This window comes from Pseudochaenichthys georgianus, chromosome 20 (genome assembly GCF_902827115.2).
Source record: "Pseudochaenichthys georgianus chromosome 20, fPseGeo1.2, whole genome shotgun sequence".
Lineage (NCBI taxonomy): Eukaryota > Metazoa > Chordata > Actinopteri > Perciformes > Channichthyidae > Pseudochaenichthys > Pseudochaenichthys georgianus.
In genome coordinates, this window is record NC_047522.1 from 20,319,279 (window position 1) to 20,391,367 (window position 72,089).

General features: G+C 40.0%; 1 protein-coding gene across 1 annotated transcript; it reads right to left on the reverse strand.

The window, feature by feature from the left end:
* Positions 1 to 14,301: 14,301 nt before the first annotated feature.
* On the reverse strand, positions 14,302 to 15,407 carry mc4r (melanocortin 4 receptor). The gene has a single exon (XM_034108908.1). The coding sequence runs from the start codon at positions 15,283 to 15,285 to the stop codon at positions 14,302 to 14,304; it is 984 nt and encodes a 327-aa protein (XP_033964799.1). The 5' UTR covers positions 15,286 to 15,407.
* Positions 15,408 to 72,089: the final 56,682 nt, after the last annotated feature.

Below are 72,089 nucleotides of genomic sequence, written 5' to 3' on the forward strand. Positions count from 1 at the left end.
AAGTTGCCATTATTAAACACATTGGTGTTATCAAATGTAAAACATATAATTAATAAATGGTTGAAAATCACTTGTGTCCATAATGCGCAGCATTAATATATACCCACATGACAGCTCATTGCTACTTTGTAATTCTACTCCACTACAATTCAGAGGTGAACCTGGTATTTTTACTCCACTGCATTTATTTGAGTTACTTTGCAGATCCTGATTAATTATGTGAAATATAAAACAACCCTTAAATCAGACTTTAGTTACACCTGAGTAAAATTCAGGTAAGGTGATTGTCAAGTGCCAACAATCAGGAGAGATATTTGATAGTTGGTGCTTGAGAAGACTAAACATGTATCTGCAATTGACATGAATGGAAACAAGTAATAAAGTATATTCATTACTCGTTATTCTCTACCAATAGTTAATTAAAGACTGTATATTATGGCTATTTTGCACATCCCTTTCAAGATTTTCAAAGGTGTATTGACATATCATACACAACTACGGTGTAGTTATGCAATGAATGAAAAACTTGGGTCACAGGTTCCTCAACAGTGCATTACAAGACACCTATCAATATGTGTGTACCTCCACCATTAAACTGTCATATTCTGCACATTTATTATTCTATCTACATACATAAGAGTATAATTAATGTGTATAATATCAGTTAAAATAAGTGCTTCAACATAGTTAACATTGCAGGAAAGCAATATATTAGACGTTAATTACTTTGTCAGGCTTAATATTTAATATGTAATGTTTAAATAAAGGTTAATCCGTTTTTCTGTTTTGCACCTCCTCCTATTAATATCTGTGTACATCCTGCACTAAACTGTTTTATTGTAGAGATCACTTATAGTATCTTCTTGATTTTTATATTCTATATTTCTATATTTATACTTTCCCCCTATGAAAGTATGTACTCTTAATATTTGTTTAATCAAATATAACACATAAAAACAATAATTCAATAACGTGCTTTAACCACTAGGAGGTGTACACAAGGTACACACAGCCATAATAACTTTGTATTATTAGTGTGTATGTACAACATCTGAAGATGTATAGTTTTATGCATGCTTTCACATCATTTTACAGCATATTGCTATACTATTTCAGACTCAGTATTTACATTCTTACATTCAAAGAAAATCAGTAATATCTTTAAAAACTACAGTCCTTTTATATCAGCTGTGCACCGTTATGGTGTAAATATAACCTATCTGTGAATTAGATCAAATGTAAAAGGCAGCCGAATTAGTGTTGATACTGCAAGGAGACGTATTGTGTGAAAAGAAATTGAAGATGTTGTTTAATTGTTGATATATTTATGATCCACGTCAAGTATTCAGTTTCGGCGGCATTTCTTCCAGTTTTTCCAAAGGTCTTCTCATCAGGGCTCTCTAAATAAAGAACTACGGCAGATCTGTAATATGTAATGCAGCCGAACCGTGTATTACAATGTCGTTATGTGATGACTTTTAAAGAGAAAAGCAAGAGCACTCGGAATTAAGTATTATTTTATTCTTTTAAAATGTTTTCCGGATTTCATATAATATAAACACCAAATCCCAGCATGCATTGCGGCTAACACATCCAATCAGCGAGCTTAAAACCATAGCTGAGGATCTTGGATAATCTCTCGAAATGCCTACGTCTGTTTCCGGTTATATTTATTTTGAAATTCAGTTCCTGACGGACGCCAAAAAAGCCCGAGATTATGGAATTAAACCAATAAATAAAAGCAAGGATAATTGTGTGTTATTGGTGAGTAAATAACAGTGTGTTATTTTGAAAAGAATAACAAATTAGAAGGAAAAAAATATTTAAAAAATACAGATTTCAGTATCCTGAGGCTCTGAGCCCCATTTATTTTCCTCACAGACGGCAACAAAAGTCCGAATTTATACGATTTAAAATAAAAGCAATAACTGTGGCTTGATATTGAGTAAGAACATGTTTTTATGAACCACACAGCTTCCGGTCTTACTCGACCCGACCGGAGAAAAAGACGTGCTGCAGGCAGTAGAAATACATTGCTTTTAAAATCGTGCTGTGCAACACGAAAAAAAGGGGCAAATCATGTTGGTGAACACGAATCAATAGATTAAAAATCGTGCAGCCCTAACCAATGAACACAGTTAGTAGTCGCAGCTACTTACATAAACCACATATGGTACACAGTAATACATGCAGTCATACACTATACATGTTGTAAGGGAAGTTTCTGTGTAGCAATGCAGTGGGAGTCACCGACTCAGGAAGGAGACAGGGTAGAGCAGGAGCTTCGATGTCAAACACTGGAGGTTTATTTGGAGTTACGGCCGGAGAATTCACATCACAAGTCACAGCAGTCACGGTCTGACTGCACGGCCACGTCAATTCTGGAGCGCCTCTCTCTTGCTAGCCCATTTAACTGGTTTCACAGAGAGTAATCAACATATTTTGATAAGATAGCTTTAGACAGTTTGGGTACACTGAGTTACCTGCGTCCTTCACTTATGGCCTCGAATATGTCATACCCTGGAGTCCACAAACAACAAAGAAGGAAGTGTCCCAGTGCACCCACAACAAAGACCATCTGTGACCTAGTATTGACCGGTCACAGATGGGAACAATAACATTATTGGCTGAAGCAGCCTGTGTCCTTAAAGGACAGGAACAATAACATTATTGGCTGAAGCAGCCTGTGTCTTTAAAGGACATACATAGACATCAAGGTTGATCCTGTATGTCACATCTAGGAGTCTAGGATAATTATTTCCCTAACACATGTCTGTATGTTATATCTCAATAGTACACATCAATCGTTATGTACTTATATTACGCTGTAACAGGATCTAGTGATATCCAACAGAGCTTCATTTAGCATGAAATAATGATTGCACTGTATATATAATAATATATACTTATAATAATAAGTAATATTAACTTTATTTAATACAACATTTACGGTACAAGATGTAATCATACAGCCCATGTAGTATGATAATACAATATATCCATTATTACAGCTCTGTGGGATGGCAGTAAGACGATATGGGTCCGTTCTAATTGTGCATCCATGGGTAAAGATAAACGCAACTCACATTGGTTTCTCAAACAGCATCTCTGTAAACTACGTGTATTGTATTCACTGAATTTCACTCTCTGCCGTTAACGGCTCGTTGTAGCTCCAATAGCTCCAGCCCCACCCTCCCTGTGAGCAGTGTGCTCTGATTGGTCGGGACACATAACATGAACGTGCCGGGCGGCGCGGTCCCGTGGGTTAGATGCTCGTTCATAATGCAGAGGGAAATAACTCTCAGAATAACGTTATGAGCACATTATTACAACTTGAGGAACGAATGTTTTTAATAAGGGCTATACAAGTGTTCATACTGGGTTGTTTATTTAGTTTTTAAAAAATTATCCAATGATTTACAGACCACTCTTTCCCCATGTAAGTCAATGGGAAAACGTGTTTCCGGGCCTGGCAACCAGGGGCGCCGCCAGGGATTTTGGGCCCCATGGAAAGATATCACATTGGGCCCCACCACCAGGCACAGGCCACGTCAACCAAGCACAATGCTGTAACCACACCTCCAGAACCCAACCCACTCATTTATGCTTTAAATAACTCTACCTGTTCAGGCTTGCATCTATCTTGTAGTCCAATACTAACTGCACAATATTTACTGACACTGAGCGGTGAACATATAACATATAACATTCTGCTGCAGTGGAATTCTCTATTTGATATAACTCTAACATTCCTGACAATAGACCTCAATAGTCATCTTTTATGGTGTACATGCCTTTTTGATAACATTTTTAAATGGAACATTCATAAATCTAAATAAATATAACTTAAATATACATGACCTCTTAAATTAAAATAAAGTGAACATTAACATCAATATTATCATTTATAAAATTCTATAACAAAAAAAATAACATAAGCAGCAGATTTAATTAAATATACCAACTACAAAATAAGCGGGTATTAAAGTGTAAACGGACAACAAAACGGAAATGGAAATGAAAAGTATTTTTCTCATCATGCATCTTCTGTGTAGTGATCCAATATCGTTACCATAGCCTTGCCCTTTAACAGTTATCACGAGCCCTGGCTCAGCTTACTCACCAAGAGCCCAGTGCCTAGCCTTCTTACAGGCTAAGTCACTGATCAAGTCCTTGAAGTCCAGCTTTCTAGCCAACTGGCTTTCAATGGACAGCATGGCAAGACTGCAAAGCCTTATGGGGGGACAGGGCTGCGGAGCCTAAAGATGGATCTGTTGGTCCTGGCACCAGCGGGAGGGACAACTGGTTTAGTATGAATAGCTGCTAAAAATGTAACTGCATTTATTAAATGTCAGCTAAAAGAGGAGTGAAATGAAAAACCTCTGAATTTTCTGTGAAGATATTAACAGTACTTAATATCAGCAAAACATTACAATTATTATTTACAATGGACTAAGCTTAGCTAACAGACCATACCCACCTTTTCTTTTGAAAGACTGGGTGACATACTGTCGCTCTTTAGTCCCTCTCTCTTGTCTTTCTCTCCTTTCTTTTCTTTCTTGAAAGCCTGACTTTGTTAGTCGTTGAAACATCGTACACACGTAAGTACTAGCATCCCTGCTCACATGCTCTCACTCTGCTAGAAAGGGCCCCGCACAGCGTTTGGAGGCAGGACCAAACCATTACATGTAAATAGAGTGGGGTGTTCGATGCTTTGGATAATTAACTTTTGGAAGAAAATAAGTTAAATGAATCGTAAGTTTAGTGAGTACATCATCAATATGACGTTATTTTAATGTTAAGTATTGATGATTGATGAAAGGTTACTTACATTATTTTTCTTAATGTTCTAAAAATATTTGGGGCCCCTGTCAGTCACGGGCCCTTAGAATCGTCCTAACTTTTCACCCCCTTACGGCGCCCCTGCTGGCAACCAAACGGATGTGCAGTACCGCCGTTTGGCCAGCACGAATATTTTCATCTGAGTCCGGCGCACTTCCTGGGGGCTTGGCCGCGGCCCGTGGGTGCCAGATAAGCGACCATCCCCCCTTTCATCACAATTACAGCGCCCATCGTACAGGGCAAATGCAAAATGTTGCCCCCGGCCCGGGGCGCAAAGGGTGTTTACTTTATTCAATTATTAATGTAAACGTATTACATCAAGGGGATAAAATCAAGCCCCCAGGAAGTGCGCCAGACTCGGATGAACATATTCCTGCTGGCCAAACGGCGGTACTACACTTCCGTTTGGTTGCCAGGCCCGGAAACACTTTTTTCCATTGACTTACATGGGGAAAGAGTGGTCTGTAAATCGTTGGATAATTTTTTTTAAATTAATAACGTTATTCTGAGAGTTATTTCCCTCTGCATTATGAACGCGCATCTAACCCTGCTGTAATTCATTATCATACTACATGGGCTGTATGATTAAATCTTGTACCGTAAATGTTGTATTAAATAAAGTTAATATTACTTATTATTAAGTATATATATATATACAGTGCAATCATTCTTTCATGCTAAATGAAGCTCTGTCGCTTGGATATCACTAGATCCTGTTGTTACAGCATAATATAAGTACATAACGATTGATGTTTACATTAGCATAATTACTAGCTAGCCGCTAGCTGCCGCCTCGTTAATATCAAATCCATCATAATAACAATTCATTACCATGCTGTCATGAACGTGCGGTGCTGTTACGTGTACACAAATTGACGTGCTTGATGTGAACGAGCATTTTGGTTAAAGTTGCGGATGCGCTATTAGCGCACATACGGGTACTTCTCAGGCATGCCGGGTAATCTGTGACGTTTCACTCTCTCAAAAGTTTGGCCATTTTATCATCATGTGCTAATGAGCAACTCTCATAGGAATGAATGAGGCCCCGCCTCCCACGCTGTATCCAGTTATTATTATACATCCATGCATACAATAGGCTACATGCACAGTCACTTCCGCATTGTGCGTAGTACTGCCCAACTGTTTCCAGTACAACAACAACAACAACAACAACAACAACAACGGCGACGACGTTCAGGCAGAATAATAAAAAATATAATAATATAATCTTTTTTTTTTCTCCCAGATCTGGCGCCCTAGGCGACCGCCTAGTTCGCCAGTGGGAAGGGCCGGCCCTGCTATGAAGAGTATATATTTGAATACAAAACGATATTTTCACCTATTCATAAGCTCCTGTAAACCTGTAGCCCACAGTGTCCTACCTTGAACTCAATGATAATATCTGAGGCTCAGCATGATGGAGGGAAATACACAAGCCTTGGGGATTGGACTGCATTATGAATAAAGGCACATCTTCAGATGGAAGACTTGAGAACACACTTATCTATTTTCTCTTGTCTAGCGGAAATTGAAAGTTATTTTTCACAACAAAGGAACAAGTTGTTCTATAAGGAAGAAATTGTGTTGTTGCTAATAAGCGAAACAGGGACCGGCAGGAGAACTAAAGTGAATAAAACACGTCAAACAGGACCATACTTTGATTCAAAATGTCCTAAAACTATATTAAAGGTTATTATTGAGTGAATCTAACTCTGGCCAAAATGAGCAAGGAATTCTTTTTTTTTTAAGTCATGTGTAAAGGGTCCCTATTATGTTTTTTGGGTTTTTACGTGAGTTATATAGGATTTTGTGAATGTAAATGGTCTGCAAAGGCTAACATCCCAAAGTTCCCTCCACATTGAGTTTGTTTAAATGATTAGTACAGGGAAATGAATCATTTGGCCAGCATTATTGTGGCCCGTAATGATGACCGATTGCCACACATATGTATTCTGTTGGTTTGCAGCGCCGCCAGCTATTGTATTTTCATCTAACAGTTGTTGTTGTTGTTGTGTGTAACTGGGGGTGATGATATTGCCTTTCTGTTTCACCACCAATGCAACATGTTATTTCCTCTAGCTCATTAAAGCACATGGTCACAGGTGGTGTACTCCCTTAACCTGATACAAAAAGGAATTAAGCTCTTTGATGCTTGCCAGAAATTATGTAATTATTTCGTCCTTGAGGTGATGTCCTCAAGAATGATTGGCATTGTCAGTTGTCATGGTAACTTTATTGTACAGGCCTCCGATAAAGACCAACTCAATTCAGTTACTTCTAACCAAATGTTTGCCCTAAGATGAGCTATCCTTCTTCTTGCTGCTATTATTTATCTATACTCTGACACACTTCATACTCCAGTGCAACACTTGGTATGCCCATTAATGCATTCATATGTTTTACATCCTACATTGACTATACATATCATACAAATGAGGGCAGCTCATTATATTCAGAGGACACATAATTGCTGCAAAAGATGCGAGACACAGTGCCAGTGACGTTAATTTGATTGTGTACAAAATGTATTTACTTGTAAATGTAGAATAAAAGATACTCTTTCAGAGATTTCACAACATTAACGTCTTCGAGGCAATTGCGACAAGGTTTGATCAATGGGTTTGATCCACTAAATGTTTATTTCTGATTAGAATGTTAATGTCCGTGAAGTAAAAGTGCAACAAGACGGTCATTTATGAAAGAAGAACACCAACAGGGTGAGCAGGAAAACAAATGTTTGTTGTCCAGAGCTGACATTACACTTATCGGACTTCTTTCTGCGGATTGATATGACTTCACATAGTCCCTCGATCCTACGTAGCAACGGTTGGTTCTCCTTAAGATAATTAACAACCTCTGAAATGTCCAAAATGACCATTTAGAATCGATTTTAGGACTGAGCCGTGTAATAATAGGCTTTGTGAGTCGTGGATTATAGGTAAGTACATTAATACAAGAACAGTACTTACTGTAAGTATAAGTTTAAGGTACTTGAGCATTTCCAATGTTTGCAGCTTATATTTAAACTTACTCCATTACAGTTTTTGGACATTTTCTTTACTTTTCAGATTCAATTTTTTGTTTTCTTATTATGAACTGAAGAAAACAAGTATTCATTTAACTGTTGAGACTATTTTACTTTAGTTATTTTTGAATTCTCTTAATCAAAATAAGTTTATTTAAAAGCCTCTTGGATCATCTTGAAAATCCATCATGACAAAGCTGAGAACACAATATAAAAAATTGATTTTGAAGACATTAATAAAACACCCATCAATATAAAAACAAGTTAAAAGAGCCTAATCTTAGACACTAGTACTTTTGACTCATACATTCTACATATAACACCCATAAGTAAGGGTTTGATTACAGGACTTCTTTAAAGATTATTCACAGTGTGTTATTATTTCTGTTGCTAATGGGTAATTAACAGATTGGGAAGTGGAGCATGCTTAAAGAATAACTAACAGAAAACCCAACACAACACTCAGAGATCAGTATGCCAACAGCAGGCACCGGGCAGCAGAGGATGGGGGAGATGGTGGGGTGGGCCTCTGTCAAGAAACACAGAAAAATATAGAGTCTGGTGACCTCTGTGACCCTCTCCCACGAACCGCTCGGCATCCTGAACAGCCTTGCGGACATTTCACTGGAGCTCAACCAAGGGCTCCTTTGAGAACATTTCCAGTACCATTTTGGAGTTGTAGAGTAAATCAGAAGACTTACAAAATGAGCAGCGCATAGTTAGATCATTTCCATCGTTGTTCCTTTCTAAAGGCACGGCTGATCTCCACGTTGCTACGCTGTTTTCTGATTCTACGATATAATTTAATGCTGCATGCTTTTTTTAAGAATTGAAATAAAGATTATGTTAAAAGTTCAAGTGCTATTTGAACCATGAAAACTCACTGCATTTCCCCATGGATTCAGGGAGCTTTACAGCCGCATTGATTTGAACACATTTAATTAACCCCTTGAACTCTTGCTCAAATACATGTTCGCTGCAGAAAAAGGAGCGTGGTTTTGCCTGGAAACCCGCTGTGCTTTTACATTCACGAGTATAACAAACTATATGGTTACTTTCTTATATTTTTTAAGCAATATAATTCATGGCAACCGGTAGGAAATGATCTAAACGGTCTAAGTCATTGTTATTTCCCGTTTAAAGTGTTTGTCAAAGGAGGAGCACATTAGGTGACATTGATGAAAGGCAATCGGTTTCAAAGCAGGAGGCAGTTTAATTGTGTTTTCTCTTTATTTATTCGACTCAGAAATTGGACAAGAATGGCAGGGTGTCATTAAAACACCGATACTTGCTCAGTATTAAAACTGGTGGTGTGGATATCCACAAGTTGCAATGGAGTTATCGTGACATGAAGGGAGAGTGAACAATTATTGTTTTGTTCCTCCGTAATATAGGGTATTTTCATCCTCTGTATGAAACCAGAGCCCAGTGTGACTTGTTAGTTAGTTAGGTTGTTTTGTTTTCTGTAGGAGTAATGATTAAGAAATTAAGAAAAAAGAACTCTTGAAGCCAGTCAGGTTTTCCAATAGCAACACATGCATTGTTATGGTAATTACAGTATGGGGCCAATAACCTCAACACAAATTCACTTAAAAAACTACTGGTCAGGGAATGGGCTGGAAGATTGCAAAACTCAAGCATTCACTTGGTTACAATAAGTAAAATAACAAATGTTTATCAACTATACAATTTGTTGTATTCTGAGCTGATTGGTTGCCTTGTAAGCTCATTAAATAACTCAGAATGACTGACCGTAATAACAAATTAAATCATTTCCATATACCATCCCTCATATAGGAATAGAGCAAGTACTCACAACGTAGTACATTTATGTTGGAGATTTACTGGTTTGGAACATTGCATTTTTCACAATTAATTGAACCAAATAGTGAGGAGCTGACTTGGAATTTAATTGAAGCATTACTCGCCTTGGCTGGGGAAAGCAAGAGCAGAGTCATCATTAATTGGATGCAAGCTGCTCTGTGCACAAATCCCCAAGCGGTCAGCATGATGAGGACAGATAGAGCCTGCAAAGAAAAGTTGTGGTGAGAAAAAGAAGATGCAGTACCTTCCCTTATTGTAAATAAAGTGTAAAGGATGGTTCTCTACTAAGAGGAATGATTTCATTGATCATCTCAGGCCTGCTGATTCAGTGGCTGTGTGGAGTAATGAGAGTGGAGGTGATGCATGGGAGGCGTTCAGGGGAGGCTCTGGGGAGTGGGTGATATCGCAGTTTTCCCTAAACCTTATTAGGATTCAGCTGAAACCTGCACTCTGGCATAAAAATGATACCACGGTCTGAGGGACAGCGAGAAAAACATCATGTCCATATCACACAGCCAAAAGAGGATTCAGGTGAATTTTGGAAACCAAAAAGAGATTACTCAACAGATAGGAAGACTACGTGACTGCATGAACATATCATTATATGGAATATAGGCACCAAAACTGATCCCAGTTAAAACCATGGGTTCATTTTGGGGTTTATCTGAAACTTGAAAATAGCATGCTGCAATTTAGTGTTAAAAATAAGCTACATGCGGGAAAAAAGGGTTTACATTTGGATATAAAAGACCCATCAAAACAGATCCCGATCGCGGTGTCTGAATATCAGAGCTATCTACATCTTAATGATGAGACACTCAGTTTGAAATGCCAGAGCTATTTTCCACACTTAAACCTCCATTAGTACAAAGAAGTTTATTCTGCTTTGCATTTAATAAGCCTGAAGACAACTTAAGTTACCTGGTATCATTCCAGTTCTTTGAATATGTGTGTTATTGTACTGCTTAGTTATTTGAAACCACAGCCAATCAGTTGATGGTATGCAGGCCTTAAAAAAGAGTGGACGACACAATCTGAGGAACTAAAGCCACTTATACAACATCGAGTCAACTACTATGTCCATATAAGGCAGGCCTCATTATTTCGTAACAGGCAATTCGTTCTCGTTCTGCTTAATCTCGTTACACTTTCAGGATTTTGTGTTACATTTACAGAAATTCACCCCCAAAGTGCGACATGAAGAACACCCACGGTGCTGAAGGGAAAAACGGTAAAAAGGAATACTGAGAAAGTTGAGGGTATTCTCAACAGGGATAGCGAATCAATCTGAGATAGCGAACGTTGAATCACTGAATCCTTGTTATTGTTAAAGAGTTTTCATTATACTTAGTTCACATTCTCCACTCACCATTAGAAAAACATCTTCCTTACTGCCTGGTTAAATGAAAAGAATGCTTTGCACTCCTTGAATGGGTTTCTCTTTTGTAACATAATGAGTATAAGAAATATCTCCAAAATCATTGTTCCATTCATCAGCTGCTACGTTCCTTCAATTGAGTACTTCAGATGATTTGTATATTCTGATGCCCATGAATCAATGACAAACAAAAGTCTAGCATGATGATAGGGCTGCTCAATTAATCGTATTTCAATCGCGATTACGATTATTGCTTGCAAGTTGCAACGATTACGAAAACAACATAATCGAAATAAAACGATTATTTTTTTATTAGCCTATTATTATTACTTTTTTTTTTAAATATTTTTTTTTTGGGGGTTTTCAGTTGAATTAGTCTTCAAGTTCAGGGTAATCAACTGTTAAAAACAAACTGTTCTATTTTTTTTCTCCAATAAATGGATGTTTTCAAAGTCATTTAATAATCGCAATTACAATTATTGACCCAAATAATCGAGATTATGATTTTTGCCATAATCGAGCAGCCCTACATGATGATATCGAATTCTGAATGAATGTCTGTCAGTTTGTCACACCGATGCTCCTGTATGCATATTGAATGTTTCCGGAGTCATGTTTTGTTTACTTCCGTTTAAATTAATCACCATGACGGGAAACCCTGATGCCAGTTTCCTAGCACAAACTTCAGTTCTTCACCTGAGGGAACAAAACAGGGCAGCATTTCACTTCTCATTTATAAGTAAAGCGTATGTGAAAAACGTAATGTATGAATGTATTTTGTTGTGATATTTTAGAACACATTCATTTATTTGTATCATCAGACGTAAGTACATTCGTTTTTCAGTGTAAGGATGTTTTCACATTTGAGAAACGGTGTGCTTTTTCTGTGTAAAGTCAACATGTGTTTGTGTAAAGGTTAAAGTCTGCGCTCGGAAGGAAAGCTATCAAACAGAGCTGTTGTTGAGGTGGCAGTATGATTTATTGAGTTTCTTTGCAGCGGGGTTCTGTGAAAACAGAGGATGCATTGGTCAAGCAAACGGCTTCATTTCAGCACACATGAATCAAATTCCAGGCGAAGCTTTTAGCAGATAATGGGACACCTATTGGCTCGATATGCACTTTGAGTAAAAAAAAAAGACATCAATAAATAAGGCAATATTGAAAATAGCAACAAATAAAGACTGATTACATTTTGTTTGATCTTTACATCACAGTGCAATATATTTAAGGCAAGGAGACAAGCAAGAAGTTACACAACACATACAATCAGTAAAATCACTCCTTTTTCATAACATGAGGAAAAATAGATAGGAGTTAACTGGTACATGCTGAGAGTGAGAACAACCCAATTGTGCACATTTACACCTACACACAGCACAGATCCACAAGAGCTTTGATTGGAAATCAACAGATGTCATGAGTAAGAGGGGACTGATGATAGTGTTTTTAGTTCTGTTCAGATAAAAATCAGGATTTGCTGAATATTGATTACATTTTTTATTCATCCCCGCGATAAAAATCTCCACTCTGCTGCCCTGCGTCACAGGGGAAATCAGAGGTGAGGGTCTACAAAACCTGCATCCCTGATCAGGTCGAGTGTGAAGCCGCCATTATGGAGCCACAAACTGGGAATACACATTAAAGGTTCCACGTCACCCTGGATTTGTCCACATTTTCTTCTGCGACATATACATAAACCAGAAATGCTCATTAAGTGCCATACGTTGTGCTTGAGAAATACAAGTTTTCTGATTCCTGAGTCTAGAATCTATGCGTTGCTGTTCTCTATATTTACATTCTTACCTGAGGGCAAAACAGAAAGTACCCTCATTAAACTAATGATGTACCACACAGTCAATACATGTCATGCATGAGCTCCAACAAATGGACATTGGTATGCGGGGCTGGTTATATCTGCGGCACAACATGTGGTCATTTTTATATGTGCTCTTCTGCTGTGATTTCAGCAGAATCTTGTTTGATCGAAGTGTTTTGAGCAGCTTGGAAAATCACAAGGGTAATGATGTGCTTTCTCCTGCGTTATCCTTCTAACTTAGAAAAATGCCACTTCTGTAAAAAAGGATTAATGCCCATTTGTGATGTTCCCTGTATAGGCTTTCATCTCCTCTTTTATGATTGGCACACATAAAGTGAGGGAAATCAATGAGGTTAAAGTAAATGTTACAGATAGTTGTTCACTGAGATGCAGTATTTACCAAGGATATCCCATAGTAAGGTTTCTCACAGTCTCTGTTAAGAGGTGGATTACACTCTCAAACATGGAGGTAGTCTGTCATATACTATCTCTTTGCTAGATATACACAGTACACACACTGTGTCATGTAGGTTCTATGTTACAAAAGCTGTGACATTCAAGTGCCAAGATCCATGTAGATATATAAAGAATATAATATAATATGCATAAGCATGGTATTTTTCATTTTCTTTTGACACTGAACAACAAGAAAAGTGTGATAAAAGAGAAATGATGTGTAAATGAACCACAGTGGAAGCATGTGTTTTTCACATTGTCCATAGTGGTGATATTCACTTCAAATTGCACTTTAGCACGGCGTTTACCACGACACAAAATATCACTTCAGAGTATAGGATGCTCCGATCGATATCGGCCGATACTCACTCTCTACCGATCGATCGGTGCTCTCTAAACATGCCGATCGCATGACGTAAAATACATGACACTTTTCTCTGTGTGCGGCAAAACAAGCTCGCTAAAATGTCTTCACCGGTCTGGCATTATTTTAAGGTGTCCGAAAAAGACAGTAAAATAGCGGTATGCAACGTGTGTGTGAAGCAGAAACCCTGCAGCTCCGTGAATGTAAACTTGAATAATGTACATAATTTCAATGTAATAATTAAGTTGATTGTTGTTTGTGGAAGCTCCAGTGAATGAGCCCCATTGACTGAGTTTAAACATCATTTAGGAATCAGTATCGGTATCGGACGATACTGATTCCGGCGATCGGCCCCGAAATTGGCGATCGGAGCATCCCTACTTCAGTGATAATCTATATTACAAGGTGTGTGTAGCCTACCTCTTAAGCAACCTGACTCACGTAACCAAAGTCAAAGTTATCAATCATTTACAGCCGAGGCACAACAGAGCCAGTCCACAGTGATTACAGCTCAGAATCTCAAAGTCCTTGTCGGATCAGTTTTCATTAAAATGGCTGATTGTATCAGTCAGGGTCGCAGATCACCAACAGGCTGCTCACACACACAGGAGGGCGTGTGAGCAGCAGAAAATCTCTTTGAAGGTTTTCCTCATCTCTTGGCTGCGAAAGGCGTAGATGATGGGGTCGATGACGGAGTTGCACATGATGAGGATGAGGTACATGTTGAAGTGGGACATGAAGCAGGTGCAGTAGGGGTTCCTGGGGCAGGTGATCATGAGGATGAGGTGGAGGAAAAAGGGCGCCCAGCACACCACGAACACCCCAAGGAGGATGGTGAGGGTGATGGCGCCCTTCATGTTGGCTCGCTGGTGGATGGGCGCGTTGCCCGGCAGCGCTGCGATGCGTTTCATGTGCAGGCGCGCCAGCAGGAACATGTGGACGTACAGCGAGGCCATGAGCACCAGCATGGTGAAGAACATGGTGATGAGGCAGATGAGGACCGTGGTGCTCTCTGAGTAGATGATGAAGAGGATGCCGGACACCGTGCAGCACGTCCAGATGCTGCTGATCACCAGCATGGCTCTCCGCAGGGTCACGATGTTATGGTAGCGGAGAGCGTAGAAGATGGTGATGTAGCGGTCAACGGCGATGGCGAGCAAGCTGCAGATAGACGCCAACAGAGAGCTGCAGATCAAAGAGTCAAACACATTGTCCATGTTTTTGATCAACGTAACGGGGATGGTGAGGCGGCCTCCGTTGATGAGTGCTATGACGATCGTCTCCGAGGCGTTGGAGACACTGACCAGCATGTCGGCCACTGCCAGGCTGCAAATAAAGAAGTACATAGGCGAGTGAAGGTTCTTGTTTTTGATTATGGCGGTTACAACCAGGATGTTCTCCAGCAGGCTGACGATGCCCAGAGTCAGGAACACCTCTGTGGAAATCATCAGCTGTTCGTAGCATCCTGCAGATGAGTCCTTGTCCTTGGCTGAGGAGTTTTTGTTCAGCGGCAAAATGCCTGAGGTTTGGCTCCTGTTATGGTAGCCGTGGATCAACCCATGGTGCTCCGTGCTGTTCATAATGTCTCCTTTTAAATTCCCCGTCTTCTTTTCCCACGTTGTTATTTCTCCATCTGCGTTAGAATCTCAACAGGACAACATAGGCACGCTTAAAGGAGAATGAAACAATTCCTCACCCTTCAAGAAAGGAAATGATCTTCAAACATCTGCTGCTGCTGTTACTCTCAGACACAAACAACCCTCTCATCTCTCCAGTAAGAAGTTAAAATGACTGTTCCTTAGATGTGAGAGAGATTGAAGGGAGCCGAAGCAGAGAGGTGCGTGCTGGAAGGAGAATGATTAACAGAGCGCGGGAACAGCGAGCAGACAGCAGCAGCTCCATGTGGGAGAGCAGGCAGATCATCACTTAGAAAGCCACTGGCCTCCCCCTCTGTCTATCTCTCTACTATTATGCCAGGCACACACACACACACACACACACACACACACACACACACACACACACACACACACACACACACACACACACACACACACACACACACACACACACACACACACACACACACACACACACACACACACACACACACACACACACACACACACACACACCCCCACCCCCCCCCCCCCCCCCCCCCCCCCCCCCATGGATTTGTGTCCTATCCGCTCGCTGATAAGGTGGGAGGAGGAGCAAAGTTTGCCTTGACGCACGAATGAGCAAATAAAAGCTTTTTCCAAAATGTGAAATTAATATTTGAAAAGAACAGGTCAGCCCATTCATGTCTAAAAATCAAAGTCAAGTTCTTACAAGGTTTTCTTTTGTATTACTGATGATCTATTAGCTCTGCACACGAATAAAACGATTGTGACTGGCAGTTATTTCACAGTACATATTTGTTATCTAAAAGAGTTTAATGTAGAGTTGGATGGCTACAGAAAAAACAATACACAGTTTTCATGACAGCACTGGCAATTTTGCTGATGTATTTGGCAGGAAATCAGTGAAAGAGAATGGCTTAAAAACATATTTCTCTATGCTGTTGCACAAAATGTACGGTATCCATCCAACACGTTTTTGTTTTAGTTAACTATTTCAAATCAGTTCTCAGACACGATACACACTAACAGTCGATAGCAATAATACGCACACATAACCTTTGTTGTATAATAAACCATTGCATATAGACCAAACATTATTTAATATTTAAAAAGCAGAGTGCCACTCAGTGTGGGTTTTCGTTAATTACTATAATTATAATCTGCTTCATATGCACTTGTGTAATTTTGTAGTACACAAAAGCTACAAACGTGTGATGAAAACAATGTTTTGTAGCACTACTTATAATCTACTAATCGAGCGAAACACTAATGCACCGCCGGTTTCCTGCTGCCAACTTGTAATTAAGGTAGTTACAGCAAACTAATGGACATCCTACAATTCAAAATAGGACCACGAAGAGTACAAATAAGGACGTTCTCTGGTTAAAAATGACATTTCAGGCCGTGAAAATATCAGAAGTTGACTCATCATCCTCAATAACCCCCAATACCACTCGGAAATTGGCAACATTGGCCAAGCCATTTTTTACCTAATGTCCCCATGGCTATAATGGTAATTCATGCTAATTAACGCACTTAAGCTAAATGTGCAAATTACCCAACTAATTCAAGTTAGCATCCGGCATTTCTAACATACATCTTTGTTGTACTCAACATTTCTGTGTTCACAACAGGACTTTATGAGCTGGCAACTATAGACTAATTTGTAAAGATGTAAAGACAAGGCTATGTATTCACTGTAAATGATGTTGCACAGGAAATACTGGGTGAATAGTTTGTGATCACAAGTTTGGAGGACCTGCTTTTCTGGGAAGCTAAGCAATGAAGAAAAACCCAATTAAATCTGAATGAAGTATGACCTTGGGTTCAATACAGAACAAGTAGATGGAATAACCCGAACTACAAAGCACAGAAACACAGAGAAAGGTTAAGTTGTGCCATGAGTCATTCAAATAAACAGTGCCAATTATTTCTTTGAAAATAAATGTCGCAAATTACTATCGTTGTGAATTTGTAACACTTTAGTAGCACTCAAAGCAACTGCACAAATTACCGAGGAATCCAATCAGCGTAATTCCTGAAGAAGTCGACACAAAAGGAGCCCAGTGCAAGGCTGTTTGTGACGAAACACCTTGTGAAAAGTGTAACCATGGTAAACGTGTAGAGCAAGTCAGTGGATAAAACACACATATATTTATATCCAACAAGCAACCAGTCCTTTCAAAGCTAAGGTAGATTCATGTTCACTTTGATAAAGCATCATTTGGAGGTTAAAGTATGTTTCATTGGTCCAGCATTGCAGGGCATTAAAAGCTGCAGTGAGTTGCGACACACTTCAGAATTCTAGCATTCGGAGACAAAGCTTTATTAAACGTACTATCTTCAAAGAAACAAATGCAGTTCATCTAGAATAAATATATGGCAACGACTGCGTCCTGAGTGGCTGTTTAGGCAGCATTACGTTGCACAAAGGGAAAGTCCCCAGATGGAAAATGTAGAGCACAACAATGTACTCTAAGTGGCATAATAATGGCACTCTATTGTTGCTTTAATATTCGAAGGAATTATGGAAATAATTTCACTGTACTAGGTTGAGCGTCATCACAGTATTTCATAAGTGAAGAGACCTTGAACGTGTGAGGATTCAAGCAGTGAGGTTTTGCATTTTAAAAACACACTAAGAACTTTGTCCATAAAGTTGCTGAACAATCTTTAATCAAGAAAAAAAATTACATTTAAGAGTCCATATTATGCTTTTATGTAGTGTGTTATATATATCTTTAAATGTTATCATTACAAAACAAAACATTAGTATCATGATTAAAAAATACATTCACGATGGGTTTTAATTACAAATCCAGGTTAAGGCCACAATCAGTTAGAATCCATCAGTCCTTTTTGACAACTGAAGGACAGTCAAACAACGTTTTGCTTAAGTTCACATTGAACTACTGCACGATAACTTGTGTCCATAACTAAATGTACTAGCACAGAAGCAAGGGCTAATTGTTGGTAAAAGAAGCTTAGTTTGCTGAAGTAAAATAACATGCGTCGGGTTGGAGGAGAATACAGTCCTAAAACAACTTCGGTTCAGAAAATGAAGACAAAACATGACCTTTATTTACTGTAAGAGCCATTCACATACCTGTATGCACAAATTAAAAAAGTTATTTGTCATTAGTTGTTTGTTAAATCAGTGCCAAGGACATGCTGAGGTTCTTCTCAGCTCCACAGAATAAATGTAAGAAAATAAATGTTGAAATGCTGCTGTATAACCTTGTAGTGAGGGTGCGGGTGAGTCATCACGGAGGTAGGAGTAAATTGTGCTTCTAGTCGTAATAAGTAGGTACAAATATATATTATATAGAAATAGTATTAAAATTAATCTGCCAGCATATTTTATTTTATATTTTACTGTCAGGTCTCTGTCAAATATCCTTTTTAATTATGTTGTCATATTTAGTCAACCTTGTACTGCTTCTTCTTAATAATATCTTAATAAAAGTCTGGGTAATTTAGCCTTTTCTACATATTTTCAATTAAAACCACCAATCTTTTTATTATTTTAGACATTTTTCATCATCCGATATTATTGAACATTACAGTAAATAATCTAGCTGACAAGGTCTTCAAACTACATTTTAGGGTTAAAACATTTTTAACAGGTTTTTTAATGAGAAATAGACGCAATCTTTAATGAAATCGATGCCATTCCATAATCGTCTGATCTCAATCATTGAAAAGAAAGCTGGCTGACGACCATACTGTGTTGACTCATAGCTTCTGTTAATAAAATGAACACTAAACATAACGTGTGTATGTAATGCTTACTTAGGCTTCATGTGCTTAAAACAACCACTCACACTCATTACGTGTTGTTAAGAGTCTTTCCCAAGGACATTTCAACATACAGCCGACTGTAGGGGACAGGGATCGATACGTAGACTTCCTATGTGCTTCCTCAGCTGCCCCATTGATTTAGCCTCTCAGCACCATGGAGTAGGCATTACATGATGGAGTCTGACTGTTTCAGCACCATTAAGAAACAACAAGTGTTTAATCGTCGCTGCCAAAACTGTGGATCTGTCCAGGGAAAAGTGGTAGAATAATATAAGATGCAACAGGTGTTTCTTGGCCAGCACAAACATTTAGAAAACATTAGGGATTGTTATAATGAGCACACTTCAAGTCGACGAGATCTCATCCAGCTCAGGGCTGAGATACAAACCCTGTGCTCAAGAGGGGCAATTAAAAAGCATGTTTTACTGGCCTATGGGCTGGTATCATGAGCGCTTTCCTAGGTGTGCTGTTGGGTAAACAATAAGAAACGTTTGTTCGTAAAAGGCTCCTTGTTCAATTTCGTGCTCTGAAAACAGATAAGTATGTCTGAAAACAGATGTTCTACCTGACCTCTCTGGGGAGGCTTCAATCTGTGTCTGCTAGGGGAGATAATACGAGAGACTTTGAACAGTTCCAAGAAAGCGAGAGGAGTGCTAGTTTGGAGTTTTTATAGTTTCTTTCAAACAACCAATTTGCTTTTGTATGCGACAACACACTCTCACTCCCTAAGCGCCCAGGAGCGACGTTTGGTCAGTGTCCGTGGTGTCCAGTTGTGACGCTCCTAGGCTCCTTCAGTGTCATAAAGGGAAGCAAATAGCTTTCAACCGATTGCAATGTATTCCCATCTGCGTCGGGAGTTGACGCTCATGGAAGCACGGCATTCGTTTGTGTCGGCTGCCCTTAAAGGCAATGTGAGCGTCCATTCCCATTGGATAACGGAGAATTGTACACCCGGAAGTAAGTATTCCTCTTACTGTCGATTGATTTTACAGTGATATCTGCACTACTCATCGACTAAAAAACACCAGATTATCCTTACAACATTGATTGGTTTAAATTGTGTGCAATGCTTTTGTATTTTTCCCCTTCGATTCGGAGAAACAAATATTTTTTCTGAGTAAAGGATGGCAGAAGACACTACACTACCCAGAATCCCCAGCTATCGTTTGGACTACACCATGTGCTCTGTTTGACAAACCCCGTGATAGTCCTCAAGCTCTGTGATTGGAGAGTGTGCTCTGAGGGTTACCCGATTCTCGAACAGCACTTGAAATGGGATGGAACCACGGCAGACTGTCCAAACTGGATTTGAATGGGTCCACCGCGTCCCCCCCCTCCCCCACCCCGTCCCCAGAACTACACATGCTGGCTATTCTGTTTCGCAACATGTTCTCTATCTATGGCACCTCTCTAATGGGAGTTGTAGTTTTAAAAGACGTTTTCGTATTTCCCATAATAAGAAGTTGCCAGTATTAAACTGTGTACATCCCTGGAGGTTTAGGGGACAGGAAACACTCACATTTAAAATATATAATTAATAAATGGGTGAAAATTGCTTGTACATTATGTATAATATCAGTTAAAATAAGTGCTTCAACATAGTTAACATTGCTGGAGGTATGCACACATATTGATAGAGGTCTTGTAATGCACTATTGAGGATCCTGCGACCCAAGTTTTTCATTCAGTGCAGAACTACACCACAGTTGTGTAGGCCTATATGATATGTCAATAAACCTTAGAAAATCTTGAAAGGGATGTGCAAAATAGTCATTATATACAGTCTTTAATTAACTATTAGTAGAGAATAACGAGTAATGAATATACTTTATAGGGATCGTATTAATATCTAATAATAAAAATAATTAAATTCAATAACATGCTTTAACCACCAGGTGTCCCTTTATATCAGCTGTGCACCTTTATGGTGTAAATACAGCCTATCTACCAATTGGATCAAATATAAAAGTGAGCCGAATTAGTGTTGATACTGCAAGGAGACGTATTGTGTGAAAAGAAATGTAAGATGTTGTTTAATGGCTGATATATTTATGATCCACGTCACGTTTTCAGTTCCTCATGTTTGTCTTCTCATCAGGGCTCTATAAATACAGAACTACGGCAGATATGTATGTAATGCAGCCGAACCGTGTATTACAATGCCGTTATGTGATGACCTTCAAAGAGAAAAGCAAGCACACTCGGAATAAAGTATTTTTTTTTAATGTTTTCGGTCTGTTTCCGGTATTTGTTAATGACGATGTGCTGTGAGATGTGAGACTGGAATTGCACAGGGGGGAAATAACGTAGGCTATCTTTAGATGCGGATTTTGTTAAACTAATATGTTTAGGCTGTGGACCAACACCATACATTGACGGGGAAGGGGGTAGCAATAAAGATAACACCATTAAACAGTTACACAACATAACAGAAATAATATCGATAGCAGCGTCCCTAGCAACCACCTTGGTAACAATGAAAAAAAAGTAATCTTCATAATAACTAGAAAACTAAAGATCATGTACATCCACTGCACACATAATCTGAAATAACAACTCATATTTCTCGCATCAAATGACATCAAAACGCATTTTAATGGCCAGAAATAGGCATTTTCCACCGAGAATAAAACGAAGTTCGGCCATGTTTTCTTTTTCTGCAGGGAGAAATTTGAAGATCAAGTGACATAGACAGCCATTGGCATGAATGGTGAAAAAAAACGTGGTTTGTCAAACAGAGCACATGGTGTAGTCCAAACGATAGCTGGGGATTCTGGGTAGTGTAGTGTCTTCTGCCATCCTTTACTCAGAAAAAATATTTGTTTCTCCGAATCGAAGGGGAAAAATACAAAAGCATTGCACACAATTTAAACCAATCAATGTTGTGTAATTAACAAGGATAATCTGGTGTTTTTTTAGTCGATGAGTAGTGCAGATATCACTGTAAAATCAATCGACAGTAAGAGGAATACTTACTTCTGGGTGTACAATTCCCCGTTATCCAATGAGAATGGACGCTCACATTCCCTTTAAGGGCAGCCAGCACAAACGAATGTCGTGCTTCCATGAGCGTCAAATCCCGACGCAGATGGGAATAAATTGCAATCAGTTGAAAGCTATTTGCGTCCCTTTATGACACTGAAGGAGCGTCACAACTGGACGCCACGGACACTGACCAAATGTCGCTCCTGGACGCTTAGGGAGTGAGAGTGTGTTGTATGCGAAGACTGAAAAAATACACCTTTTAGTATAAGTGGAAATGTCCATTTCAATTGGCGGCACTTAGCATAAGTTATTCTCTATTTTAAAAGATTGCGAGGGAAGAACATTGACATATTTACTTTGCAAGGCCATTGTGGGACATTATGTTGTTTTCTATCTCTCTAACATTATAGCTCTAAATCGTCCTCTCAATTTGCTGCAGAGTGAGGATATTAGCCGTATTTTTCACTTTGTTTTGTTTGGCTACATACAGCTCCGACTCACCGGAAGGAAATCAGGCTGAGTTAAAGAGAGACACACACAGGTGAACACAAACTCAGACAGACATTTGCACACTTGGACAAGGAGAACTCGGTCAGAGTGACCTTTAGGGCTCAACATAAATGCACACCGGGGTCTAACGACAAACAGAGACTAAGCACACACACCAACACGCTGCACTTTAATGCAGGGAAGGGTCACATTGATTTCCTCGCACATTATATCAGCTTGTACCACAATGCACAGAGGACTGCTCTGCACAACAATTATTTACACTATACAAGCATCATATTTTGCACTGGAGGGAATTTGGGATCAACAGTTCGCTTCACGCTTGTCGATATTTTTTTTTAAATAAATGATTTCTTCCATGTAATGGCAAAATCAAAGATACCCTGACACTGAAGACTCTTTTTACTCAATGTGACCGACAACAGACATCCATAATTAAATATGAAATGAATTAATTTGGACTCTTTATCAGCTTAATTGCTGCTAACAGACAGTGCCACTTCATGGACAGGGGGAGCCCATTACTCGTGTGAACTAATGGCTGAGCGACTCGGCAGCAGAATTATGAAGCTGCTTATCTCATTTTGCTCCCCTGAGTGCAGATGAGAAGCTGTCCAAATGTGGGAATGTAGGAGTTCACAGGAAAAATTAAGCTTTGGGATTTGATGTTCGCCTCCCTGACTGCTGCGGCTCGGGTTTTTATCAATTATGCATTCCGAAGGTGAAGTTCTTCATTTTAACATAAATGATTGCAATCCATCTCCTGAGCGCTATGGATTCTTTTCAACAAGCTGTATCTGGAAATACTGACGCACGTATGCTTGACTTTGACATTTAATTCTGTAATCCTTAATTTAATTATAGGAAGCAATATCGTACCACTTTTGTGTGTTTTTATGGGCTCATAATTAATGTTTTGAATTCATATTTACACATACAGTACGTGTCAAAAAGATCAGTTTTAATTAAAGAGGACATATTATGATTATTTTTAGGTTCATGTTTGTATGGGTGTATGGGAGAGAAACTTTGGATTTTAGCCTTCAGCTGACCATTTACATGCACACAAACCTATATAACACACTAAGGAATACCCCACAAAGCATAATAGGGCCTCTTTGATACAGACGTTTTAGTTTAGACCTGCAATGTCTTATATGTCACGGTTGTCACCCTTTGAAATGATTGGATGAAGAAGGCAACATTGAATAAAAAAGGTAACATTATTATGCTGAAACATACAATGATCTGCATCAGAAACCTACTGAATGTAAACTTAAACTAGATAAAAGTTTGAAAGAGACTATCTGCCTTCAAGTCATGAACACACCGACATCTGAAGAACAGAGACCTATTGTCTCAGAGACTGTGGAGAAGATGAGTGTTAACACCAGGTCAGCAGAGTGGTGCTGAGCTGCTGCAGCTGAGACCGGAAACAGTATCATGGAGGGCAGAGCACGGTGTCAGTACCAGATGTGTTCGGGGTACCAGATGTGTTCGGGGTACCAGATATGTTCGGGTGTATTTCCGTCGCATCCGTCATCCGTCATATTCGTCTACTCACCTCCCTCTGCTCCCAGCGCTCTGCTGCCACACACCGGCCGTCTGCGGAACTGCAGCCGGAGGAACTCGGTACAGCTTGTTATGTGTGTGTACTTGTGCACATAAATAATGTTTCTAATTATTTACAATTAAAAAATATATATATTCTGCGTTACTTTAACCAACACTTTTATAAGGCCACGAGATTAGATAATTACGAAATGTGTAGATAGAATACATATCTTTCAGGTTGTTATTTTGTCGTTATGTTTCATGTTTTATTTACCTTTTAGTATTTTTATATAGTATCTGAACTTTGGAGAGGAGTTGGGAGACACACGACACATCAAATCACATCTACAGGTCAAGACGAAGTGAATGGACGTACTCCTAGCGTGAACATGTTTGTGAAAACGTGTGCAAAGTCTCCGAAAATCCTAATCATAAGCTCATATTTGAATTCCCCATGAAAAAACACATCATTCAGTAAAAACAAGGCCCCACTGATCATCTGCTCCCTGATCTCTCGAATTGAAAGTACTTATTGCCGGAGATCGCATGCTGTGGTTTTATTAAATGTGCCAAGTGCTAGGACTGTATGATGGAAGAGAACTTTTAGATGTGCAGCTCCACTAACATGGAACAGTCTGCAAAAAGAATGGAAAATTACCAAGCTAGTACCACTACATGTTTTTAAAGCTTGGTTGGATGCTACACAATCAGATGCGGTTGGCACCTGTACATGTGGATAGATATGTTGTTCTGTTGTTTATGTTTTGCCTTTGATGTTATTCCATCCCATTTATCTCAACTCAAGTTAGATCGCGGATACAAGCGGCCGAGATGGGTTTCCTCCGCCGGGTGGCTGGTGTCTCCCTTAGAGATAAGGTGAGAAGTTCGGTCATCAGGGAGGGACTCGGAGTTGAGCTGCTCCTCCTTCGCGTCGAAAGAAGCCAGTTGAGGTGGTTCGGGCACCTAGTTAGGATGCCACCTGGGCGCCTCCCTAGGGAGGTGTTCCAGGCACGTCCAGCTGGGAAGAGACCAAGGGGTAGACCTAGGACCAGGTGGAGGGATTATATCTCTTCGCTGGCCTGGGAGCGCCTTGGGATCCCCCAGTCAGAGCTGGTTGATGTCGCCAGGGAAAAGAAAGTTTGGGGCTCTCTGCTGGAACTGCTACCCCCGCGACCCGACCACGGATAAGCGGGAGAAGATGGATGGATGGAAGTTAGTATTAAATGCAGACAACTCCAAACCTCAACAAACACCTGCAAAGAACACATGCTAAGGTGAAGCTAACGCACATAGCTGTTGTTTATTTATATAACACACGTAGTCTGTTCTTCTTCTCTGTTTTCCGGTTGTTGCCTGTTTTGAATGACGAATACACACTACCGCCGCCTGCTGGTAAGGAGAGTTATTGCCACTTACGCATGCGCAGTTCGTACGTGCTCGGCTGAAGTCTTTGCGGTGTGCTCCAGTCTGGCTCCAGTGCAACACGCAGGAGAACACGCTGACGCAACAGCGTGAGCAGAGATAGACTGCGCAAAATATACAGATAGCAGGAGACAGAGGACAGCCATGGTCAGATATGAAAACATTCAGGATCTGGATCAGTCTTATGCGACAATGGAAACTGAACTAAAGAGAACATTTGAAACTTTAGCAGTCTGCGTGATCTGCCTGCAGGGAGGGGCGGGGAGGGGCGGGGCGGGCCGGCCCTGCGAGTAAAGTAACGAGTAAAGTAATGAATGACTTTATGTAGAGAGTAACGAAGTAGTGTAATATATTACTTTTTTAAAAGTAATATGTAATATGCAATATATTACTTTTTTTTAGTAACGACCCCATCTCTGCTAATGAACCCCTGAGGGAAATATATTTCTGTTTATCTGCTAAATGTTCACCAGCAGCTCCTCACCTGTCTGTTTGATTGATCTGTAGTTCAAGTCTAAGCATTTTGAATCAACTAAACAACCTTATTCAAGTAGAGTTTTCAATTCAAGCATCAATTTATATAGTTTAAAGCTCCTCACAAGTTGTGTTCTCTGTATTTCATGCCGAAAAAAGGAACAACTTTAGATAACGTTTAGAAAATGACATTTTCTTATTTTTACTTATTATGGAGTTCTTTCCACCTTAATGACATGACACTCTCTCAGCAGGGCTGACATATCAAGTCTCTGCATGATGGCCCCATACGGCGCCTGCCCTGCCAAATCTCCTCACCTTCAAACACTGCTCTGTATGAATCAATGTGACAGCAATGTACCTTCCTGCCATTTCAAACACAATCTCTGAAACGGATGCATATCAAAAACTGACCTTTTGTGCAAGAATTCTACTTCCGTTTCTGTGGCACAGAGACACAATGTGCCAACATATTGTACAAAAGCTCAAAAACATAATTAGTTAAGTGGAAGGGCAGAAGGCATAGCTTTAAAAATATATTGATCTCTTGGGAGGTATTCAATTACATCGTTTTTTTGGTTAAAAAAATATTCTGGTGAAATAAATACACAATTTATGATGAATACATTTAATATTTATAAAATGTGAAGATAAAAAACATAATAACAAATTACCAACCTGATCTCACCAGAATGCGTGACTCCACCACGACTTCTTAACACCACAATGCGTGGTGGAGTCACAAACTTTGTTACATTTACGTGTCGGCACCACGCAAACAACCCCAATGTAAAGTGAATGAGGCTCCTTTGTCGTGGTGCACACACGCATTTCTACAACGTCCCGCAGTGAGCTTTTATTCTATAAAACGTTTTTTTAAATCTACTTTATAGCTTGAAGTAACTCACGGGGGGCTTCTTTTATTTTATTTGTATTCATAATAATTAAAAAAAATCGTCAGAATGTAAAAATTACATTAGTTACGAATTTGTGTTCTCAAAAAACAGTGCATTGTGTGTAATGCAACTGTGATTTTTATTAAATTAGTTAGTTTTTAAGGAAGGCCAGAGCTTCAGCTGTGTCAAATAGATTGTTCCCTTTAGTTAACGTTATTTAAAAGATAATGATCATGTCCCCTGTATTGTATTACGAGCGTCCATTCCCATTGGATAACGGAGAATTGTACACCCGGAAGTAAGAATTCTCCTTACTGTCGATTGATTATACAGTGATATCTGCACTACTCATCGACTAAAAAACACCAGATTATCCTTGTTAATTACTCAACATTGATTGGTTTGAATTGTGTGCAATACTTTTGTATTTTTCCCCTTCGATTCGGAGAAACAAATGTTTTTTCGGAATTTTAGGATGGCCGAAAACACTACACTACCCAGAATCCTCAGCTATCGTTTGGGACTACACCATGTGCTTAGCTTGACAAACGTGATCAGTCCTCAACCTCTGTGATTGGATGCGCGAAGTTTACACAGAGTGTCAAAAAGGACTTTGAAATGGAATGAAACCCATCGACGGCACACTATTCAAAACAGGAATCGAACGTGTCCTACCCCCCCCCCCCCCCCCCCCCCCCCCCCTTAGGTCACAGGCTCCTCCAACAGTGCTACGCAATAAAACAGATAGGCCTACACAGAAAAAATAGTGAAATAGTGCAATAAGAGTCTACAAGTGATTGGAATATGATATATTAGATAAATAATTTCTAAGTAGCAGCCAGATGAATGTTATGGATGTTGTTGTTATGGATCGTATAGCCTGTGGCAGGGCCGGACTGGGACAATAAGTCGGGCCGGGAATTATACACCCAGCCAGGCCACTACTAGTTTTTTGTGCCATTTTGCTGGATTTATTTGTCAATTTTTACAGCATTGCTGCCCATAGTGATAGCCGTCTAAATCTACTACCCAAAAATAAACATATGGACATGGGTTACTATTTAAAAAAATGTGCAAATCTATTTAGGAACCTATGTGAACATATTTTAAGTGGAGGTGGACCTCAAATCCTATAGGGGGGTCCGGGTGCATGCTCCCCCGGTAAGATTTGTTTTAAATGTTGGACTTAAATGCATCAATCTGGTGCATTTTGAGGGGGAAATAAAGAGACTACACCCATATGAAACAGAACTGTATACATTTAAATAATCATAAAATCATGGCCATAATCAATAACATACCATATCCAATATGAAAAAACATTGAAACTTGTTTATTTATTTGTTTTTGGTTCATTTATAGTTGCGAGTGTGTCTGTGCTCCTGAACCAGCCTCACCTGTCTCCCTCCTCTCCCTCCTGCTCCTCTTTGAGGCAGCAGCAAAGACTAGTTTTAGCTCTCAACAAGTTTATCTTACCTTTTTTCACCTAGTTAACATTTTATTTTTTATTATTCATGCATATTTTACTAATCACTCCCCCCTCAAATGGAAATGTGTTTACATAAATGGTGACCAAACCCTTTGAGACCCACAGAGATAACTTAGACTAAGTTAACTATCTAAACACTCAGAGAGTCCCTTACCTCACCTGAGCTGTAGTTATCAGTCTCTCAGTATGACAGGAGAGGACTCTCCTCCACCTTGTTGTTGAAAAAGCTGCTTATATCCGTTAGCGCAGCTAGCTAGCACCAGATGCCAACAACAACAATACACGTAACGGGTGCGCTCGCTTTATCTCACTCGCTCGCTTGAATGACACACAGAGACCAATCGAGGGCATTAGTGTATGTATGATCTGTATGAAAGTGGCCATGTTGGCAGGCCACATCATGTAGACAGCCAGTCACCCTCTGTGAGGCAGAGTCAGACCCACATTTGCGCAGCGTTGCGTTCACAATACATACATAAAAAAAGAGAAATTCCTCAGGCCAGCAGGCCACTTAACAGGCCAGGCCATCGGGAAACCTCCCGGTCCTCCCGATGGCCAGTCCGGGCCTGGCCTGTGGGATGAAGCTGTCTCTGTGTCTGGTGGTTTTAGTCCGGATGCTGCGGTACCGCCTGCCAGACGGCAGCAGACAGAACAGTTTGTGGCTGGGGTGATGGGGTCTTTTATAATCCTGAGGGCTTTCTTTAAGGTTAACCTGGTATTTTTACTCCACTACATTTATTTTAGTTACTTTACAGATTTGGATTAATGATGTGAAATATAAACAGCCCTTAAATCAGACTTTAGTTACACCTGAGTGAAATTCAGTGAAGGTGATTGTCAAGTGCCAACAATCAGGCAAGATATTTGATAGTTGGTGCTTGAGAAGACTACATATTTATCTGCAGATCCGTTTAAAGCATATTCATTACTCGTTATTCTCTAATAGTTCATTAAAGACTGTATATAATTGCTATTTTGCACATCCCTTTCAAAATTTCAAGATTTTCTAAGGTTTATTGACATATCATATACACAACAGTGTAGTTATGTAATGAATGAAAAACTTGAGTCACAGGTTCCTCAACAGTGCATTACAAGACATCTATCAATATGTGTGTATACTTCCACCATTACACTGTCGTATTCTGCACATTTCTTATACTATCTACATACATAAGATTATAATTAATGTGTATAATATCAGTTAAAATAAGTGCTTCAACATAGTTAACATTGCAGGAAAGTTGATTGTCAAGTTCCAAAACAAACCATGCAATTTAGACTTTATCAGGCTTAATATTTAGATACCCCCAAAGCTTTTTTCCTATTTAAATGAAGACCTTAACCTAAAGTATTCTTTAATGTTTAAATAAAGCCTTATTAGTTAGCACATCCTCCTATCAGGCACTACACTGTTTTATTCTAGATATCATTTGAGTATCTTCTTGATATTTTCTATTCTATATTTATATCATTGACCTTCTACTTTCCCACTATTTTGTATGTACTCTTAATATTTAAATGTTTTCATAAAATATAACACATTCAAAAGTGCGTTACAAAAATGAAAGACATTAAGAAAAAGGCATTTTAAACAGTCATTAAAAAGCAACACAATCTTCCTGCATTGCAATTACTCTAAACGTGTAATAACGTGCTTTAACCAGTAGGTGGTTTGGGTTAAAAAGCCGTCAAGTGTACAGTGTTAACAAAATAAGATATACTGCTGTTTCTGGTTTAGTTTACGACAAATATTATTTTGTTATTGTTTTGATATTTGTAACACAAAAGCGATGGGAAAACCCCACAGCAACACAGAAAAGATGGCCTTAACATGACCCAGCGGTCTAGTAGTTAATAAAAAACAATAATATCAAAACTAAATATGACTACTAATTTATTGTGAAATTAAAACAGAACAGTAAAAGAATAGTTTCCGGTCTATTCTGATGCCCGATCTCTGGAGATAAATAAATAACTAGGACAGATGTGTAATATTTAATGCAGCCAAACCATTTATTACAATGCATTCATGTGATGACTATCAAAGAGTAAAGCAAGCACTGCTGAATAAAGTATGATTTTCTCTTTTACGAAACCTTTTTATATGGAATGCAGTTGGAGGTCAACCAATCAAAGAGCTTGAGGACTGATCACGGGGTTTGTCAAGCTAAGCACATGGTGTAGTCCCAAACGATAGCTGAGGATTCTGGGTAGTGTAGTGTCTTCTGCCATCCTAAAACTCAGAAAAAATCTTTGTTTCTCCGAATTGAAGGGGGAAAATACAAAAGCATTGCACACAATTCAAACCAATCAATGTTGTGTAATTAACAAGGACAATTTTGTGTTTTTTAGTCGATGAGTAGTGCAGATATCACTGTAAAATCAATCGACAGTAAGGAGAATTCTTACTTCCGGGTGTACAATTCTCCGTTATCCAATGGGAATGGACGCTCGTAATACAATACAGGGGACATGATCATTATCTTTTAAATAACGTTAACTAAAGGGAACAATCTATTTGACACAGCTGAAGCTCTGGCCTTCCTTAAAAACTAACTAATTTAATAAAAATCACAGTTGCATTACACACAATGCACTGTTTTTTGAGAACACAAATTCGTAACTAATGTAATTTTTACATTCTGACGATTTTTTTTAATTATTATGAATACAAATAAAATAAAAGAAGCCCCCCGTGAGTTACTACAAGCTATAAAGTAGATTTAAAAAAACGTTTTATAGAATAAAAGCTCACTGCGGGACGTTGTAGAAATGCGTGTGTGCACCACGACAAAGGAGCCTCATTCACTTTACATTGGGGTTGTTTGCGTGGTGCCGACACGTAAATGTAACAAAGTTCGTGACTCCACCACGCATTGTGGTGTTAAGAAGTCGTGGTGGAGTCACGCATTCTGGTGAGATCAGGTTGAAAATTACAATTAAATTCAAGAATAAAAAAATAAAGATAAAACAATTATAATATTTGTAGTTTCTAGTTAATAATTTTACCGGGTCATGAACATAGGCTCAAATAATAATGCAGAACCAGAAAATGAAAAAAAAAAAATCACATTGTCGGTGAGAAATAATACGTGAAAGGTTTCTTTTTATATTCCAAAAATGTGATGAGACATAGCCGGCATTAAAGTCCCTCCAATCACATGAATTATGTTAACAATTTAAGCAATTACAGCGAACTACTGAAGCTAAGGGAGAAAATGGCACAAATGGATCATACATTTCCTCACTGAATTATGGCAGTGTATGATCATTTGCTCTATTTCAGTCCACCTTTCAACAGAGTTAAACTCCCTGACCACTTATACAACAGCATCACAGCCTCTTCTGCTTCTAGGACAAACAGGTTTGGTGAACAAAACACAAGACAGGGATTAAGGAGCAATTCCACCAATCAGAACAATAACCGAACCGGTAATACAGTTCATGACAGCAAATCAAATCTGATATTTCTGCAGGCGGAGATCAACACGGCAGCCAAGATTGCACAAAGTTAATAAATCAAAATGTCTGTGTGTCTTATTACAGCTACTGGGGCTCATTATTTGTCGCATTTGTTCCCTCGCACATGTTTTGCTTGTCCTTGTAGTCGCAAAAAAAGTGAATGGCATCAGATAGGACGGTTTCATAAAAGGTGCAATTGTCCCAGAAAGCCTGCTCCAGCTGCTGCTCACTATAATTAGTTCTAATGGAAGCCCTCAGCAACCATCATTTTTTCCTTTTTCCAAGGTCCACACTGGGCCATCGTTCCCCTGCTCGCCCCCACATCACACAATGTATTGGGAAGAAAGCATCACATAAACAACAGGGTGTTTCCGCAACACAACAACAACCACCACTGTGATTTCAGCAAGTGTCGATTTGACTCAAGTTCATTGTCCTCTAACATCTAACAAAATGTTTCAGCACCTGCGTTTTAGTAACACTTTGCAGTAAGTAGTCAAGAACGGTGGGCTTTTTACCACCATTTGTTTGTACTGTTCGCCAGGCATCTGATCCTCCACCTCTACAGGGATGGTCTTGTTTTATTTAAGCAGCTTTAAGTACTTGGTTATGGCTTGTTAGACATTTTGTTCTTGGTTAAAAGAAGCCAGTTTTGACGGTTGGAGGGATAAAGTATGCAAATTGCACTCCCAAAGTGTAAAGGAACATGTTTTTCTGCTTCTAATCACCCACCACAACTTCCTTTTCTCAAACAGGCACATGTAAATATACATTAACAGGTGACATAAACGTAAAGCTAATGAAGTAGATACAAAATGGTGTCCTTCTATATGTTTATCATTGTCAACAAATCTCAAAGACCATGTGTTTGTGTCGCTATTATTTAGTTACTAAACCACGCTGGTCCCTAAAAGTAAGACATCAAAAGTTGCGTAAATGTTTTCCTTTGTAGAAATAAGATATATCAAGCTTTTATATATAAGTCCTCAATATATGAAATCTCAAGAACATCAGCTTTATACTCAAACTGAAGTGGCTAAGACTACAGAAAGTTCAATAGTTCTAATTAATTTGAAGTGTGCAATACCCTTGGCACATAATACATAAGAGATCCCAGTTTTGTTGTGCACTATAATAATGGTTTCAAAATGCAAACAAGTCTCATCTAGAGGACAGTCCTTTGAGGACACTTGGTCATGTGATCACACGAGCTAGGTTATGACTAGATTTAGTTCCAAGCATTAAAACTAATTGGGGATCGATATATATTTTTTCTCCATTTGAAATGGTGCGTAGTTAGTAAGAACACCCGTTGTTCATTTCTCATAACAAGAAACATATTCAATTATTAGGAATCTCGTGGTGATCAATCTTCATCTATCATGTTTCCGAAACTCTGTGGGACTGAAGGACTAAATCTTAGCAACAGAGATACATTCTTAGTGGGCAGCGAAACACAGGAGAATAAGCCAATTAGAGGGGCAGACAAGTAATAAAGTTTATTGAGGTGTCATGTCGGTCTGCTTTGTGGTAATGAAATAAGGATATGGAACAGAGCTTCTAGAATATCTCCCACTTAGTCGTGTTTGTAGCCTGCCTGGCATATGTGAATGCATCAGACTGACTCACCTCATTTAGACTCATTTTGGTTTTGCAATTTTGGTTTGCTAAATGAGTTCTAGTGTAATTTATTAATATTTAGTAATCACACCAACCCCAGACACCAGAATTGGCATATTTCCATGCAGGGCACGCATCACTCATTCACCAAATTGCTGTGATATTTAAGAGCTGGATCTGACAACAGGGCGCACATACAGTATGCAGAAGAAAGATCCAGCTCACAGCAGATAGTCATTTCTAATGTCTTACTGCCTCAGTTATTAAAATATAGCAAATGCGTTGGTTTGTGTCTTCTTCAAATAAAGTGTTGGCTTTGAAATGTAAATTCCGATTGAGTCTTTTTCTTTTTCATCTGGCGGCTGATGGCAGATAATCTTCCTCTTTTACAAAAGCAGCTCAAAGGTCATCCGGTGTATACACGTGAGCAGGAATTTAAATTCATAGCGGTGTTCTCAAAGAAAACACAGATCACTCCAATCACAACACAAGAGTTGACAAAAAATGAATTTAGTAGATATTAAAGTGGGTTTTGGTCCCTGATTGACATTGTATGCTGTGGACGAGTAACAAATAAACAACAACACAAGATTTAAGATTGTAGGCAATTTTTTTTGAAGTCAGTTGTTTAATTTTAATCATTATTTCCAAGTTAGATTTCTAGAATTACCGTACTTTTCGGACTATAAGCCGCAACTTTTTCCCCCATCTTTTTTGTACAGCTAACGGCCACTAGGGAACCTCCTAAATCTATGGATTTTACAGGTACAATTAACCACCTTTAACGCTATGGGCTCTATGACCGGACCGCGCCCGCCACCTTTAAGCGGCGGGCTCCAGCAGGAAAAGCTGGAGGCCGGAAAAGAGTGAGACAGGTAGCGCGCCAAAGTAAAAGTGGAACCGAGAGACAGAACGAGAGCAAGACGGACGGACAATTTAGCTGCTGCGGCTTATATGCAGGTGCGCTTTATAGTCCGAAAAGTACGGTATATGTAATATAATAAAAACATTCCTTAGTGTTAAATGTTCCCCAGTTCTATAGAAAACCTTTGTAAAGTGTAGCTACAGCGTATTCAGCAAAGAACAAGCAGAAAACAGTCCCGTTTGAGGGTCAAATTTGTAACAAAAATGACCAAGTACAGTGTTTGCCTTCAAATGAAGTTGTTATCTATTCATAACCCCAAACATCTTATTCTGTGGTACAATTTTCAATCATTTTCCTCATACAGTATAACATGCTTTTGAAAATCTCCAAATCAACAAAAATAGAGAACTAACATTCATTTGTAGTATGGCACACAGCAATTAACATTTCTTCGCAACCTTTAAACTCAAATAATGTTAACCAATGGTCTTGATGATGTATGTGTATATGGCTGTTTTTAAAGGATAATATATATGAGATCAAATGAGTGAAATTCTCCTCCAACACAAAAGGTGTGTGAGCAGATTATTAAACAGGGGAACAAAGGACCCTGGGAACTTTGATACTCTCCTGTTTCATTCACACTTTGACCCCATTTCCACCAGGTATGAAGATGAGGTTGGAATCTCAATAATGACGGCGGGGCTTTCTCATTTACATGTGGTGTAAAAAGCAGATGCATTATTATGATTCTGCCTGCAGGTTGATCATAACATTCACATTTTGAAATAATTAAACCAGAGATGCCTGCAGCAAATTGATATATCAGTTACTTACTGGCATTGTCTTGCATGTTGAAGCAGTTTCTTTTCTTTCCAGGTGTTGATGAAACTGTGAGGGATTAATTTTGTCTTTACTTAAGATATTTGACCTTTCGGCCTGTTGACGTTTACGACGAAGCCGAAGTCTGTTATCTGTCTTAAGGAATGGGAAGTTTCACCTATTGCTGACATTATGAGTTTTGCGACCGGTCAACTCTCGGTCACAAGAGCCATAAAGTCAAATAAGTGATGCAGTGCCTCCAGGTGGTCACGCACACCTTCCCAATATGTGGGTTGACTCTGAGTGAAGCTAATTAAAAGGTCTGCCAAGATGAGAAGGGATTCAGAATTGCCATGACAACCCACCCGTGCAGTCAGAACTTTCTGCTGCTGTGACTTGTGATATGAATTCTCCGGCCGATGCTTGTAATAAACTGCCAGTGTTTGACATCAGAACTCCTGCTCGTCCCGTGTCTCTCTGAGTCCTGACTCTCCATTGCTACAGAAGTTTCCCTTACAGAAACCATTGTGACTGCCATGAGTGTATTATAGGACATGATGCATTTGACCAGTAGCCAGGGGTGGCGGGTGCTGTAGGCTAGGGAAGGCTAAGCCTTCCCAAATATGTGTGTCACTGCATCCTGGTAAAATACAAATATAATGTATAATGTCTGTGTCTTTGACATTAGCGCTGCCAGCCACCTGTGCCCCTGTACTACGAAGCCAGTTCAACATACCCTGGATATGTTTGAGTAACAAACAAACAAACTAACAACAACAAACTAACAAACGAGATCTCGCTAAGCGGTCCTACGACGCTGGTTATCAACTCGGTAAATCAAGCCAGGGCTTCTCTCACCAGCTGAGAGCGCGTTCACGTGAAAGGGGCGGGGTTAGTTACATTTGACCAATCACAAACAGGGACAAGTGTACTGACAGCGCAGCGTCATACTTCATTAATGAAAAGTAAACTAATATTAGACAAATATGAGCTTTAAACATCCATGACTTAAACATATACTCCAGGATACAAGCCACAGAGTTGCACCTGCGGTGAATACAGAACAACTGGTTAAGAAATAACTAGGCCTACCGAGTGTTTGAAAACGTATAGTTTTATGATATCACTGCCCCATCTAAGACACGAGTGGATCTGACTTTAATTACATTTGACTCGAGTGTTTCGTCAACATAATGTGTTGCTTAAAATAATACTTCTGCATACAGTATGTGACACTGTAAGTGTTGCACGGCCAGATACGGCTGGAGAAGCTGACTCAGATAAGGAACTATATGAGGCCTATATTATCATATTATATGATCGATGATCTGATTGATGATGCAATATGAATGATAAGTGCGACACGTCGGCGTCTTCTCTGCATACGGCAGTTTAAACTGTATGTCCTTTATCCTGTAATATGACTTGAGAGATTTAAACTCCGCAAATTGAGTTGATCTCTTTTCTATAGACGCCGGAGGCGGGCAGCGTCAGGTAAAACAAGTTATTTAGCCTTCCCAAACCTGAGCCTCACGCGCCGCCTATGCCAGTAGCTGTTTTAGTGCTTGGTAATGGTTTAGCTCAGTTTAATTCTCATGCCTAGTCCGATCCATCATACATCTTTAAATTCAATCTGAACATCTTTCAATGTTGATAAGTATTGACATCATCTCCTGCTGCCCATTCTCCATAACCCCGGTCAACAGCTGTGTTGTCATGGAAACCTAAGAAGTCCAGCTATCAGGATGAGAGTGAATGATCGTCTCTGCCACCACATATACATCATCAGCACGGATAGGGAGAATGTGATGAGTTTCTATAAAGACTATGAGGAGGAGGAAAGCCCCTGCTGGGAGCTCATTGCTAGAGTAAAGTGGGGGAAATTGAAATATGTATATCATAGCAAGAGGAAATTGTGTCTGCTGATATATCTGAGATTTTTTAAAAGTATGATGAAAGGGTTGAACTTCCGTTAAACAAGACAAACTACACAATGGGTTTGAAAACAGTTCTTTGTATCAGTTGTTGTGAAACTTTTGTCTGGTAATGTCGTAATGCGAGCTCATCATAGTAGATAGTTAGAATCATTTCCAGTCAATGGAAGAGGTAAAGTATCCAGTATTTCACAAAGACAAAGGAACATTTGCTTAAAGAAAATCTGAAAAGGTCGAAGTATTTTTTGTAGCATATGTGCCAGTTTGCTTGAGCTTGCTTCATTTCCTAAATATTTATAAGTTTAGGATGGATAGTACTGCAAAAATGGAGAGTAAACATAGCAGCTGTGAGCGACATGAAGCTTACAACTTGTCCGAGATCACCATCTGGTGGGTAATCTAAGAACTGTTCTTACTGTATAGTTACAGTATGTTGGAGGGTAAAACATGTAATGCATACACAATAGCCTAAGGTGTATTTAATATTTAGTCATTCTTATACATTATGGAATCTTTCTACAATCTTTCTTTTATTCATTTTTTAAATCCATATATTTGTATTGGCAATAAACAGCATTTCAATCTCCCTGTCCACGCACACAGAATATTGAAAATAAAGTACACTTTGAATCTTTGTTTTTGTCAAGTTAACCATGAAAGTCCATGAAAAAGTCCTTGAACAACATGAACCTGACAGTATGTACGATTTATATGAGTTGCTCTGTAAGAACATACTTGTATTAAATTCCAATATATATATTTAAGATATTTATAATTATTCCTATGTGTGTGTATACGTAAACAATTCCTAATTCTAATTTATAATGTAATTTCGATGTTTTGTTTGTGAATCTTATAATCGTTGTTTGAACAGTATCTGTCCTATACTGTATGTCACTCTTATTGTTGCTAGGACACCTGCATGTCCCTATGGGGACAAATAAAGGTTTATCTTATCTTATATTTCTCAAATCCCTAATCTTTCTGATAGAAATTATAAAACCTTTTTCTGTGGGTAACATCATGCTTTATGACCTGAGCCTAAGTCTTTGTTTGACTGGTCTGTTTTGATCTCTCGCTGTGTTTCCACACTGATGAGCGGTGTTGTGTAATCAGGCAGTCAATCAGAACCGCTCTCACTCCACACTGTGGATACTCCCAGATTAGAGCCCAACATGGTGGACAAAGATGGAGCAAAGTGGACATTTTCTTCCCTAGGCAGTCAATGTTAAGTATGTAAGAGTAAAAGAAGAATTAGGAGAAACCATATGCAAATTGTTTGGACATTTATGGGTTTTTAAAGAGTTTAACTTGCTTGTCAAACTTTATTCTGAGTGTTAATAGAAATGTATCTCTGTTTAGGATCAACATTAAAAGTGGTGATGAGGGACAATGTGGAGTTGATAAAACTGTCTGCATGTACTGCCACGGAGGATAGGTGTTAGTTCATCCTATTATTGGAATGAAGGTGAAAGTCAACCGAGTGTAACGGTGTGAACTCTGTGTGTATATGGATAACAGTGCAGTGCTGGTGTTGGAGAGGAGGTGTTAATAAGAGCTTACTGGGCTATTTTGAGGCCAAATTGTGCTAATTCTAATTAACAGCTAATGTGGAACAGGAAAAAAAAGGTGTCTCTAAATTGTAAAAATATTCCAAATCCCAGCATGAATATTTCCAAAGTGTTCCTCAAGTCTTAGAGCCTTAATGTGGTGTTTTGCAGGGATTTTTGAATGGTAACAAATGTGGTTAATTTAGCACCAAATCTGTGAAACAAAGATAATCAATCCAAAAGGTGGTGCTACAATGTGTGGGACTAAATAGAGAGTAGGAATACACTTGCTGATTTAACATCTTTTTTTGGTTTGTCATACAAGGACTTTTTTTATGGACTACATTTTTCCTCTGCAATGGATTAGAGTTCAAATGTGCAATACGTTTGATGAGAAGTACAAGTATACAAAAAAAACTTCTTGGTTACAATAAGCATCATTTCTTACCCCTCCATTGGTTGAATTACTTTACACTACAATAACATTTGATTAACAAGATAACTCGGAGCTTGGGTTGCTGCTATTGGATCTGCTTTGTACTAACGATCGTACAAAGATAAAATTAAACTTTGTTCAATAATTAATGTGCGTAAATGTGCGTAATGTGTGTAAAGGGGGCTGAATTTGATACTGAACTTCATTATGTTTGGAAAAAAAGTATGTAAAAAAAACAGCAAGGACTTCAGAGACTAAGCAAAAGTCAACCCCAAAGCAGTGCATGATGGGAAGTCTTAAATATATTTCATTAGATACTTAATGTGATGAGTAATGTGAGCGCTCACTCATTGAACTCATTTTGTTAATAACATAATGTAATAATATCAAGTTGAACAAAATGTATTAGGTTCAACTTAATATTATTCCTAATACAGTTATGTGAAATCTGTTGACATAATACCTTTAATTAAAGTCAATGTTTCAGTTTTTCAGTGTAGATCATTTGACGTGTGGATAAGTTATATAATCTTAGATGGTGTTTGGAGTCTCTACAATGCTTCTGTCAGCCAGTGGGACCGTTTGAGACGTATTTCATGATGCAGACTAACCCCTGGAAAGATCAAAAGCAGCATCTGTGAGCTTATATCTACATCAGAAGCTCACAGGCGCAAAGAACTCCACCAGCTCTCTTTGAATCCGACATCACATCCTGCTGGATCTGCCTTTATTCATTTTTTAGACTTGACACGGTTAAAGCACTTTTGAAGTCTGTACGTCACATTTTCACCACAGTTCGACCTTGTTGCTAAAAGTCCTCTCTGCACTCGGCACTCTTTCTGCGAGATAAGCACTCAAGTAGGAATAATGGCCTCATGTAGACATGAGAAATGAATTGTCTTCTCGTGTTCCTGTCTACACCACAACATCCATTTTTTATGTTGATGTCCTGACAATATGCACAAACATCACTCAAGGAGCATCTTCTGGCAGAGCAATTATGGATAAGACATGTCTGTACACAACATTAGATCACTTACCAAACGGGAGGAAGATCTTACTACAATTTGACACCAGAGGGCAGAGTTGTATATTGTTTTACTTCCACCTCACTGCTTGGGCTGCAGTGGGAGATATGCCAGGTTAAGAGAACAAGTTTGAACTAATAAAGTGCCGAACAGACACAAAATAAGGATTTGCAAATGTCACAACCTCCTTATCCACATTTAAATTAAAGAAGGAAACCGCATTGAGAGCAATTAATTAGAAGGAATTAAAGAAATAAACATGCACACTGTGCAATCAGTCCATAAAACATTATTTTAGGCAACTTTTTGTTCTACTGCCATCATTAAATGTTGATTACAGTTGGCTCACAAAACATGTTTTGATTCAGTACATCTCTGTGTAGGGGGAGGGAGAGGGGGGGTAGTGAGGTCCTCTGGGTAATACAGTATTCATTATTCTCAATGCAGTGCTCCATGGATGAGCACTGCACTGAGTCTGCATGCCGAAACTCAGGTTCACATGTGAAATCTGTCTTACGTTGGGCTCTTAAAGTTAAATGTCAATATTGGATTAGAAAAAAATATTCAAAATTATTCATATATTCATATATACAATGACCCAGATGTATATTGTATGTATATAAAACAAAACACAGTGATGATGGATTTAAATTGAGCTCAAATGTGCTTTAGCAGCGACCACTTACAGCATTTCTTTTTAAATGATTGACTGGAGAAGGAGAAGCTGAAAAGAACGTGTATTTGTTCATCTTTGACCAAATAACTCGTCTCTTATAAGAAAGATACATTTGGCTTCCCAACTGAGCCAATTTAGTGGGTGTGAACGACATGGAGGGATTTAAGGAGAGACTAAAAAAAAGAAGATTGAATGACAAGGAAGGAGTGAAGGAAGGAAGTAGAGGAAGAGATGGAGGATGGCTGGCATATGGGGATTGGTGCTCTGTGAAGGTGACCCGGGATTACTCCGGTCCCATTCCACAATCTCACACTGGTATCTGAAACTCACCGGCCAGCGGAATGAGCTCGGCTGTCCATATCCCTAAATAAGTCTTCTGCTGAACCCCCAATCTGCTCAGAGGGAGAGCTAAGCTGGGCAGGGGATACTCCCTTTTCCCCCACAACAGACAATACCACTGAATGTTAGCTTGCAATAGGCCTGATGACATTTGGTCGGAGGAAGCTGGAGAAGATTCCCTCAACATATAATAAAGGTTTTATTAGCTTCTGCAGGCTGGTGTGGAAAACCCATGCAGTGCTCAAAAGATTATCACCAAATGGAAAAAACCCACATGGAGAGGATGTTAATAAACACATTGTGTGCAAGGAGGAAAATGGACGATTAAAGCTGTGAGCAAATTCATAATGATTTCCTGCGGTTGACTAATCACAACAGAGCCGACCAGCTAACCAATCAGAGCAGACTGGGTTCTGGTTTCAGACAGAGGGTGAAAAGAGGTGCTGCAGCACAGGCAGTATGAGGAAAATAAAGAGCTTTTTGAACATTAAAGCATGGAGACATGTCACAGTAGAGACACTAAATACAAATATGAACCTGAAGATGAGCATATAGGGTCCTTTAAAGAAATAAGTTGCTGTTTTTGACAAAAAAAACAGTAGAGCGATGCCTAGTCTGTCCGTATTGAAGAGCATAAAGTTACAATACATGCAATATGACCATAACATCCTGGGTTTGATTGAGCATTGGGAGTATTTTTCATCTAGTCATCTGTCATAGATGTGAAAATTGACCAAAAACCAAAGTGGTGCTTGCCTCATGCAAATCTCTCAAGAACCTTTAACTAAATGTCAGATTGATTAGTTAAGACCAGTTCAAAGTGGTTCAATCAATCAATCAATCAATCGGATACGGCTGTACTAGGCCTAAGGCCTTTTAGTCGCTCATAAATAAATAAGTAGATCACTGATTCTTTATTTACTGTGGATGCTGGCAACAGTCACATAGTCCAAAGTGAAGGTGATGTTTGACCAGTAGTGGTCGAGGCGGGATTTGAGACAGGTAACCGTCTTGGATGTGACAACGCTTTCTGGCAGATCATTCCACAAGTCAACCACACGCAGGCTGAAAAAGTTGTGGCGGATAGCCAGTCTTGAGTACTGTTTCTTCAACTTGAGGCAGTGTCCACGAGTCGTGGTGTTATAATCCCGTTGTAGTGGGCATGATGTTTTGTAGATGTTGTGGAGATATTTGAAAACTTCGATCATATCTCCCCTCACCCTTCTATAATACATACTCGGGATTTTAAGACTTTGCAGTCGTTCTTGATATGGTAGGTCCTTTAGTTCTGGAACCAGCTTCGTTGCCCTTCTCTGTATTTTCTCGATGAGCTCAGCATCCTTTTTGTACATGGGGGACCAAGCGACATTCCCATACTCGAGGAGTGGCCGTACAAGAGAGATGTATAAACTACGTACTACATCAGAGTCAAAATAAGTGTATGATCTGCGGATCATTGCTAGGATACCATTCGCATTGTTACTTGCCCGACGGATATGGTCACTAAATGTCAGGGTATTGTCAACATTCACACCAAGGTCCTTTTCATTCTGAGTCTCGGATAGGTTTATAGTGTTTGAATTATCACCCATATTATACTCATATTTTTGATTCAGAAAACCTAAGTGCATTACTTTGCTGCATTGAATTTGAGCTGCCAACACTCGGACCATATTTGCATTTCTCTGAGATCTGACTGGAGTCAATGGTTATGGCCTCACCTATTGGACAGCTTTGACACCATGTGCTCATCAGCATATGTCAAAGTGTCCTTGAGTAAAATGCCAACTAGCCAACTCATCACAACCCACTCAGGATAAAACCATAAGCTACCAAAAACCTTCCATTCTGAGAAATAAAATAATTAAAAATCATGATTTAATCCTCTAATAATACAGCCTGTCCAATTAAAGAATAGCTCCAAGTACCGGCTGTCAATTACTTTGGATCGGAGCATCAACTTAATGTGTAAATATAAATGAGAAATCAACAGATGTAATGCTACTGTAAGATACAGATATAATCGCTTTCTTGAGATTGCCTTCATACACTGTGAGAAACCACGAAAATAAAAGTTTTGAAAGTTGCCTTACAACACAGAACACATGTTTATCACAGTGTTAATCAGTGTTTTTTCTGGTGATAAATGTCATCGCACACAAACATCTACAGGCCCTGATGAGCCATTTTAGTAATTACAATCGCATTTTGTTGGGAGTTAATGAGTTCTATCTCACAGTCACTCAAAAAAAGAAAGCAACTGCAGATGTATTAATGAAACCAGATTGATTTGTCGAGCTGTGTGTGATAAAACTCTCCTGCCTTGATTGGCTGCAGCTTGTTTCCATCAGCCCTCAGATTCTGGCAGACCAGAAAAAGGGAGAAATGGGAAACCAACGGCAGGTAGCTGGAAAGAGCCAGAGCTGATGGAAGAAAGGAGAGATTGAGTAATAGAAGAAAGTGTCTGGGAGGGAGATGCTGAATACGGGGGCTGAGCGGGAGTCAAAGAGGTATTGACATTGAAGGAACTGGGGAGAGCGGGGATTTACATTTCATTTGAATGGGATGATGAGCAGCAGGGAGACAGGGCGACGGCGCTCCCAGGGCCCCGCGGTGGAGCTACGTTAAACATAAATACTTTGCCATTTCAAACCCATCAATTCAAGAGGACACGCTCATCATGTGCTTGTTTTTCACTCCTTCTTTCTCTCTGCACTATAATTGCTTTGCTTATGCACAGGCACATGGGTGATATATGGAGTCTGTCTGCGTGCCAAAACATGCTCGCAGCAACACTCCTCTCTGAATGTGCATGTGCGTTTGTGTGTTAAAGCTTAAGGGCGGCTTTAATTAAAAAACAACTTCATATTGTAATGGCTTTCTTGTTGTAAGCCGCAGCCTCCTTGTGTTTGAGTCTTGATTAATGAGATTATCGTACGGTCAACCCCTTGTTGGTCTCGCTCCCAAAGTACCGGCAGGGAACAAACTGCACAGCAATAAAAAAGGACACAAAACAAAAGGAAACTTCATACAGCCTTTGGACAAAACACAACTTCGTATCTAATGGAATCCTGTGTGCTCTGAGACGAGATAGTGGAAGACTTGTATTTTTATTTGGGATATCTGATTTCAAATCTGAATCGATGCTTTGATGATAACAATCTCAGTTTTGCAACAATGCTTCCTTTTACTACGTTTCGCTCAAAAATTTAATATCAAAACGTCCCCTGGCAATTAACCTGCAAACACACTAACTGGCTATATTCAGCACAAACACACAACTTATTATTTAGCTTTAGATAGTCACACTACAGGTATTAGCCTATATCACAAACAGGTGACACACAACACACTGACACTTGTCATTTAACTGATAAAACTGCGATAAATATGCAATATTACTCTCATATCTGCATAACTGATAGTCAGTTACACGTACGCATCGGTTTTACACCCTTTTACACAACTTTCCACCACTTTTGCTCACCTGAAAATAACACAAGCACATCAATGCAATATAGCTGCATACTGTCGGTTAGTTCTAATGAATTATGCATTTTTGCGGTCACTTGTTGGATCCCCGAGCTGCCCTTTATTGCACATGAACATATATCAGATAATTACATTTACTGTATTCTTATTTAAATACAACACAATAAAAAAGTATGTGTTCAAAACCATACAATTGTTTGAGTCACACAGGAGATACAGTATGTTCTGATTTTCAAATAAGTGATTTAACCGCAACATGTTTTAATTAAAAAGACCATCTGTTCAACTTATAACAATGATTCACTGGAAGAGAATATCTTGGATTTCAATGGGACCTTACTGCTTATATGAATACATAAATGAAGTATGTATTTAAAGGTCATACAAATGTATATGCATTACATAGCTACTGTATGAATAAACTGAGCCTCCTCATACAGTATGCTCATCATTGGTGTCTTGTTCCAAGGTCGCCTGCACTCTTTAAAGGGATGCCAGGCATTTGAAAAGTTAATTAACATCATCTTGGAAGGTTGTTTCATTCTTGGAATAGAAAAGAAAACAACCTGGACATGACCTGAAGAGGCTGTTCCTAAACATAAGATCAGGGTTTCAATCCAAGTATGGATTTTTTTTTTCTACATAGTTTTCATTAGTTTAACATGTGTTTCTAGAAGCGCCCAAGTCTTGATATTCACATACCATTAGTGGATGAAAACAAGCATAATAGTGCAAAATGATTTTCTGCCAGCGCATTAGATTTCCTAACCTTTATGTTTTATTATTGCGGTGGTCTCCGTGTGACCCCTGTTTCCATTTGCCAACGCAAAATAAAATGAACCATTAAGAGTTTAATATAAAGTACAGTCCTGCTGATGCAGTCTGAAAAACAATGACACAAATCAGGAAGGCGCTTAAACAATAGTCACATGGGAACCATCAGGCAATGCACCCTGGATCCTGGAAATATTGAGTCATGAAACCAGGTGCAAAGGGTTTTCTTAATTAACTGTTTTACCGTTTCCTCTCGAATGGATGCTGATAGTAAAAGAGTCCAGTGTTCACTTGCTTCAGACTCCGTGATATTTCCTCGTACTGATGCATTATTTCTAAGAACAAGGGGCTTTCGGCTAACAAGTATTTTGGTAGAAACTCAATCACTTGTCTGATTTCAATTTCAGGAGACTGGATTGCTTCTCTCTTTACGTATTAAGTATTCATGAACAGATTGCTTTGAATTTGTCCATCCTACTTGGGTTGATATGGGTACATTGGGTATCTTGTATGAGGATTTTTTTATATCAGACACTTTTTGATCATGCAGACTTTTGTCCAAGGAAAGTTATTTTAGATAATTAACTTGTCGGTGGGAAATAAACAGCTGTGAACCAACAGAAGCTTGTTGTTTCTATCACAAACAACCTTTGAGTGGTTATACAAGGCATCCAAAAAGCTTTAAATTAGATTTTCCTTTTAACATCAGGATTGCAAGCCTGTGACTCATGGTTTTTGCATTCACTGTTGCTTCTATCTGACAAAGGAAATTAGAACCTGTGAGCATTAAGAAATGGTTTCTTTTGAAAAGCCTTCACCTCACATATTCCCTCATGCTGGGCCACATAAATTAACGAGATCAATGGACAGACAGAAAGAACAAACGACTTTGTTCCAAATGACTTTATTGAAATGGAACAGGATCTCTTCTTCCCTCCCACCACCTGCTTTAGTTGAAGTCACTTTATAATAGTTGAAGGAAGGAGCTGAGTCACATTCGAATTTCGCCTTTATACTTCGACCTCTTGGCAATGGAAGCCATTAAAGACCAGCACACCAGGGTGCCCGGTGACATGAAATACAGAATATCTTTAAAACCATTCCATTGCCCTGAAAACCTACAAAGGTTTGGTCAGCTGGACCTGTTCCAGTTCTCCTTCTTAGACCCTTGGACATGTCAAAATGATATGCTTTGAACCTGCTTTTATTCTCATGAAATGTTTCCCAAACTTAAAAGACGTGGGGAAAAAACACTGATTACGTCAATTAATAGTTAAATAATTCAAATGTAGTGTGAGAACAAATAAGGCTTTGTATTTTTTGTTTACCTGTGAGTGCTTTATTTTCTTAACCACCATATTAAAACTTAATTAAAATATATTTCTCTTCTATTCGTGTTTGGCACAAATAGTGCTGTGAGAAAGGCGAGAACATACAGTTTGAGATGCTGTTTTATTTTCCTGTCAGTGTTGGGGGAAAGTGGTCTCAAAGCTCACATAAAAAGGCCTAGTGAGTATCGGTCATCACAGCCACAAGGCAAATCATAAATCCAGCGTGAACTACCAGTAAAATGCATGTAGGCAGCAGGGAAAGTCCGTGTTTCATGACCCAAGCATGACATGTATACCACCATATGAATTCCACTTACTCGCACTAAATAGCAAATTATCTTTCTAATGAAAGCTCAGGGTTGTTGTTTCTTATTACAGATTACCGAGCATGGATTCAGGGTGGATTGATTACACTGTCACCGGTTTCCCTCGTGGTAATCCCACCTGGAGATAGCAGGTAAATGTAGCCTCCTTCACAGTTAATTAAGAGGGTTTTGTGTCTTCAAATTGTTAATCAATGTGTGTTCCCAGAGGTGGTGGAGGCGTGCAATGGTCCTCATGGCAACAACTTCTTAAATATTATTATTTAGTCTGGTAGATTTTCAGAAATCCAAGTAAAATGTGAACTTGTTTGGTTGATGTAATGACGTCTGCACTGCAGTATTGATTAAAGTTTGCTGTTCTCCCTGATATTTATTTTTCAAAGGCCACTTTCAGCATTTCGATTTTTTTTCGCTATTGTTATCCTTTTTGTCAAGTTTGAAGTTAAAGTTAACCAAAATGGAAGCTGTAGTGAAATGTCAAGAGGTGAGAGACTCAACCTTTAGATATTTGCAGAGGTAATCAATCAGGTTGACAGTTGTGCCCAAGAATACAGCTCGGGTTGCCTGATGCTTGTAAAACACGGCAGCACTGTGCTATGTAAGGAAGCCGGAGCTCTCATAAAAGTAATTAATTTCAAAACTTCATCAGAAAAAATACCAATTAGGAGAAAGGAGGTCAAAGCATGAGGTCAACGCGTGGCCTCTCTGCTTCATTTGGAGCAGAAGTGAAGCCAGTAAAGCAGAGATGGTCATATTGGTTGTTATCTGCAAGCTATATATCAAGAACATACATCCATTTAATAACAAAGTATCCAGTGCGGCGATCTGACAGAACTGAGTGCAATGGCTTTAGGATGTGTCCACTATTATTAAAAAGGGAAATAAACAGACACTGTCCTCCAGGATTCAAGACATGAGCTTAAAACAGTTTGTCAAAACTGTCTTTCACAGTATTCCATTAAAGCTTCTGTTCAACTGAAGGGTCTACAGGGAGCTGATTGGCAGACAATTGACTGACAATGGGTTTAAAGAGCTTTTTCACTCAGATAAAGTTTGTGGAATTTGTTCATCAAATATATCTGATGGAAAAACACAATGTTTTGAAAGGACTGTCAACATCGCAGGAGAAGAATACATTCTTTGTTTACGGGAAGAACAGATCAGCAATACGACGTAGTAGGTTAACCATGATTTTCACATTTTTGCTGTGTATCGCTAACCACATGGAATAAATAGTTCTTATCCTCCGATATCTAGGAAAGATGCAGCTGACAGTCAGCCAAACGGCTCTTACTGGATACTAAATTGCCAAAATATATCTTAATATCCAATAAAACATCAACATATGTTGGTTTGATCAATTCCCTTTCTTCTCTCACTGCAACCACATATCCCCACAGCCGACTGTGCTGATTGGTAGATGATTATTGTTGAGTCGAAGTAACGCTGAAACAACAAAATATGCAGCTCATAAGCAACTTCACTGTTTGCTTGCTGGGTAAACTAAATAAAAAGGTTCTGGTAGAAGTTAATTCTTAAACAACAACAAAAATGTCAGATCGAGTTTAAGTCTATTTTACTTTAAGCTACTAAAGGCAAAACGTACCGCTGTTCTCCAAAGGCCTTCACAGCAAATTAGATGAGTTTAATTACACTCAATAGTACCTCCTGTACTAAATACTTCTGATTTATTTTCAGTGAGTATCTGTCTAATCAGGAACATAAGACATAGATTACAACAAACAGCATTAAAGGATGTAAAGTTGTAAAGCAGGCGAGTTTTCAACACTGATCCATTTGCAACTACTGCTCTTCTTAAACTGCATTATGTTTTCAGTACTTCACAAAAATCTCCATGTTAATAATTGGACCAGACCTAATAATTATCTTTGAATCTTTCTACCATGTGACCCACAGGAGCTTTCTCCAGACATGAACTGTTTATTTGTTGCTGGAGTGAGGAAGCCATCATGTCAGCCCAAAAAGAATTTCCCCTATTCATTTATTTTTTCCTGAGGGCTCCCAAGTTGCATGTCAGAGTTCGGTGGAAACTTGGCAGTTTGAAATGAGACTTTGACAAAAGCATACAGCCCAGTGTTGGGAGGTTCTGAAGGACATCTGTGTCGACCTCAGAGTCAGACCCCAGCAGCTGCAGCAGCCCTCATCGAGCACTTCACCACGGCCTCAGCCAAGCCCTCGCTCTTGGCAACGCACAGCAATGTTTCTGCAGCATTTCAGATATGTCAGTTTTCCACTTTCCATTTTAGAAGGGATGGTGCACACCCTGAAACTGACATTCTGTTTGGACCCATTTTCTTCAAACCTTGTGACATTTCAACCCAGTCTCACGGCATTTCGTGTTATAGTCACGACATTTAATCTATTGATTCGTGTTCACCAACACGATTTTCTCATTTTTTTCGTGTTACACAGAACGATTTTAAAAGCAACGTATTTCTATTGGTAGTATGTTTCGTGCCTGCAGCACGTCTTTTTGTCCGTTCGGGTCTTGGAAGACCGGAAGCTGTGGGGTTCATAAAAACATGTTCTTACTCAATATCAAGCCACGATTATTGTTTTTACTTTAAATCGGATAATGTCGGACTTTTTTTGTCGTCTGTGAGGAAAAGAAATGGGGCTAATTTGTTATTATTTTCTAAATAACACACTGTTATTTACTCACCAATAACACACAATTATCCTTGTTTTTATTTATTTGTTTAATTCCATAATCTCGGGCTGTTTTGGCGTCCGTCAGGAACTGCATTTCAAAATAACAATAACCGGAAACAGACGTAACATCGTTGCGATACACAGCCACTGAACTGATTACCCAAGATCCTCTGCTATGGTTTAAGCTCGCTGATTGGATGTTTTAGCCGCAATGCATGTAGGGATATGGTGTTCATGCCATATCAAATCCGAAAAACTTTTTTTTTAAAAGAAAATAATACTTTGTTCCGAGTGTAATTGTAATACACGGTTCGGCTGCATTACATATTACAGATCTGCCGTAGTTCTTTATTTAGAGAGCCCTGATGAGAAGACCTTTGGAAAAACTGGAAGAAATGGCGCCGAAACTGAATACTTGACGTGGATCATAAATATATCAACAATTAAACAACATCTTCAATTTCTCTTCACACAATACGTCTCCTTGCAGTATCAACACTAATTCGGCTGACTTTTACATTTGATCTAATTCATAGATAGGTTATATTTACAACATAACGGTGCACAGCCGATATAAAAGGACTTGTAGTTTTTAAAGATATTACTGATTTTCTTTGAATGTAAGAATGTAAATACTGAGTCTGAATTAATATAGCAATATGCTGTAAAATTATGTGAAAACATGAATACAACAACACATCTTCAGATGTTGTACATACATAAGTGTCCTACACTAATAATACAAAGTTATTATGGCTGTGTGTACCTTGTGCCTAGTGGTTAAAGCACGTTATTGAATTATTGTTTGTATGTGTTATATATGATGATGAAAAAAATATTAAGAGTACATACTTTCATAGGTGTAAAGTAGGTCAATGATAGAAATATAGAATATAAAAAAATCAAGAAGATACTATAAGTGATCTCTACAATAAAACAGTTTAGTGCAGGATGTACAAAGATATTAATAGGAGGATGTGCAAAACAGAAAAACAAATTAACCTTTATTTAAACATTAAATAATACTTTAGATTAAGGTCTTCTTTTAAACAAGAAAAAAGCTTTGGGGGTATCAAAAGATAAATATTAAGCCTGACAAAGTACTTAAGTCTAATATATTGCTTTCCTGCAATGTTAACTATGTTGAAGCACTTATTTTAACTGATATATGAATTATACTCTTATGTATGTAGATAAGAAATGTGCAGAATATGAATATGTTTAATGGTGGAGGTATACACACATATTGATAATGAATGAATGAATGAAAACTTTATTACAGACTCAGGGTCCAGATAAAAGACAAGACATTACATAGATAAAAGACAAGGCATTAGATATAATAAATTACATACATAGCATAAAAAGAATTCATAGTTTAAGAATAATTTAAATCAGTGTCCTACAAAGAGACAACTATACCAATGTCTCCACAGCTGCGATTGGTAGCGTGTAGTACTAAACCTTATGTTCGATAAGGCCAAGAGGATTTCATTATCAGAGTCATTAAGCCGGCAAATACATTTATACATAACTTGTAGAGTATTGACTCCTGCAGCCACAAACATTTCACTTGCACTAGAGACTAGACCATCGAGGTCTCTTCAGCAATATTCTCATGGCATCATTATAAGCTACTTGAAGTTTCCGTAAACTTGCTTTTCTGTAGTTTGACCACAAATGTGCCGTATAGAGCGGTGTGCAATATGCTCTGAACAGAGACATCTTCACTCCATCTGTACATGCACCAAACCTACGTAGGAGAATGTTTGCTTGTGCATACATCATGCGGCATTGCCTATAAATATCTTCATCATCTGTCATTTGTTCTGTAATAAAGTGTCCAAGATATTTTAACTTATTACAGACACTAAGATTAATATCAGACAATTTATTTAAAGACATTTATCTTCTTTGGTTCTAAAGATCATGACAGCACTCTTACTGGCGTTGTATTTGATGTCATGCTCCACACCACACACAGAACACACAGCAAGAAGCTGCTGAAGACCAGCGCTAGATGGACTCAGCACAACAAGATCATCTGCATACATAGTACTACCAATCATGCATCCAGTATTACAGGCTCTCAGTCGCTTGGACAGATCATCAATATAAAGGTTAAAAAGAACTGGGGACATCATTCCACCTTGTCTGACACCATTGCTAACCCCAAATGGGGCTGAGACCCTATTGCCCCATTTGACTTGCATAGTCTGGTGGCCATACCAGTAGACCATAATTCTCACAATGTATTTGGGCACCCCTCTTTGACTCAGTTTAATAAATAACTTCCTATGATTAACACGATCAAAGGCTTTAGAAGCATCAATGAAACACATACGCACTGATGAGTTATTACCTCTATATGTGTTGACAATTTCCTTCAAGGCGTATATACACAAGTCAGTGCCATGTTTAGCCTTAAAGCCAAACTGGCTATCTGTTGAGTTAATAAAGTCATCTAATCTGTCCAGCAGAATTCTTTCTAGGACTTTTGACAATATGCTGGCTGACGCTACGGGCCTATAGTTATCTAGGCTTCCCACTTTACCGGCTTTGTCCTTAATAACTGGCACCAATAGAACAGACAACATTGAGCCTGGTAACAAGCCATGACTCATAAAGGCAGTAAAGCAAATAGAAAGAAGAGGAGCTATCTTTACACTGGCATATTTAAGATGTTCAGCAGAAATATGATCTACACCACTGGCTTTGTTGTCTGACAGCTTGTTTATAGCTTGGCACACCTCATGTGGCATTATCACCATTGACTCATTGTTATCAATATCATCTACCCTATACAGTTCACTTTGGACACAGTTGAATAAGGTACTATAATGCTGTCGCCATAACTCCACAATGTTGTCTGTTCCGGATGTTCCGTCAACAGTGCATGGTAGAGATATTTTGCATTTATTAATAGCCCTCACTTCTTTCCAAAAATCCATAACATTGTTACTTAGCAGCTTCTTAGCCATGGAATCGGCCCTCATGGCTTGCTCATTTTTACAGATGAAGCGGATAGCATACTTGTATCTTGCATTAGTAAGCTTCTTGTACTCAAATACAGACCCTTGTCTGGGTCTGCCTGCCATAGCCCATGATTTGGTGGCTTCACAGGCTTCAGCATGATACTCAGCTACATACCTATTCCAGCCAGGCCTGATGTTATGAGTCTTATTGTTACTTTTGTAGTAAGGCTTACTGCCTTCATACAGAGCACTTACTATATCACTGTACATGGAGCAGATATCACTCCTATGCTTTGCATCCTTACAGTTAACATCACTACACATCATTGCATCTCTAGGTAGATGAATATTAGTTAAGGATGTATCCGTCTGAGCATAATAGGATGTAATGTCTTCCTTTGTAAGGGTTGACCAGTCTAGTTTTTCTGTTTGAGCACTATTTACATTTCTGGTTAGCCCAGGTAGATGTTCGACATTTATTGACATAGCAACAGGTATATGATCAGTCGTTATTGTCCCATACAGAATGCTCATACACTCAAGTGAAGCATGAGCATCAGCTGTACTAATACAATGATCAAGCCATGACGTAGTATGCCAGGCCTCGCTAATATAGGTATAACTATCTGCAGGCAAAAGCACCTTGTTTGACAATATAAAATTGTTATCGTGACAGAACTGAGCCATATGCTTGGCAAATAATGAGTTCCTGTCTGAGATATCTGCATTCATATCCCCAATGACATACACACAAGAAGAAGTATTGCTTTGAATAAAGGAATTAATGAAAGCAAGCCGATTTAGATATTCATCCTGATGACATTCATAGAGTGTATACACATTTAGAATAATAAATTCCTTGTCATTGTGAGTAAACTGTATTGCAATGCACCAGTCGGCACAAAGCCTAACCACATTTATTGATGAATCAAGGTTCTTATTCCACAGGATAGCCATACCCCCTGATATCCTTCCTCTGACTATTCCCATGCCAAAGTCAGTAGTAGACTCCCCAGCCCCATGGAAATTATCATTGAAAGAGTTCAGTTTTTCCAAGTCTTGCTTCGCTAAAAATGTCTCTTGCATACATAGTATGTCACAGTTCTCCAGAAGGTGGTCAACTACAAGGCGGAGAGCTTTATCCCCTGTGCTCTGGCCCATACGAAGGCCACGACAGTTGTACGACAAGACCCGAATAGTCATTTAGCGAGACAAGTGAGTGCCCATTGCACCAGCAGGCACACTCATTCCCCCCGCAGTAGGTGCAGTGTTTGAGCCGATAACTCCCGCTCTGCGCGGCTCATAATATCGCCGGACAAATGCCCCTTCTGGCCAGATCTCCGGATTGTACATTTCGCTGACCTCATTGCATTCAGCAGATACTTTAAATGAACCGTATCTACCGTGTATAGTGCCAATTGTTTGGCAACAGGCAACCTCACGGCCAAGTTTTTCTTTAAGATACACAGACAAAGTTTCAGCATCTAGGTCTGGTGAGAACTTGGAAGCAAAAACACTCACCAGCTTAGTCTTGACCACTTTGATGTTGCCCGCAGCTCCGGTGCCAACAATAGGCACGTTACCGGATTTATTTTTCCGCTCGGGAGCAACAGTGCGCAATCTTGGTTTATCAGCAGCCTTCTCTGAGGCATGACGTCGGCCTTTTTTCACAACATGACTCCATTTTGGAGAGCCTGGCAAAAACGTTGATCCACTGGGACTATCCATTGTTGTAGCCCTCTCCACGTTCAGAGCAGAGGCCCCAGCCGCCAGGGCCGCCTTAATGCACGGGCTGCCTACGGAGATCAGGGGCCTATCATGAGCCAATAAAAAAAGTGTTAAAAAAAAGAAGTTTTTTATTTCGGATGTTTTTAAAAAACATTTAAATAAACAAAGTCTTGGCTTTCAGAATATGAACATTTTATTTCCAAAATCACACGATAAATACATTTTTGAAGCTTGTAAAGGGAAAATGACAGCTCTCACTTGCTACTCACTCCCCCTCCCTCCGGCTGAAATTATGAACGTAAAAGAGTATAGTAATCATAGATAACACGACAGGGTCCGTTACAGTTTGTTTTCATCTGGTTTCAAATAAACAAAGTCTTGGCTTTCAGGATATTAAACTTGTTTTGGCAAATTCAGATGATAAATACAGCTTTGAAGCTTGTAACTAGGGATGCACGATATTGGGTTTTTGATACTGATACCGATAACTTTCTGCTTCTCAAGACCGATACCGATACAGATAACAAAAAAAAAATTACGCCACTAATTATTTTAACGCATGTGTATTTTTTTCCTCGGCCGCCCCGTAGTTTCAGAGCGCATCGAGTTTAAAATACCATCTACAAGCTGATGCTGACAGCCCCGCTCCTGCCGCCTGCTTGTGGCAGACCACACGCTCACCGGCAGGCACCGACTGGCCATCTGGAGGACCGGGAGGGTGTGTGTGTGTGTGTGTGTGTGGGGTCCGAGCGAGCGAGAGAGAGACCTTACGTGCATTGTTGTTGTTAGAATCTGGTGCTAGCTAGTTGCGCTAACGGATATAAGGAGCTGTTTAAATGAAAACAGAGGAGCGACATTTCGCCACAACTGCGCCGAGCACTTGACTTTATGCAGGAAGCCAGACAGCGGGACATTGTACGAAAAGTCAGCACACTCAGCACGGATACATGAACATGATTGCAGCTTCCAGGCAGCTCCGGTTCGAGCATATGCCTTGAGTTGGACATAGCTCCAGCGCGCGCACGCACACACACACACACACACACACACACACACACACACACACACACACACACACACACACACACACTTTGTATTGTATAATTGTCTTCGTACGCTTTTAACACACCATCGTAGCGATGGCGATGTTTCAGGTGACTGATCAGGTTCGAAGTATTAGGGAGCGCTGGATTTGTGAAGAACTCCCCTCTTCCTAAACCACTAATACGACAGTACTGGCAAAACGGGAGGAGCCGAGTGAAAAACAAGCGCCCCTCCCAATCCACCCACACCGCAGTATTTCTTTCTTTTTTTTTACCCAAAAAATATATTGTATATTATCGGGGCTATTAATACTGGTATCGGGTTTATCGGGATGACGTCATAATTCCTAATATCGGACCGATAATTATCGGGCTGATAATTATCGTGCATCCCTACTTGTAACGGCATAATTACAAGCGGAGAACGGAGTAACTTGACGTCACAGCAGGCATAACAACAGCCGGTGTTTCTCATGAGTGTTTTGCCCGGGAAACAAACACAACACACACAAACGCAAAATTACACAAACACACACACATATACACACACACACACACACACACACACACACACACACACACACACACACACACACACACACACACACACACACACACACACACACACACACACACACACACACACACACACGTGAGCTTCCCCCAGACCAGTAATCCAAACGAAAATATCTTCCCTCCGTAGTATTTTCATAATTTGCTCCGCTAATCAATCAGATCGATGGATTCCAGAGATGACTCCGAAACAGTCAGTGGGCACCACTTAACAGCCAATCAGAATGAGAATATGTTTCACATGTGACGTATTCAAATTGCGAGTGATTGAGTGACAGATGAAGGTTGTTTAGGAGAAAAAGTTTGAGAAGAAAAAGTTTGAGAGTGGCGCTCGGGAAAGGAAATTGTTGAGGGAAAAGTAGTTTCGAGACAAGCAGCTATTACAAAAAATGTCGAAGCTTACAGGTTATTTTAAACCTGTAGGCCAGGATGAGGAGGAAGGACAGATGAGTTCTGTACCGAGCGGCAGCGGTGCCGGCCGCGGGGCCTCGGAGCCAAGTAGGCCGTCTGGTTCCGATAGCGATGGATAGTGGGAGAGTAAAAACAGACAGGAGGGACATTATCTGTCGGAGGAGATGGAGAGGACGACGAGGACTTGCTACGTGGAGGGGAGCCAACGGCAACCGGACAGATACATGAGGGAGGCCCGATACGTCACTCATCTGGAGGAGAGGACCAGGCGCGCGTAGAGCAGAGTGGAGAAGTGCGATCACAGAACCTGCCGAGGCTATAAATGACTTTGATTTGTTGTTTAAATAGGGGGCCTACAAAACCATCAGCCCCAGGGCCTGATGGCAGGTTAAGGCGGGCCTGCCCGCCGCAGCCCTCACTCCGAAGCCCAAGTTTGAGGCTCCTGCCTGTGCTGCCCCCAGTGCTGTGCCGTCCAGGCGGGCCTCGTCCACCGCCGCCGCATCTGAGCCATCAAGACCCCGTGTCAGGTCAGTGGAGCGCTCTTGTGCACACACGCGGCGATCGATCTCCACTGTGATAGTACGAAGATCTTCGCTTACATCAGCCTGTAGCTGCATTGCGTGCTTCATAGAGCAGACCTCAGAGCACAGCTGCTCCATTCTCCCAAGTAGGCTTGAGACATCCATGTTAGTAAATGTCACCGGCGGCAGTTCATCCAAGTAATAAGAAACAAATCTGGGAGTGTTTTCTCCACACTCGTTCATTACTTTAAGGCAACTTTTTATATTGTTGATGTCTTTCTTTTCCCCTTTATGGGAAACGTTCTGCTGTGTAGTTGGGCAAAGATCAAACAATACTTTCTTCGAGGATTCTATCCACTCAGAATCAAACGTGTTTGCAGCCAACAGGACGATCTCATCCTGGCTTAATGTCTTAATTTTTACAGCAAGGAAGTTAAGAAGCTCATCCTCCACAATAACTTTACCGTCAACCGTAGTGTAGATCTCAGGTTTTACCCGAGACCGGCTGAGAGTCCGGCTAAAGACAGGAGCAACCGAGCTTCGTGGTGCAGTGTCCGCCATGTCACGTTTCTCCTCATTACAAGACATCTATCAGATGTCTTGTAATGCACTGTTGAGGAACCTGCGACCCAAGTTTTTCATTCATTGCATAACTACACCGTAGTTGTGTATATGATATGTCAATAAACCTTTGAAAATCTTGAACTCTTGAAAGGGATGTGCAAAATAGCTATAATATACAGTCTTTAATTAACTATTAGTAGAGAATAACGAGTAATTAATATACTTTATTACTCGTTTCCATTAATGTCAATTGCAGATAAATGTTTAGTCTTCTCAAGCACCAACTATCAAATATCTCTCCTGATTGTTGGCACTTGACAATCACCTTCCCTGAATTGTACTCAGGTGTAACTAAAGTCTGATTTAAGGGTTGTTTATATTTCACATAATTAATCAGAATCTGCAAAGTAACTCAAATAAATGTAGTGGAGTAAAAATACCAGGTCAACCTCTGAATTGTAGTGGAGTAGAATTACAAAGTAACAATGAGCTGTCATGTGGGTATATATTAATGCTATATATTAATGCTGCGCATTATGGACACAAGCGATTTTTAACCATTTATTAATTATATGTTTTACATTTGATAACACCAATGTGTTTAATAATGGCAACTTCTAATTGTGGGAAAAACGAAAACGTTCAGTAGAGACGTCCCATAGAACATTTTGCGAAACACAATAGCCAGCATGTGTAGTTCTGGGGGGGCGTTCGATTCCAGTTTTGGATAGTCTGGCGTGGTTTCGTTCCATTTCAAACAGCTGTTTGACGCTCTGCGTAACCTTACGGGGACTGTAGTCCTAAACGATAGCTGGGGATTATGGGTAGTGTCGTGTCTTCGGCCATCCTAAACTCAGAAATGTTTTTCGAATTTGATATGGCATTAACACCATATCCCTACATGCATTGCGGCTAAAACATCCAATCAGCGAGCTTAAACTGAGCGAGCTGAGGATCTTGGGTAAACAGTTCAGTGGCTGTGTATCGCAATGATGCTCGAAATGTCCCTTATAGTCCTACGTCTGTGTCCGGTTATTTTTATTTTGAAATGCAGTTCCTGACGGACGCCAAAAAAGCCAGAGATTATGGAATTCCATAATCTCTATAATTAAAACAAATACAAATGTATTTGTTTAATTAAACAAATAAATAAAAACAAGGATAATTGTGTGTTATTGGTGAGTAAATAACAGTGTGTTATTTAGAAAATAATAACAAATTAGAAGGAAAAAAAGATTTAAAAAAATACAGATTTCAGTATTCTGAGGCTCTGAGCCCCATTTATTTTCCTCACAGACGACAAAAAAAGTCCGACATCATACGATTTAAAATTAAAATAAATAATCGTGGCTTGATATTGAGTAAAACATGTTTTTATGAACCCCACAGCTTCCGGTCTTCCAAGACCCGAATGGAACACACCGCAAAGATTTCAGCCGAGCACGTACGAACCGCGCATGCGTGAGTGGCAATAACTCGCCTTACCAGCAGGCGGCGGTAGTGTGTATTCGTCATTCAAAAGAGGCAACAACCGGAAGGCAGAGAAGAAGAACAGACTGCGTGATGTAAACAAACAACAAATAGCGTGTGCGACGTGCGTTCCATTTTCACTCTCGTGCATCTAAAACATGTTTTCTCGTCCAGTACATGTGCGGTACTGGAGCCAATCAGTCATTGGAGTGTTGCTTGTGGAAGACATTCTCAAGCAACCGTTTCGCTTATCGTGCACTGATTCGCTAGCTGAACAGCCAATCAGAGTGATTTCTTTGTCCGACTGCCTGTGACCGACGCACGGCCGATTCAACATGTTGAATCGACCGTGCGTCGGCCATGAAAGGCCAAATAAGGCGTGTCACGGCCGACGGTGCGGGACACACCAAATTGAGTTTGGGCGACAGGGCACGCTTCGTCGTCCGACTAACGAAAGCATTTCCTTTCCATTTTTCCAATATTTTCCTAAAAATACTTGGCTGTACACATTGGCCTGGTTCTGTAAAAGGGAAACACAAATGAATAATTAAAAGCCACTAAGAAGTTATGCAGTAAAAGACTAACAATGATAATGCCGCTACCATTTAACTCGATATTTCTGAATTTCCACATATTGGTGTAGAGGTATAGTGAAAGAAATACGAGAGAAAGAAAAAAAACACAATCAAATACAAGGTGGGTGTTACAAACATATTGTGTTTCCAGTATATCCTACAGCAGGGGTCTTCAACTAAAATTCAACGAGGTCCAGTTAGAGCAAATGTCCCCATGCAAAGGTCCGGAACATCAAAATGTCTAAGTTGCTTCATGAATTAGTGTGATATATATTGAAGTGACCTGTAGCTTTATCAACGTCTTTATGTAATCAACTACTGACTGCCAATCAAATAAAGAAAGTACAAAAACAACAATATGTATTGTAAATTAACATTACTTAAATACTGTGGATATGTGTAATGTTCCTCTCGGGCTGCATTTACAAATAAAATAGCTTTTGAAAATATGTGCATCTTAAAAGTGCTTAATTTTATATAAATCAAACAAAGTGTAGCAGCAGCTTGAGTTTCCCTTTTTCTTTGTTAATCGTTTCACATCATGACTTAACAGTTTCAGACGATTATAGAACATCAGTCTTTACACATCATAACAATTGAACAATTTTTAAAGTTTCTCTTTCTTTCCCTCTTATATTGCAGTCCCTCACTCACTTTATTTAAATTCAGTGTGAGAATTGAGCTGGAGCTTGTCCTGCCAGGAGTTTGTAAATCTGGGCTGAAATGGTGCCAGGGCCATTCTCATACACATGCAGGTGCTCATTGGTTACAGTGATGCAAACACAGGCATGGTGAAAAAAGAGAGAACTATTCGAAGCAGAACAAAAGCAGCGTAATATACCATCTGACAAAGGCCTGTGCTATAATGCTTCAATTAACTGGCTATTCTACTCAGATCAATAGGAGACAGAGATGTTATAAATCAAGGGTTTTTATTATTATTTACAGCAGGGGTGGTGGGGACCTTTTTCCTTTCAATTTTTACAACATCCTCCGAGGGCCGTACAAATTATTGAACTCAACCTCTGCTTAAAAAAACTAAAATCACAGCCCATTCATTTGGCCTTTCTTTCATGCTGTGCAAAGAAAAAGCAACCTCTTAATCCAGATATCTCACCATGACTCTCGTATGCATGCACGTGCACGGTGTGGCGTGACCACCAAAACAGAACGATATGGACACAAGATGTGTGCAAATGTATTTAGTATCCTATGTGAACATGATTTAAGTGGAGGGGGGACCTAACCTCCTCTAGGGGGGTCATGCTCCCCCAGGAAGATTTTTTTTTAAATATTGAAGTTAAAAGCATCAATCTGGTGCCATTGAGAGCAACATGAAGAGATCTATGGATACATCTCTCAACACCCATATGAAACAGAACTGTAAGCATATTTTTTTAACAACTTTTTGTTACTGTCATATAGTATTTTATACCTGTTTTTAATTTAGTCTCATTAATAACTCTATTGGTCATATCAAGGTGTGCCTTAACCAGAGATGGGGTCGTTACTAAAAAAAAGTAATATATTACATATTACTTTAAAAAAAAGTAATATATTACCTACTTCGTTACTATCTACATAAAGTAATTCGTTACTTTACTCGTTACTTTACTCGCAGGGCCGGCCCGCCCCTCCCTGCAGGCAGATCACGCAGACTGCTAAAGTTTCAAATGTTCTCTTTAGTTCAGTTTCCATTGTCGCATAAGACTGATCCAGATCCTGAATGTTTTCCTATCTGACCGTGGGTGTCCTCTGTCTCCTGCTATCTGACCGTGGCTGTCCTCTGTCTCCTGCTATCTGACCGTGGCTGTCCTCTGTCTCCTGCTATCTGACCATGGCTGTCCTCTGTCTCCTGCCATCTGTATATTTTGCGCAGTCTATCTCTGCTCACGCTGTTGCGTCAGCGTGTTCTCCTGCGTGTTGGCCATGTGTTGCACTGGAGCCAGACTTCAGCCGAGCACGTACGAACTGCGCATGCGTGAGTGGCAATAACTCTCCTTACCAGCAGGCAGCGGTAGTGTGTATTCGTCATTCAAAACAAGCAACAACCGGAAAACAGAGAAGAAGAACTACGTGTGTGTGATATAAATAAACAACAGCTATGTGCGTTAGCTTCACCTAGCATGTGTTCTTTGCAGGTGTTTGTTGAGGTTTGATTATGACTGATTTTAGAAAGTAACGAAGTAACGCGTGTCGGGGCAATGTTAGTAACTGTAGTGTGATTACTGGATTATAAAAGTAGCGCGTTACACTACTCCGTTACCGACAAAGTAATATTATTACAGTAACGCGTTACACCCAACTCTGGCCTTAACCTCACTGAGCTGAGGTTATTTGAGCCTCTCAGGAGAGAGCTCTCTTCCATCTGGTTGTAGAAAAGCTCTTTAAATTCGTTAGCATAGCTAGCTAACCAGATGCTAATAACAGATCGCCACTGTGCTTACAACTAAAGACATAGCCACGCAAACACTGCGGCATGTGTACGGCTCCTTATGGGTATTGCAATATTTTAAGGGCTGGAGCGGCGTTCCGGTGCTCTCTCCAGTGTCAGCACTCCTTTCAGACGAGACTCAGGCCCTTTCTCATTTAATCAAATCCCCCTCCTCGACTCCTCGGTCCTCCGGTAGTGACCCGGAAATGAATTTCAGCGCGCCATGTTGAAGGACATCTCATTTCTCTAAATGCACTTCGAGGACCGAGGATCGAGCGTCGAGGAGGCTCTCTGGAGGAGCTATAACCGAGGATACACTGATGGGTCCTCCACGGTCCTCCACGGCTGCTTCGTGGATGCATTTCCGGCAACAGAGATGTTTCAAAGACTCGTGACGCACGGCCGGACTTATCTCAGCCAATGACAGCTCTGCATGCATCCCCTGGATATTATTTTATTAACTGCTTTCATCGCGACGCGATGTTTACAGTGAGAACAGCTGTGAGGTCCTTGCAGAAAGCAGAGCAGTGTGTATAATATATATCACTCAGTAGAACAGGCCTACTCTTTTTGCTTTAGTTTAGTAGATATCTACAAACAAAGAGTCGATATTTTTCTAAAACCATTTAGTGCTTCACAATAAAATACACCACGGCTGTAGCCTGTTTTAGGATCTCTGTCTGTGTGTGTGTGTGTGTGTGTGTGTGTGTGTGTGTGTGTGTGTGTGTGTGTGTGTGTGTGTGTGTGTGTGTGTGTGTGTGTGTGTGTGTGTGTGTGTGTGTGTGTGTGTGTGTGTGTGTGTGTGTGTGTGTGTGTGTGTGTGTGTGTGTGTGTGTGTGTGTGTGTGTGTGTGTGTGTGTGCGCGCATCGATGCAGCAGACAGACAGGTGTCAGTTGGTTTGGTGTCCTCTGCTTACTTTTAATACTTGTAAATACAACTTTTGGCCCGGAATTTATTTTCCACATTGTAGCGACCACCAGAGAGGGGGGGGGGGGGTCAATACCAGTCTCTGATATTGTTACGTTATTATGAGAGTGCTCTGCTTGATTCTGAAATTGTATATATTTATATAAATATATACATATATATGTGTGTGTGTGTGTGTCCGCATCTGTAGCCATTATTGTCTCATTACACCGGACTGTGAATGAATCAAAGTAAATATAAGTGGTCATGAACACATCTGTCCATCAGACAGAGGGCTGCTGCCTCCTGTCATCATTAATGGACGTCTCTTTAAAATGACCACTCAGAGGAGAGGAGTTCTCATTTCTCTAACCGCCTGCTGCTTCCCCTCCTCTCTCCTCGGTTCCCCTCCTCGGCTCCTCCGCTCGCATCTCCTGTGGGCGGGACTAAGTATCGAGGATAGGAGTCGAGGAGGGGAGTTCGAGAAATGAGAAAGGGCCATATACCACGTGAAGACACGTTACGCTCGTGTTGTGTTCATGGAACCTGTCCTTGGCCAGGAAAAACAGGTAATCGCTTGTTTAATTATTTTTGCGGTCTAGATTTCTTCTTCTTTTTTGAAGTGAGAAGTTGTCCGTCAGTTGGACTGACTGACTGACGGACGGACTCCCCACCTCCAGAACGAAAACTCTTCGGTTCTCCACAAATTACACAAGTCACCCAAATCAGCGTTAAAAAAGAGGGAGGCGCCGAAAAATCCCCTATTAATGTATTGATTATAGCTCCGGGTCCGTATAGGTCGGCGTCTGGGTCCGGATCCGGACCGCGGTCCGCCTGTTGCCGACCCCTGTCCTACAGTATACAGCTCTCAGCCTATTTGTAATGCTCTCCACTGCATGATGCTTTGTTACAGCCTGCTCTGCTGCGTTCCCCTCACCTCCCTCCTGGTGTTTCCTCATTGAGATGGTGCAAATATGAGATCGCCAGTAGCACCAATCCACCCTTTTGACCTGAACCCTGAACACTCACTGATTTAACTTACAACACCTGGTAAGTGGTTGAGTAGAGGCTGCAAAAGTTCAAATATATATAAAAAGCCACAGAGAACATGCTTTATATAAGACGTTTTGTATTCCCCACGCCATAGAGATGCAATAGAGAACACTTTTTTGTACAAAATGTCATCTTGTATTCTTTATATATTAGATTAGATTCAACTGTATTGTCACTGTGCAAATTACAGGTACAATGAAATGCAGTTAGTATCCAACCAGAAATTCAAGAAAACAAGGTGCATATTATAAATACTGACAATACAATATACAATATACAGATGTAAGTATTGACAGAATATTAACGGAGTATTAACAGAGTGCAAGTACAGATTCTATACATATTATAAGAAGAAATAAAAAATGGTTATATGTACAGTAACACGATTGTGGAAATAACATGTCCATTAATCATAGCAGTTGAGTGCAGGTAAGTGCAATGATGCTAGTGAGTAATTCAGGTGTTCAGAGGTGTTCAGCAGAGTCACAGAATCTGGGAAGAAGCTCTTCCTGTGCCTGGAGGTACGGGAACAGAGGCATCTGTAACGCCTACCGGATGGAAGGAGGGTGAACAGTCTGTTGTTGGGGTGGCTGGAATCATTGATGATGTTCCTGGATTTTCTCAGACAGCGTTTGAGGAAAATGTTCTTAATGGTGGGCAGAGCCATAGAGAGATAAGAGTTACGACACTCTTTGATGTCGCCGCCAGCCGGTCACGTGGTTTATGTATGCCGGGATAGTTCAAAACGCACTTCCGTGACAATGCTTCTCTATGGCAAAAACAGCACAAACATGGTCAAAATAGTCATATATTAAACCAACGCTGTTATTTTTTAAAGATTGCTTTCATATTTACATGATGTGGTTACACTTTGTATGGATTGGCAATATTTACAAGTTTCGTTATTTAACGATATTTTGAGGGGAAAGTGTGGTAGCACAAGCAGGCTATGTTGCTGTCACTGTCAGGTCAGTCACGTCCGTAGTATAGTTGCGCTGCGCTGTCATGTTCTTATATGGGACAGACAGACAGCAGCGATTGCGTTATTGAATGGTAAATATATATATTGAAAAAACACACACACCCAAGTACTTTTTCAGCATTATTGCATACTTTTTATTGACAGTTTTGCATTTGGAGAGGCAGGGTGACAACGGAAAGCTTGGTAGCCTATTACTTATTAAGAACAGTGTATGGAAAAAGTGATGTGTGTTAGAACAAAACAAAGTCAAATGAATGAGAATGAGAACAAAGAGGGTTAGGGTTCAACAGAAAAAGATTAATTCAGCCAAAAAACACAATTTTGATTAATCTAAAGTGTAAAACAATCTTCAACACAGACCAAATTAGTGCCCTTGGACAACAAAATATATAGTGGGGCAAAGAAACGATAAATTAAATTGAGAGAGTGGGAGACTGAAAATGATTATATGATAAATATTCTATTTACAAAACTATTTACAGAAGCTCCTGTTGAACCATGGTTCAACAGAGCAACACAAACAGGTTTGTCAACAATACAAATTAAAATGACGAGGCCACTTTGCCAGGGGGAGGTGATCCAGCGACGAGACAATAAAGCAATTCATATTAAGTTCTGTTGAGACACCACAGGATATAAAAGCTTCCAAGCGATGACCTCTCCTCACCTTTCACCTGTATTTCCTCAGGAGACTCAGGTCCTTCAACGTCTGCAGCACAATAAGCACCCACCCACAATTGTTGTTCGCACAAGCATAATTGTGCGAACAACAATTGTGGGTGGGGGCATTTTACAAATATTTACAAACAACTATTTACAAAAAAGCAACTATTTACAAAAAAGCAATACAGAACTCTAGTCTAGGGCATCCAGGGGCCTAATCATTTTGAAAAAAACAAGAAGGTTCCTTTGTGAAAGGGACATCCTCTTCATCTGTTTCCTGGGCCCTAAAAAGCAGAGCAAGAATAGGAACAGTGGTGAATAATGGGAGAGAATACAGTTGGGAGCAGACTGAACAGAGGACATAGCAATATTCATGTTAAAATGTTTGCACAATAAATATTATGGCACTTTCGTTTATATTGCATTTTAATAGATCAGTTGTCATACATAGCATTTGGGTGCTCTAATCGATCCGAGAAGGGGTTCCGGATGTATGGCTTCCCTAAGGACGTAGAGCGAAGGAAGAGATGGATGGCATTGGTCAACAGACAAAACCTGTGTCTGAAAGAGGACAACAACAGCAGAAAACTCTGTCATGTAAGTAATGTTCACAGAGGTGACGTGACTTATTAACATTTTAAAGGGCATCATATTTCCAAGTGTAGAGAATTATGACTCTTCAATGACATTTGAAGTGTGCAGGGGAAACTGATCAAACCTACCTACCCACAGGTACACTTTGAAGACGACCAATATATTGGCAACAAATCAGGAGGAAATTTGAGGTTGAGGCCAGATGCTGTTCCAACAGTATTTATACATCGGCCTAAACCGAAAAGGAGAAAATCCACGTCAAGGAGTATGCCTCCAGCTGTCAGGAATAATGACCACACACCTATTACTGCACATCAAACATTGGTATGATATATGAAGCTAACAATGTTTCCCATGTTATATCATTCAAGGATAGACTACACTCCTAATGCAACTTTCAGATTATACAGCTTCAAAACTACCAGGGTTCAGGGATTCTCTGAAGATTCATATACCACATGTACATAATCTACAGATTTCTTCATACTGTAACATTGCCAATAGGCGAACTTAGATGAATGTCACTATACTGTAGGAGTATAGTGTACCCTTAAATGACAATAGGTGCACATGTAAAGGCAGCATACACATAGCAATTGCCTTGTTATTGTTACAGAGATTCAGGGAGATATTGAGGTGGAGTTCCAAGGGAATGAAAGGGACATCACAGACAGAGAGAGTGAGACAGATGTCAGCAGACTGCCAGGGGCCAGTATGTCAGGGGCCGACAATCAAGAGGCCACCTTACCAGAGATCAGTGTGCCAGGAACCAGTCAGTCAGGGGTCAGCTATGAAGAGGTCAGGTCCTCCAGGGACCAGACTGCCAAGGGCCAGGTGTGACCGGGCTCACGTGGAGGATCTAATGAGGCAACTGAGAAGGGAGAGATTACTAAGAAAGAGAGCCGAGAGGGCTCTGGTAAACCAGAAGAGGATTCATTCGGCATTAAAAAAAAACCACAATTTGATTAATCTAAAGTTTCAAAAAATCTTCAACACAGACCAAATTAGAGCACTTGGGCAATCAGAAAAAGGTGGGATACGGTGGGGGAAAGACACCGTGAAAAAAGCAATACAACTAAGGTTCTGTTGTGGCACTACAGGATATAAATGAGAGAGCTGGTCTGCTGGTATTAAAATAATTTAAAAGGGGTGCACTTTACCGTCCATCAGATGAAGTTTTCACCCGTGTTCAGAACGTGGAGCAGCTGTTCCGTGTGAGGACGAGCGATTCCCTCATGGAGTCCTCAAATGCAGTGTCACAGCTGGAACAAGAAGCCATGTTGCTGGACAGCAACCTGCCCTCATGCCATGACCTGAAGAAAAAAATCCTCTCAACATACATCAGGCTGAGGTTAAGGATTGCATCAAAGTGCATCAGGGCTGAGAGGAAGGATAAACATAAAGGGTATCTTGGCAGCAAGAGTCAGAGTAAGAAGGCAAAGAAGACCCAACAGACCTCTGCACCGAAGGTCATAACATCTAGGCCACTGCCAAACACCTTACTCGTTGCCATCGATGTACTTGGCATCTCCATTCCCGGTCCTCCGTCAGCAGCCTCCAGCCTCCTCTTCCTTCAGCAGCAGCACCCTCCAGCAGCAGTACACTCCTCCAGCAGCAGCCCCCTCCTTCAGCAGCAGCAGCCTCCGCCAGCAGCAGCAGCAGCAGCCATATGAGTCTGACATATGAGGCTGAATAAAAAAAAGTGCTAATTATTTTTTTTAAAGTGTTTATTTTGTTAAAAATAAACATTTTGGATGCATGACCATGTTTTAGGCTCATCCTTCATTCACTGCTGTAGAGTAGCCTATTCAGTAGGCTATTATATTTTTAAGACTGAATAATACCTTTGAAGAACAATCATTAAACGAGTGTGTATATTACAATACAAAGGAATCTATCCTAGCATGCCATCAAGCATTAAAAAGTAGCGCTAGGCTAGTTGTACAGTACAGATGAGTTAACACGGAACAGTACAAAAAAAAACTAAGTACAGTCAACATGTCACATAATGAAATGTTAGTATATCCCAAAATGCAATGAAATATTTATCACAAACGCCACCTCATTTCTACTAGTGCTAGCAGTTAAGTCATATCATACAGAAAAAGCCGACTAAGGATGGCTGACACGGTCAGGTTCAGCAGATAAAAACCAAAATAACAATAAAAACACATAATCAATCTAAATCCTGCTTGTTAGTTACCCAGCATCATTGATATATAAGCTGCTAGCGATTCATTACTGAAATCTTACCTTCAAATCAAAGCTGACGAAGTCGCGCTAGCTAACTAGCAGGCAATGCTAGCAAAATTGGTTGTAACAACCAAGATAAAATATAGATAATTACGCTGTGCATATACAAATGAAGACCAGTATAAGCATCATAAAGGGCCTCTGATACAATATAGACAGTTGACAATTCAAAAGAGTTCGATATTTCAGCAACTTTCCTCTGGAACTAATCGACGCGCCGTAATGTAAGTGAATGACGTCCAACGCCCAAATGACAATATGTTGAACTATTTCGATGTCCATACCCCGGAAGTAGGCGCCGCCATTTTTTACAACGGAGGTCTATGGGAGTGTCGTAACTCTTAGTATCTCTAGGGCTCTGATGGTGGGTAACTGGGTGCCGATGATCCGTTGGGCAGTTTTTACTACCCGTTGGAGTGATTTCTGGTCTGAGGCGGAGCAGTTGCCGTACCACCCTATGATGCAGTTAGTGAGAATGCTCTCGATGGTACAACGGTAGAAGTCCACCAGGATCCTGGGACCAAGGTGGGCTTTCTTAAGGCCCCGTAGAAAGTAAAGACGCTGCTGTGCCTTTTTGACCAGGATGGAGGCCAAGTGAGGTCATCGGAGATGTGAATGCCAAGGAACTTGAAGCTCGACACATGTTCCACTGCAACTCCGTTGATGCAGATGGGTGTGTGTGCATGGCTCCTGTCCCGCCTGAAGTCCACGATGGCGGCGGTCTTGAAGATGGTGGGAACAACTGCTGGGCCAGGGACAGGTTGAAAATGTCCGCAAAGACCCCTGCCAGCTGCTCTGCACAGGCTCTGAGCACGCGTCCAGGAATTCCATCAGGGCCAGCTGCCTTCCGAGCGTTCACCTTACTCAGGGTGGAGTAGACATCGGAGATGGAGAGTGTGAGTGGCGGTTCATCTGGTGGTAGGTCGAATTTGATGGGGATCTCCTTGTTCTCCCGGTTGAAACGAGCGTAGAAGTGGTTGAGCTCTTCGGGGAAGGAGGCGGAGCTTGTTGGGGGCATATTGCGTAGTGATTTATAGTTGGTGAGAGTCTGTATGCCTTTCCACATACGCCGGGGGTCTGAGGAGCTGAAGTGCTCTTCGATCCTCTGTTTATAACATTATTTTGCCTGTGCGATTCCCCTCCTCAGGTTGGCCCTGGCTGAGCTGTAGGTCTCCCGGTCACTAGACCTGAAGATATACAATATGTTCTGCTACATGGTCATTTGCACCATTGTATACTGTATATGAGGTTGGGTTAAGTTATGTGAATGGTATGTCTTTGCAGTCCTTGGAAATGAAAAGACTATATTCTGGCACTATATTTCCACAAAATGGCATTGTATTTGTATGTTCACCCACAGACAAATAAGCGTACTTTTAATGTGTAATGTTTTTTTGGTTTTTTTGCGTTAACGCGTTAACTTGACAGCCCTACATATAACAAATAAGGACACACTCTTATTCATGTGACAGTTGAGCTAAGGCGAAGTGCATTCAAGGGAATTTTTCATTTTCTTCCTGTGGGTGTCAAGTTGATTGACAGTGAGTGTGTGCTATCACATGAAAACACCCAACTAGGGCACATTGTAATTTAAAAATACTGATCAAATAGAAACTCCGAAACAAATAAGTGATTCATTCTCTGCGTTATGGATTATCTTGATCTATTGAAGTTGGTTTTCCATACTGCTGAAGGAAGAATGGCAGCAAATGGCATCTTCTGAAAAGAGGGAAATGAGGGCTCAGACACCAGTATAAGGAAGAATGTAAGAAAAAGAGGAGCAATCTTCTCCATTAATAGAGGTTTGGATGAGATGGATAGGAAGAGATAATGACTTAATGTATTAACAATCAGGGAAGGCACAGTGAGTGAACAAATGTTTTATTCTTCAAAATTAAAGGTGTTTAGAATTCATAATTAAAGTCAATATGCAAGCGTTTTTATCATGGACTGCTGAATATTGAGTATAAGTAATGAAAAGATTATAATAACCTCTGTGGCTCAGGAGGTGAAGAGGCCCCGGCAGTCTACATGTGGAAGTGTCCTTGGGCAAGACACTAAACCAAATTGTGTGAGTGTGGAGGCTTTATCATCACTCAGAATGAACAGCTGGCCCCTTGAATGGTAGCCTCAGCCACAGGTGTTTTAATGTGTGTGACTGAATGCTGTTGTAAAGAGCTTTGAGTGGTAGCTTAAAGCGCTATATAAATGCATTTCATTGCCAATTAATTTCTGAGTTTGTTGTGAATTCTAGTGGATTATAATTATTATGTTCACAAGCTAGCTGCTTAATGTGTCTGACTGCTATTTCATGTTTGAGCTGAAAACTATTAGTAACCCTTTCATAGGCTTAGTCACTTGAACCATTGTTAATAGAACATAGATTGTTAATCTCCTCTTCACAGTGGCGAACCGTGTCTATCACAACTGGACCTTCTGTGACACACGCCACCGCCCGCCCCGGCTTTATAATGTCGGTCTTTCCACTGAATTGTCGTCTTGAAAAGGGTACTCACAACAATTCTGCAACAACTTCATCTTCACCTGTTGCACTTGTCATTTCAACGTTAAAAACAATAAAACGGCATGAATTGCTTTGTCGCATTCATAGATAAGTGCTTCTCAAAGTGTGGTCCGCGGACCACTGGTGGTCCGTGAGCGCCCCCTAGTGGCCCGTGAGTATATTGTTAACATTTTAGAACAACAATTAGGGCTGTCAAGTTAACGTGTTAATAACGCGTCAACGCAAACAATTAACACCACTAATTATTTTAACGCGATTAACGAGGAGCGATTAACGAGGAGCGATTAACGAGGAGCGATTAACGAGGAGCGATTAACGAGGAGCGATTAACGAGGAGCGATTAACGAGGAGCTGTTTCAATGAAAACAGAGGAGTGACATTTCGCCGACAACTGCGCCGAGCACTTGACTTTATGCAGGAAGCCAGACAGTGGGACATTGTACGAAAAGTCAGCACACTCAGCTCGGATAGTGCGCGCAACATGATTGCAGCGTCCAGGCAGCTCCCGTTCGAGCATATGCCTTGAGTTTCACATAGCTCCAACGATCCATCACACACACACACACACACACACACACACACACACACACACACACACACACACACACACACACACACACACACACACACACACACACACACACACACACACACACACACACACACACACACACACACACACACACACACACACACACACACACACACACACACACACACTGTATTGTATGAGAGAGGTTCCAGGTTGAATTGAGGCGAATATTTGTAATGTTCAGAGGTTGTTGTGTTTAATATCCATGAGAATTAAATCGACTTTTTGTTTGTTTTATCTGAGTGTTCCAGGGTATTCTCTGAATACCTTGAAGGCCCTGACGGTTCGCCACTGCCTCTTCAAATAGTTGAACCATATATATAAAGAGTTGAACCCACAGTTTGGCTGCTAGCTGCTTATGCTAATTACCGAGCTTGCGTGGAAATTACAATTATTCTGCTAAACTGAATTAGCATGCAGTTTGTCCCATACTTAATACTA

Excerpts from the sequence above, each read along its gene's own strand:
- mc4r (XM_034108908.1), bottom strand. The coding sequence starts at position 15,285 with ATGAACAGCACGGAGCACCATGGGTTGATCCACGGCTACCATAACAGG.